Source organism: Alnus glutinosa, chromosome 8 (assembly GCF_958979055.1).
Source record: "Alnus glutinosa chromosome 8, dhAlnGlut1.1, whole genome shotgun sequence".
Classification (NCBI taxonomy): domain Eukaryota; kingdom Viridiplantae; phylum Streptophyta; class Magnoliopsida; order Fagales; family Betulaceae; genus Alnus; species Alnus glutinosa.
Window position 1 is genome coordinate 18,423,361 of NC_084893.1, and position 72,089 is coordinate 18,495,449.

The 72,089-nt window shown below is 38.8% G+C and overlaps 2 protein-coding genes across 2 annotated transcripts in view; both read right to left on the bottom strand.

Annotated features, from left to right (window-relative positions):
* The window catches only part of LOC133875389 (leucine-rich repeat receptor-like serine/threonine/tyrosine-protein kinase SOBIR1), a 10,289-nt gene extending 1,289 nt beyond the window's left edge, over positions 1-9,000 (bottom strand). The window contains exon 1 of the mRNA XM_062313510.1: positions 7,775-9,000. Coding sequence (XP_062169494.1) covers positions 7,775-8,918 — 1,144 coding nt within the window. The 5' untranslated portion in view covers positions 8,919-9,000. The remainder of the gene's footprint in view (positions 1-7,774) is intronic.
* A 23,320-nt stretch (positions 9,001-32,320) lies between these two features.
* On the bottom strand, positions 32,321-32,960 carry LOC133876179 (mitogen-activated protein kinase 19-like). The gene is made up of 2 exons (XM_062314463.1): positions 32,957-32,960; positions 32,321-32,842 (listed from the first exon to the last, which is right to left on the bottom strand). The coding sequence occupies exons 1-2, from the start codon at positions 32,958-32,960 to the stop codon at positions 32,418-32,420; spliced, it is 429 nt and encodes a 142-aa protein (XP_062170447.1). The 3' UTR covers positions 32,321-32,417.
* Between the last annotated feature and the right edge of the window lie 39,129 nt (positions 32,961-72,089).

Sequence of the window (72,089 nt, forward strand, 5' to 3'; positions counted from 1 at the left end):
TTGTGTGCATTTTAAGGATATTATGATGTGTTTAATGTTCCTTGTGCTATGTTGTTTATGTGGCATTTCATTGTGCAGACAAGAATATGCCGCCTAGGCAACGTAGGCCCCCGCGTCGCTATAGAGATGAAGGATCGGTACATGGAAGTGGCGGTGAAGCACCCCCACCTCCCCCTCCGCCTCCTCCCCTCCAGATGCCTAACTTTGGACTATTTTGGGAAGCTCTTATGGCTGCTGCACCTAGAGCAGCTGAGCGAGCTCCAGTTGAGGGTTGTACACCAGCCGACTTTCTCAAACTTCGTCCTCCTGAGTTTCAGGGAAATGAGGGAGCCATTGCTGCGGATGATTGGCTTACCTCTTATGAGGGATTAGCCGAAACGGCTAAGTGTACCAATGAGCAGAAAGTTGAGTATGTTGGTCTTGTATTCCGTGGTGAAGCACAACAGTGGTGGAAATCTAAGAGATTGCACCTTGTGACAGAATTTGGACAGGGAGTTCCCATTCCATGGGGGCGTTTCAAGCAAGAGTTTAATGATCGTTTCTTCCCACTTGCTCAAAAGCAACAGTGTGCAAGAGACTTCTTAGAGCTCAAACAGGGATCCATGTCTGTGGAGCAATACTCGGCAGAATTTCTGAGGCTATCAAGGTATGCTCCATATCTCATTCCTGATGAAGAGACCAAGGTGGAGAAGTTCCGAGGTGGCTTAGTGCCACGACTCCTTGAGCGAATCATCTTTGTAAAGGTGGCTGATTATTCAGAGATGGTGCATGTCGCCACCATGGCAGAAAAGGGGATCAAGACGGCGGCGGCAGAATACTTTAGCCGGAAGCGGTCGATGTCTACTGGGACTTCCTCTGCACCACCGATCAAGAAGCAAGCTACGAGCAGTAGTTCTGGATCACAAGGAAGGAATACCACCTATGTTAGTCAGGGTAGTGGCAATCTTCAGAAATGCAAAAGGTGTGGGAAGCCACATTTGGGGGAGTGCAGATTTGGGACTGGTACATGTTACAAGTGTGGCAAGCCTGGCCACTTTGCTAAAGAATGTACCCAGGTGAGTGGGAACAGAGGACAAGGGTCTCAGGCTAGTGTCAATCAGCCTAGGCCTGCAGCTCCAGCTCGGGTGTATGCTATCACCCTGGAGAATGTCCTAGCAGAGGACAATGCCACTGATGTAGTCACAGGTACGATTCCTTTGTTTGGTAGAGTTGCTTGTGCGTTGTTTGACCCGGGTGCTTCGCACTCGTTTATTTCTTTATCATATGTGAAGTTATGTAGAGTGAGCATTGAACCGTTAGAGCAGAATATATGCGTTGCCACCCTTGTCGGCGACGTTGTCACTTGTAAGAAGTATGTAAGCAATTGTCCCATTGCTATCAAAGGGAGAGTCTTACCGGCAAAATTAGCGGTGTTTGGCATGATGGGCTTCGATGTCATTCTGGGAATGGACTGGCTATCGAAATATAATGCCAACATGGACTGCCGTAGGAAGGAGATCACTTTCCGACCCCATGGCATGGAAGAGTTCACTTATTGTGGATCTAAAGTGCGGCCTACTCCGTCACTCCTCTCTGCCGTTCAATTAATCAAGAACATTAGAGATGGAGCACAGGCTTACTTGGCGTATATACAAGCTAAGCCAGAGACTAAGGGAAGTTTGGAAGAGATTCCAGTAGTATGTCACTATTAAGATGTTTTTTCTGAAATTACGGGTTTGCCTCCAGACCGTGAAGTGGAGTTGTCTATTGACTTAGTGCCGGGAACGCAGCCTATTCACAAGGCACCTTACCGTATGGCACCGACAGAGTTAAGGGAGTTGAAAGAGCAGCTTCAAGAGTTGCTTGATCGGGGCTTCATCCGCCCAAGTGTATCACCCTGGGGAGCTCCAGTGTTATTCGTGAAAAAAAAGGATGGATCCATGCGGATGTGTATAGACTACCGGGAGTTGAATAGGGTTACTATAAAAAATAAGTACCCCTTGCCAAGGATTGATGACTTATTTGATCAACTCAAGGGAGCCTCAATCTTCTCAAAGATAGATCTTCTTTCGGGATATCACCAGTTAAAGGTAAGAGAAGAAGACATTCCTAAGACAGCAATTCGAACGAGGTATGGCCATTTTGAATTCTTGGTAATGCCTTTCGGATTGACTAATGCTCCTTCAGTGTTCATGGATTTGATGAATCGGGTATTCCACGAATACTTAGATTCTTTTGTAGTGGTATTCATTGATGACATATTGATTTATTCGGCCAATCGTGCGGAGCATGAGGAACACTTGAGGATTGTGTTGGAGAAGCTGCGTGAAAAGAAACTATTTGCCAAATTCAAGAAGTGTGAATTTTGGCTTGAAGAAGTAGCATTTTTGGGCCATGTCGTAAGCAAGGATGGCCTAGCAGTTGATCCGGCCAAAGTACAAGCAGTTGTGGAATGGGAAAGGCCAACTAGTGTACGGGAAATCCGTAGTTTCTTGGGCTTAGCAGGGTATTACAGGAGGTTTATTGAGGGATTTTCTTCATTGTCAGGGCCACTCACTGCTCTTACAAGGAAGAATGTCCCATTTGTATGGAGTGATAAATGTGAAGCCAGTTTTCAGGAATTGAAGCGCAGATTGGTTACCGCACCAGTGTTGACATTGCCTATGGAGTCAGTTGCGTATGTGGTTTATACGGATGCATCAAAGAAAGGCTTGGGATGTGTTCTTATGCAGCAAGGTCGGGTTGTGGCCTATGCTTCAAGACAGCTGAAAGAGCATGAAAAGAATTACCCTACTCATGACTTAGAATTGGCAGCAGTGGTCTACGCATTAAAGATATGGAGACATTATCTTTATGGAGAGAAGTGCGAAATTCACACCGATCACCAGAGTCTCAAATACTTTTTTACGCAGAGGGACTTAAATATGAGGCAAAGGAGATGGCTCGAGGTCTTAAAGGACTATGATAGCAAGATGTTTTACCACCCAGCTAAAGCCAATGTTGTAGCTGATGCATTGAGTAGAAAGTATCAAGAAGAAGAGACTGATCCGGAAGAAATTATGGGAGAGCTATCCCAGCAGTTCACCCTTGTGCAGATTGATGAAGTTATGACAGGTAGATCTCCTATTATGGCAGCACTTGTGATAGAGCCTATGAGTATTGAAAGAATCAAAATGGCACAAGAAAGCGACCCTGAGTTGCAAGATCTCAAGGTTAAGGCCAGGCAAGGAGAGGCAAATGGGTTCTATCTCACTGAAAACGGGACTTTGAAGACAAACAGTGGGAAAACAGTCATCCCTGGTGATACTGAGTTGAGGAGAGATATCCTTGATGAAGCGCACCAAACACGCTACACCATCCACCCAGGCAATAACAAAATGTATCAGGACTTAAAGAAGAGATTTTGGTGGCGTGGCATGAAGAAGGATATTGCAGAGTATGTTGCCCAGTGTCATTCTTGCCAGCTTGTTACAGCTGAACATCAAAGGCCAGCAGGACTACTTAAACCACTTGAGGTGCCTATGTGGAAGTGGGATCAGATCTCTATGGACTTTGTAGTGGGCCTTCCAAGGACACCAAGCGGACAAGATGCTATATGGGTTATTGTTGACAGGTTGACAAAGAGTGCACATTTTCTTCCCATCAAGATCACATATTCGATGGAAAAGCTAGCAGATTTGTATGTACGGGAGATTGTGAGACTACATGGAGTGCCTGTCTCCATTGTGTCGGACCGTGATCCACGGTTTACTTCGAGGTTTTGGGAGAAGCTACAGAGTGCTATGGGTACAAAGCTGAACTTTAGCACCACCTACCATCCGCAAACCGACGGCCAATCCGAGAGAACCATTCAAACTCTCGAGGATATGCTTAGGTTGTGCGTGTTGGATTTCAAGGAGAGCTGGATGCGCCATTTGCCTTTAGTAGAATTTGCCTATAATAATAGTTTTCAGGCAACTATTGGCATGGCACCCTATGAGGCGTTGTATGGGCGCAAATGTCGATCGCCTCTGTATTGGGATGATGTAGGTGAGAGACAGTTATTGGGGCCAGAATTAGTGCAAATGATGAAAGAAAAGATAGCACTGATCCGGAAGCGCATGCTTACTGCACAAAGTCGACAGAAAAGCTATGCGGATAAGCGACGTCGTGAGTTAAAATTTGTTGTGGGGGACCTTGTGTATCTAAAGGTGTCACCAATGCGGAATGTATTCCGTTTTGGCAACAAGGGCAAGCTCAGCCCAAGGTATGTTGGACCATTCAAGGTGTTGAAGCAGGTAAGTTCTGTGGCATACAAGATCGAAATGCCTCCTAATCTGGTGGGCATTCACGATGTTTTTCACGTTTCTCAGCTGCGGAAGTGTATATACGATCCATCACAGGTGATTAATCACGAGCCTCTAGATATTCAGCCTAACTTGACATATGAGGAATTGCCCGTACAAATTTTAGATCACAAGGAACGACAATTGAGAACCAAGACAATCCCGCTGGTGAAAGTTTTATGGCGGAATCACGGAGTTGAGGAAGCTTCGTGGGAACTTGAACAGCAGATGCGGGATAAATATCCCCACTTGTTTGAGTGAACCCAGGTATGATTTTTCGATTCATAACGATTGAGCGTTAGATTCTCTAGAAGTTCATGTTTGCATGATCGTATAGCGGTCTAATATCCAAATTTCGAGGACGAAATTTTTATTAGGAGGGAATGATGTAACGCCTTAGAAATATTTAATGGGTTTATTAGGATGAAAAATAAAAATAAGTCTACCTCGTGTGGTAAAATAAAACAAAATTCATTTTTATCTCATAGACTTGTAAATTGTGACTATGAAAATAAAATGTAAGAGAATATTATTAAGTTTAAAAGAATTAGGAATTTGCAAATTGAATAAATAAATAAATGTATAAATAAAATAATAAATAAATATTTTATATATATATATATATATATATATATATATATATATATACAGCAGGGCCGCACGGCCTTTCAGTTGAAAGGCCGTACGGCCACAGTGGTCACGGAACTAGGGCTTGGCCCTTCGGTTCCCAAAAAAAAAAAAAAATAATAATATAAAAAAAAAAAAGAAAAAAAAAAACAGGACAACGTGAGGCGCATGTGCGCCTCACTTAAAGAAAAGAAAGAAACAGAAGGAGAGGCAGTGCCTCATTCCCTCTGTGGCCGGAAGAACAGAAAGGAGAAAGGGAGGGAGAGTTTTAAGTTTTTTCTAACGAAAATTGCGATCTACGAAGATCCAACGGTCGGATCTTCAATTCGTTTTCGACAACGTAATCCTTACACTCGGATCTACGTTCGTACCGATTGTTTTAAGGTAAAACACTGAACTCATAATTTCGTAATTTTTAGGTAAAATCCTAAATATAAGTTTAATCCTTTATTTCTTTTAGGTGTTTGAGCTTATTGGAGCTTATTTGAGGCTAGCCAAACTTTGGGTGGGAGTTTGGTGAATTTGGGTAAGTTTTTCCTTAAGCCTTAATTTTTGGGTATTTGATATTTATGGGATTTTAAGAGATTAACTTTTAGTAAATGTGATTGTGTTTAAAATATTGTTATTGGGGTTAAGTTTGGAAAAGCCCTAAGTTGATGGACTAGATTAACTTGAAGCTTTTAATTATTTAAAATAAGATTGTTAATTTGTGGGTAAATTATGGGAGATAGTGATGATTAATCTCACATTAACCATGGGTTTGGTAAGAATAAATATTTATAAGGTTAGGTTTTAATGTAGTAACTTGTATAAAAATCGGGGTTATGTTTATAAGCCTAGGAATATGGTTAAGTATGAGTTTAGGCAACTGTCGAGTAAAATAATCCTTAAACGATTCATGAGGTAGTGTAATTATTGGATGGAAACTAAATGGATGCAATATGTTGTATTCAGCGGCACTTTGGGGAGTGAGCCTAGGACTTGTTAGTGTTGGTGTGCAAGCAATCAAGGTGAGTATTCTACTCACTGAGAAAAGATATTTTTATGTATTTTATAGAAATGCAAATGATATGTGATTTTGTTACTGAACCAACGATATGTTAACATGTATGTTTTGGATGTTTTAAATAGTTTCAATTATGTTGAAATATCAATGATGTTATGAAATGATGCATGAATGAAAGGTTTTGAATTGATTGAAGTATTTGAAAGTGTGTTGTAGTTGGGATTTAATTATGCAAAGAAGAATGATGAAATTTCATGTTGATTGGTTCATGGTATTTGAAGAAAGCATGATTTGCAAAGAATAGGAGTATAGAGTTTGAATTGTAAAGCATGAAGCATGAAGCATGAACACATAATAATGGAAGAGAGCGTAAGGCTCATAATAACGAAGAGAGCGTAAGGCTCATAATAATGAAGAGAGCGTAAGGCTCATAATAACGAAGAGAGCGTAAGGCTCATAATAATCGAAGAGAGCGTAAGGCTCATAATAACGAAGAGAGCGTAAGGCTCATAATAACGAAGAGAGCGTAAGGCTCACAATGAATAAGAAGACTATCATGAGCATGCATAGCATTGTTTAAATTGTGTGATGTTTTCATGATAAGTATATTGTAGTTTTGCTAGACGTGTTAGTATGCATAAGAGTCTTGATAGAAAAAGAACTTATGTATATTGGTATCGGATGGTTGCATGATTTAAATGCCCTTGTTTTCTATAATGAATCTCCTCCGAATAATATTAGCTGCCTAGTATGTTAAAATGTTTTCTATTTGTCAATGTATGCTATATCAGCTATGGGGATTTTCAAAACAGAAGTTTATAAAATTGGTAGCTGTTATAGTGTACGCATGACTAAAAAAAGGAAAAGTTGGTTCTTTGTGAAAATTCAGTGAATGGTATACCTCTGAGGTCTTAGTATATTTATTTATGCTAAGATTGTGGGCTCATAATTCCACTTATACGGATGTGGCAAACCTCCACAACCGTATAGATGTAGTTCCTGTGACTGCAGGTACACCTGACTTTGAGGAAGACCATGTAGCTGCGTATTTGGGGTACTACGATTGAAGCACTCCGCGACAGTCGTACTGAGTTGGACTATGGAGTTCACTCTTTTGGGGTATTTTGTATATGGCTAGTGACGTAGGTGTCACATATTCTTTTGTGTAGCCATTCTTTTGTATCAATGGGTAAATGTAAACTTTAAACTGTTAGACAGATATAGCCCTTTTTGTATGGACCACTAGTTAATTTTAGATGTGCTTTCCGTTATGGTTGTTGTGTTACAATTATTCCGCTTCTAGATAATACTCTGAATATCAAGTACACGGTATGGAGCGTGTACGTATGTTGGCTGAGCGACATGTAGTCGTGTCACTGTGATGACTCGTTAATGTTTTATAAATCTTTTGTACAAATAAAAAAAAAAAAAAAAAAAAAAAAAAAAAAAAAAACGACCAAATGGTATCAGAGCCATTGCCCAGCCTGAGATGGTGGGAGCGTGCACAAGCCCAAGAGGGTTGCCAGCGGGCACTCGCTGGGATGCCAAGAATGGGGTGATCCCATGAGGGTCGCCAACGAGGACGCTGGGTCCCAAGGGGGGGTGATTGTGATGTCCCACATCGCCTGGGAATGAGGATGTGCTTATATGTATAAATGCACCCTATATGACACAACGCGTTTTAAAGCCGTGATGACAATGAACCTATCAGAACTCCGCAGTTAAGCGAGCCGCTGCGAGAGCAATCCTAGGATGGGTGACCTCCTGGGAAGTCTGGTATGGGGAGCTAAAAGCGGACAGTATTGTGTCATTGGGAGTGGGTCGTTACACATTTTACTGTTTAGAAGCCTAGTGTCTTCGTCAGTCAATTCTGCCGCATCCATTGGAGGTTGAGTTATCTTCTTTATGGCAATCATTTTGCCATTGCTTCCAGGCAATTCAGCCTTGTAAACCACGCCACACCCACCTCTTCCTACGATTTGAAACGAAGCCAGTCCATCCTCTTTCTCCAAGAAAGCCAAGTCCTCTGCTTTTTTTATCAAAGGACTAAAGATTGAAGGGCCCGGTTCCTTCCCTCCACCTTTTACAACAGCCCAGGTCAGTTTATACAGCAAGCAAAAGATGAGCACAGATATGCCAGCCAGGAATCCGAGAATCCACCCAGCTAGCTTCCCCTTGCTATTTTTATGTTTGTGAGGTTGTTGCCCTGGAAAAGGAGCTGGAGCAGTAGAAATAGCAGTTCTATTTGCAGCTGGTGCTGTAGTGTTGCTTCTTCCAGTTCCAGTTGAATTCTCAGCTAAAATGTAACGTTTTGGGACATCGGATGCTGAGTTTGCCAGCCTGTCCATCAATGGGGCTGAACCTTCAAGAAATTGATTTCCAGAGAAGTTGAAGAGTCTGAGATTACGGAAAGAACGAATGGATGGCGGAATTTTCCCAGTGAAGAGATTGTCTGCAAGAGAGAGATTTTCCAAGTTGGGAAAATACTTCAAGAAACCCAAGTCCCCGGAAAATCTATTGGAAGCAAGATCAAGGACTCGAAGGCGTATAAGTGAGGATAACTCGCTTGGGATTTCCCCTGAAAACTGGTTGCTTTGGAGGTTGAGAATTTCCAGTTTCCGGCAGTCAACGATTTGGGATGGTACTTGGTCAACGAGTTGGTTGTTAGGAACAGAGAGCTCTTTGAGCTCAGAGAGCCGTCCGATCGCCGGTGATAGGAACCCAGTGAGCCTTTGGGATTTAAAGACGAGCCTAGTTACTCTGAGCTCATAGGTGTGGTTGTTTGAGAGTCTCCTCTCACAGAATACGCCGGGGGTGATGTAAGGTTTGGTAGAGAGGTAAGGTTGGTGACCGTTGAGGCCCAAGTGTTTTTGGATGATGGAGAGGGCTTTGAGATCAGAAGGGTTGAGAATTAATCTCGCCTGAGTGAGTAGGAAGAGGGAGAAGAAAGTGAGGAGGGAGAGGTGAGGAGAGGTCTCCATTTCCGTCAAAAGTGTCTTGAGGAGTTCAATGGCTCGGTTGGGCGGTGGTTTTGGTTACTTCAGAGCAAAGAGTTTCGGCCTTCTATGCCAAAATTTTGAAAAGAGTTTTTTGGGTTTTGACTTTGCAAAAGGTTTTGAAAAAGGTAAAAGTTAAAAGAATTAATTCGGTAAGTTTTTGAAAGACTTTTGTAGAGATTAAAAAATTAAAAATATTTTTATGAAATAAAATAAAAATACAAACAAACAAATAAAATAATTTAAAATGGAGTAATGTTTCTTACACAATTTTTGTACAACTTTTACACAACTCTAACAACTTTCTTTTAAAATCAGCCATTGAATATTTAGGACCCATATGTTGAAAAACAAATCCAATGGTTGATCATAACAAAAAGTAGTTAGAGTTGTGCAAAAGTTGTGTGAGAGTTGTGTAAGAAATATTACTCTTTAAAATGTTATCTACTGCCCGGCCTTCGGAACTGACTAGCGGCCACCACGGTGTGGCCACCACACAACAATCGAAGAGGTTTATTTTTTAACTTTTAGAAAGTTTTGTATTTTTTTATTTTTAAAAAGTATTGTTTTTAATAATATAAATAAATTAAAAACACGAATAGTCAAATCCGTAAAGAGGATACAATTGTCCGTCGCTTGGACGCGCGCCATTAATGCATATTGAACCTTCTGAACAACACCCGAGTCAAGTCTACAAAAACTATACAAGTCTTTGAGCCATTTTGGGCCGTTGGATCATATAATTCATAGAGACATGTTATTTCTACGCTCTTTACACTCACTCTACATCCAAGCCTACATGGCACTATTATTTTTTATTATATACATATATAACTTTTTTTTTTCTTTCTACTGAAACTGAAAACGCGCTTTGGGGGGGGGGGGGATCAAATTGAGATATATTTTCTAAAAAATAAATAAATAAATAAATAAAAATTGGGATATGTTATTTTTACACTCACTATATACTCACCCTACACCCAAGCCTACGTGGGTTTATTATTTTATATTTTATATATTTTGTTTTTCTTTCTATTGAACTTAAAAATGGGTTGGGAAAAATGAGAGACTGTTTGGGTTTGCAATTTTAAAAAGTACAATTTAAAAATAACAATTTAAAAAAGTAATTTTTAAAAACACAGTTAAGCATTTAGTAAAATTCCAGTTAGACCTATAAAATTTCAAGTTAGCCTTTAAAATTCAGTGTTTTCAAAAAAGCATCCCCTTGGCGCAATTTGAAAAGACAGTTTTCTGTATTTTCAAATCACAATTTTTTATAAACGCAATTTTTAAACGATTTATTTTTTTCAATTTTATTTAAACTCACACTTTTTGTCTACAAAATCGCAATTCTAAACGTATCCAAAATTTCATTTTTCCTCCGACGCATTTCTCTCTCTCTCCTACTTTCACCCAAATCTAACTGTAGCCGTTCTTCCCAGCGTCCTTTTGAGCAGATTATTTCATCATCCAGAATTGTTTTTCTGAATTTTTTTTTTCCTTTTTTTTTTTTTCATGTAAGGCTCGATTTTTTTCTTTACTGTAATGGGTTCTTCTTAATGGAGATTAAATCAAGTATATTATAACCAAACAAGGTAGAATCGGTGAAGATTCAAGGAAGAAATATGAAGATTATAGATGAATAATTCACTAAGGATAACTACGGGCACTTAGAGAGATCCAATCTCTCCCAGACACTCAGAGAGGCCTAGACTCTCTCAGGCACTTGGAGAGACCTTATCTCTTCAAGAATTAACCAACTACAATATTCTTCTTCTTTCTTCTTCTCTACCTTCTACCCGTTGCCTCCCCCTTAAATAACTTATTCTGTTAGAAAATATGCTAACAAAATTGTACACTTCACTTGATACCTTCTAGAATACCCCATTCTTTAGTATGGGCCAGAAGCCCATTAAAGGCCCTATCCCTTACATTATATCCCTTACATTTACATTTTCGTTGTTCTAGGTTGGATTTGTTTTTTTACACACAATGATCTGTTTTTTTTTTTTTCTTTTTCTTTCCTGTTGTTTTACCCGAAACTTTGAATCTCAAACTGTAACCATTCTACTGAGATTGAACATTTTGTTTCTTCTTTTAACACTACATGGTTTCAGACATTCAACTTTTGCAGATAGTCCTCTTTGAGGTTTAAAACACCAACAATAGGTTTTTCTTGCACACCTTTATTAATTGAAATCAAGATCAAACAAAAAGCACAAGGCCTTTGCATCATTAATCACAACAAACTGGATTTTTATAGAAGGATTCATGTATTCTTGTTGTACCTTTTAAAGTATGGGTCTGTAGGAAAAGTGAGTGTCTATGGAAGAAAGGAAATCAGTTTCTTCCATCTTGTAATTTTCCTTATTTTCATCTTTAGTGAAAAGATAAATACTGCAAAAAGTAGAATTCTTCACAAGATTATGATCTAACTAGTTTCTAATATTAAATTTAAGTTTTCTCTTGTGTATTATATTAGACCAAAATTGCGTCTGTCTTATATCATGTGATAGTTGTTGGTACAGTTTCTAGTTTGGTGATGTGTCGTCTATTTATTGACCTTCTCGAAGTCTGCAAAATAATAAACAACTTATCAGGGGATGGCGACTAGATCCCATTCTGATGCCTAAGTTTGATTCTTGTAGACAATTTTAGAAAGTATCAAGAGCAGAGTAAAGTCAGAGAGATCAGAGTAATTTTGTACTTGGGGTACCAACCTATTTATAGGCACACAGTTCTAAAATAATTGGAGTGCTCTAATACAATTCTATTAGGAGTCTGATCCCTAGATTGCATGAGATCAGACTTATCTTCCAAGGAGTCCCATTCGGGTAGGATACTGCCTGTCAGCTGATTTCATATAGGTATTAGGTGTCTTATCCCACATTTTGTTGGACAAGGACCTATCCCGAAAAACTTGGGATAGAGTCCTTATGCGGCTTGCTAGGGATTTATGAGTGTTGTGAGTTTAAAAGAGTACTTACAAGCGTACGAATCGTTTGCAATATAGTGTGTGCAAGTGCGAAGTCGAATCCAAAAGGAAATGGTCAAAAATCAGTTTCTTGTTTATCTAATCTCATTTTAACCTAGTTACAAATATTGGGGTTTAAACATGCAAAATAACAAGCTAGAGTTAAAGATAATGAAGAACAAAATATAAAAGAAACTAAGGCTTAAGAATCCACCAAATCAAATCCAATGTGGGTTTTTAAATAACATTTAAGCTTTGCTTGTCATTCAAGTCCTTAACCACATATGTTAGAACTATTTAATGAATCCAACTCAAAGATAAATCACAAAGAGTACCCATTTGAAATCAAATCATCCATTGTATCTATTTAAAGAACAAATCATAATGGATATTTCAAACCGATAAATCGATGTATCCATCAGTTGAAACACATTAAATGCCCTACTACTTCAATAAATGCACATTCAATCTAAGGCATAAGCAATAAAGAGAATGTAATTTGAATAACATATCAACAAACATTGGAATGCACAAATAACATAACAAGAGTGTGGGTGTTATCAATTGTGAGGTTTCGGTTTTAGCCTACCATGACTAAAATTAAAGGAAACTTAAAAGAAAAGAGTTATAACATGAAAAAAGTTTCTGAAACTAAGCTACAAAGAAAGAGAAAAACGGCCTAGCTACTGCCCTAATTCGTGCTCCAACAAGGAGGCATAGCTATGGCTTTATAGAGGGACATTAGGGTTAAAGGGTCATGTAAAATGACACCTCTATCCCTCTCTAGGGTTTCCTCTCTTGCAAAAGACAAACTAGAGCACAAATGCTGTGCAACCTGCTGCAAAAAGCAGAGAAAAGACGTATTTCTTGCATGGGAAAACCTTCGATTGGCGTTCTAAGTACGACTCTATCTCTGGCAGTTCTGCAATGTGCGTTCAAGCTCAGTAGGGCTACGCTCGAGCTCACTCGGGCTTGAATGACCCCTCTGTGGCATGTCGTAGCAGGCTGAAGGGTGTTGTGGGTGCGTGCGCTCGATCTCAACAGGGATGAACTCAAGCCCATTGCCAGAAAATCTGAATTTTCAGCCTTTTATGCCTTTTTACCTCACAACCTCAATTTTTCACTTAATGATCTGCAAAATGCTAAAACACCAAAACTAGCAAAATACATCAGAAAATAACAAAGCTAAAGGTTTAATAAATACAAATTAAGAGGTACAAATATACAATATTTGACACTCATCAATGAGATCAAACCTTATCCCATAAATCCCGGTTGTGGTGATCCCCAGGAATGTCGTTCCCAGGATCAACTGGATATGGGCCTTCAGTGTATTCTTCTAACATTCCCGAGAAGATGATGTTCCTAGAAGATTCAACCATAAGGTCCTTCAATGGATATCCAAGATCTTGATGACCGAACGGGTCTTGCCAAGTTGGTCGAACCGACTAGGCCCCTGGTTCGGCCATGGGCCCACTTGGCTTTGGGAATGATAATTTCCCAAACAATTACCTCCTCAATTCTCTTATTTGAATTTTGAATGTAAAAGAATTAATTACCAGAATCTTTTTGAATTTTGAATTCTCAAAACTTGTGTGTCTACCACGCTTTTCAAAGGCAATCATGATGAGTGGCGCCTCAAATTTCGGGTTTCAGAACTCGAGACCCCTCTTTGATGATGAATCTCGAGTTTCGAGGTAGCGGCTGACTTGATAGACGTCGATTCCATTCTCGAGCACACATGCTGACAGCTGATCGACTTGATGGCTATCACTTCAATTCTCTGGTAGACATGACCGGCTGGCACATTAGTTACGCCTCCCCTATATATATCTTCATCTTCACTTCTTCACTTTTACGCTTTCATTTTTATTCTCAAGAAATTCTCTCAAGTGCTCTCGCTCTCAAGCCTTCTTATCTTCAAACCCTTTTTTCTCAAGTTTTCACACCCGAGCTTTGAGAATATCTTCTGATAACGATTTTGGCCATCTCTCCAAGCATGATCATTCTGAGCTCCACAAGGAGCAGATTCCGACCAAGGAAGTTCAGGCCGAGGGAGGTCCAGCACTGGTGCCTCTCGAAAATCACCGGCCGACGATTTTATCTACGAAGAACGAGCGTGTTTTTTGCCACAACTATGAGATTGGCCTGTCTGTCTGGCTCCACTTTCAAGATCCGGCTACCCGGACAATCAACGGCAAGGACATCAATCTCTTCGAGATAATTTTCATGGCCGGACTCAGGCTTCTGTTCCCGAAGATTGCTCGGGAGCTTTTACTGATCCTAATGATCGCCCCTAGCCAGCTTGTCTTAAATGCTTGGAAGTATCTCTTTGCCTCCTACATTGTGGAAGACGATGCTTGAAACCCGGATGAGCATCGCTCAATTTTTCAACATGTACCGGCCAAAGATGAAGCATGATGGGGTGGTAGAGCTTTAGGTTCATCAAAACCCCTGTTCATATGGTTGAAGAATGGTTACTCCAACAATAAGATCTGGGAGCAACAGGTTTTCCGAGTCTCCGAAGAGTGGGAGTGCTCCAGTTCTGAGGTGCTTCCTAAGGGCCAGAGGATTCCTCAGGAATGGAGGCCCCTTGCTGACAATTTGCGGGAGCCCCCGCACTTGAACCATGCCGATCGGGCCAACGTTGTGAAGATGTTTTCCTTCTCCCAACAGCGAATGAACCGAACAGACGGTATCGAATTCGACAAGATCGTCATAAATGCCGCTTTGAGGGAGCATTTCGAATACAACATTCCTGAGAATAAGGCCTTGCTTGACAAAAATGGCAGACCAATGAAGAAGAGGGTTGACATACCCAAAGCTTCTGCATCGGGAGGTGCTCCAAAGAAGGCCACGAAGAAGAAGACTCTCAGACAACCTTTGGCTGCTTCTGGCTCGAGGCGTGTACCTCCGATAAGGGAAACAAAGCAACCGATTAATGACATTGCTCGGGAAGCTGTGCCTGAAGTTCACATCGCGGCTTCTCCCGGGATTCCACAAGATTTAAACCCAATAGCTTCGGTGGATCGGGAGGCTACCCGAACTAAGAGGGTGCCTACTCCGAAGTTTTCGTTTGGTGGAAGAAACTACGGAGGGACTTGTATCTGAGGAGGAAATAGTTCTAACCTATCCTCGAGAGGTTGTAGAAGATGCTGTTAGGGCTAGTCCACAAGGAACTCCTCCTCGTCGGGTGAAGACTTTTGTGAGGAAGCGTAAAGGAGCTGGTGAAAAGGAGATCGACATGACTGGAGAGGTCCCAAAAAGGTCCTGGATCGAGACTATAAACAAGCATATACACAGTTGGATTGGCCAAGTGAAGAGCTTATTTGGCCATCCGGAGTACGAAGTCTCGGAAGAGGCTTTATCTACTTGGGATGCCCCTAAAGTCGAACACATCCTGGTGGAAAGCGAGGTAGAAGAGATGAATGACAGCCCTCGGACCCCCAGTTTGTATTGTGCTACTACTCCTCCACCTCCCGTATAGTTGAGCCTGAGTCTGATTGGGTTGACGATCCTTAGGGTTATGTGCCGGTCCACCCTAAGGTGAACATTCAAACCGGGGATAGACAACCATATCGGGCCAAAGAGGAGGAAGCGACTCTGAATGAAGAAGACCAACCGGTCCAGACCAAAGAGTAACGGCCGGTTCAGATCGATCCTAGCTATTCTACCCCGGCCGCAGGCAGGGCAAGTACTTCCCGAAGAAGGCCTCCGATAGAGTCTCTTGTGGAAGGTCTATGGGGATACCCACTGGAGGCTATCACCTAGGTCCTTTCGGAAGACTTCCTAGGCAATACTTGGATGACCCACCCCGAGAGGTTAGCTAGGGTATTGGTGCATTCCCATTTCAAGGTAAGATTTTCTCTTTTGGGACTAAGATTCTTTTCCATACTTAGTCATTTTTTTTTTTACTAACCTGTTTCTCTCTCAATTTTTTAGTTTATAATCAAGGTGGCTGGATTGTGGTGCAATTTTCAGAGCTACATGAGTGCCAATCCTTTGCCGGAAGAGGCGGAGATGCAGGCCTAGGTCGCAAGCCTCAAGAATGAGGTTAAGGCCTAGAATCAAGAGATCGAGGCTCAGGATCGTGGAGATCCAAAAGTAGTGTGATGCATTTGAGGCTTGGGCACGCAAATCTAAGGCAACATTAGATCGGGTTTTGAATGATCTAACCGAGGCTAATGGATCTAAAGACCATCTGGCCGCCGAGCTGAGAGGGTGACCATTGCTGCTGATCTGAACACTACTCGAGCGGAAAAGGAGCGAGCTTGAGCAGAGAAGGATCAAGTTGTGGTTGAGAAGAAGGCTGTAATTGAGCAGCAAAAGAATTCCGAGAGCCGGTACAAAAAGCTTCACAAGAAGTACCATCATTAGAAGGCAAAGGCAAAAATGCTGCTTAAGCAACTCTCCTTCATGCCGTGGATCTAGGACTTAGGTTGGGCTTTAGGTTTTGATTGGGGATTTGAGAACTTCAGAACTTTAGTTCTCAATCCCAATCGTTTCAATATTCAGCCCGATACCGTAACTTCAACATTCTTAATGTCCCGAATCGAGGACTTTTGGAGCTCGAAGGGTTGGGAGTGCAATTTTTTCTTGATGTCCCAAACTAGGGTGATAATGCTTCGAACCCTCAAGGTGGCCATCATCATCTTCCAGACACCGAGTCCGAGCACACCACCGAGGTTGGAACCGAGGGTGAAGATGGAATCGAAGATGGAGAAGATGAAGGCTTGTAAATTTTTTTGTTTTTTTGTTTTTTTTTTTTTTTGAACCTTTTGTAATTTTGAATTTTCTATAATGAAAATTTCTCTTACTTCAATCAATGAAAAATATTTTCAATGAAATCTTCATGATCTTGTGGTTCGATGTTTTTCTGTCAGTTATGATGGTTACTAAGCTACCCCCCAATAAGTTAGACAACTGATAATTCGTCTATATTATTTTTTAGAGAGCATTTTAACCGTGTAGAACATAACTTAGCAACTCATACCGGGCTACCCCTTAAATAACTGAGACAAATATTCAGGTTTGTCTGAGTTATTTTTTAGGGAAGTAACTTCTCATTTTTTCGAGCTACCCCCTTATAACTTAGGCAAACAATCAAGTTTGTCTAAGTTATGACCTAGGAAGGAAGCGTTTCAATTTTCTAAGCTACCCTCTATAACTTGAACAAACAATCGTGTTTGTGTAAGTTATGACCAACGAATAAAGTTTTTTCGGTTTTCTGAACTACCCTCCTATAACTTGGACAAACAATCATGTTTGTGTAAGTTGTGACCGAGGAAGGAAGCTGGTCATTTTTTAAGAGCTACCCCTCAATAACTTGGACAAACAATCATGTTTATGTAAGTTATGACCGAGGAAGGAAGCTTTTCAGTTTTCCGAGCTATCCTCCTATAACTTGGACAAACAATTATGTTTGTGTAAGTTACGACCGAGGAAGGAAGCTAGTCAATTTTTTGGAGCAACACCGTATAACTTGGACAAACAATCATGTTTGTGTAAGTTATGATCGAGGAAGGAAGCTTTTCAGTTTTCCGAGCTACCCCCCTATAACTTGGACAAGCAATCATGTTTGTGTAAGTTATGACCGAGGAAGGTATTCTGCCAATTTTTCAGAGCTACCCCCTATAACTTGGACAAACAATCGAGTTTGTGTAAGTTATGACCGAAGAAGGTATCCTGCCAATTTTTCAGAGCTACCCCCTATAGCTTGGACAAACAATATAATCAGATTTGTGTAAGTTATGACTAAGGAAGGTAACCTACCAATTTTTCAGAGCTACCCCCCCTATAACTTGGACCAAAAATCGAGTTTGTGTAAGTTATGACCAAGGAAGGTATCCTACCAATTATTCAGAGCTACCCCCGTATAACTTGGACAAACAATCGGATTTGTGTAAGTTATGACCGAGGAACGTAACCTGCCATTTTTCTGAGCTACCCCCCTATAACTTAGACAAATATTCGAATTTGTCTAAGTTATGGCCGAGGGAGGTAACGAGTCCGTTTTCTTGAAGCCACAATCACATTCCAGGCTATCACCTTGTTTTGAGGGGATGTGAGACATAACAATCAATTGAAGAAAAGATGCTTTTATTTATCATAATCAAAGAAATTCAGAGTACATATGAATCACATGTAATATTTCTTCAGATGCTTGGCATTCCATGCTCTTGGTAGTGGCTTACCATTGACTGAGATCAGATGATAAGCTCATTTCTCATGACATTTGACCACCCGATAAGGACCTTACCATTTGGGAGCGAGTTTCCCTTCTGTGTACGTTATGTTGGACAATGTAATTCGAGTTTCAAATTCTAATCAATTCTAATCAAAGTATTCCTTCCAACTTTTCGCAAATGGTTTTGTAGTAGATTTCTATAAGTGGAAAAATAGAATCAATTCTAATCAAAAGATAATATTTTAATGAAAGAACAAAAAAAATAAAATTAAGCTAGAGGGCCTTCGTTATACATTTTTTTATTGGGAGAACTTCCCTTTAGGGTATTGAAGTATCGAATTATCATCCTTTTTTGACTTAAAGTACTTGAATTTCAAAACGTTTCAAACTAGGGTATCCATTTTTCAAAACGTCTCAATAACAGGTCATCCGTTAGGATTTGCTGTTAAATCGTGCCAAAATTCTCAAAATGTAGTTATGCCACTGCGATGACTCGTTTTATGTTTTATAACTATTTTGTACAAAAAAAGGGGGGGGGGGGGGGTGGGGTCTTCACAGCAGCCTTACTCTCTCACTGCCGGGATATTGAAAGCCAAATATTACCCTCATTCCCCTTTCATGAGGGCTTTTTTTTGGGAGTAAACCATCCTTTGCTTGGAGGAGTACTCTCTCAGCTAGGCATGTATACGAGCCGAGCTCGGGCGAGTAGTGGTTGTCCAAGCTCGGCTCGTTGAGAAAATTTATGAGCTCGAGCTCGGCTCGAGCTCGTGACGGGTATTAGATATGGAGCTTGGCTCGACTCGTCAAGAGTAAAATCATGTCCAAGCTCGAGCTCGAGCTTGGTTTTTTGACGAGCCGAGTGTCTTATCAGGCACTCGGCTCGCCCGGCTCGCGAGTAAAACGGCCTCTCAACCTCTTCTCCTTATTTCACCATCTTCTTCTTATTTTCTTCTTCTCTGCAACACGGCCTCTTAGCCTCGATCTGCATTTTCCGTTCGGTAGCTCCCTCTTGATTCTTCACTCTCGAGTGCCTGTGAGACGAAGAGAGAAAGAAAAGGGAAAGTTGGGCATATGAGAGACAGAGAGGAGAGGAGATCGAGGGAGACAACTTAGAAAAAAGAAGAGTGTAAGGAGGAAGAAAGAAAGAACAGAAGGAAGCTGCTAGACAGGTGAAGACGTGAAGTGTTCAACCCTTGGACAGTGTGTTCAATCCTTGGACAGTGTGTGCAACGTGCGTGAGAAGACTAGTGTGGAGAGTAGAAGCTGGACACCTGGCATGGATAAAGCAGCTGAATGTGATGGTCCATATGGAGAACAGCTAAGCTAACTCACTGTTTTAGTATTAAAGCAAGCCTTCATTTCGTATGACAGTATAAGTGTATTAGTGGTTGTTGACTTGTTATAAACTTGTAAACAATTTTTTTTTTCTCCTAAACACAACATGTAGCGTCAGAAGTTTGTTGAAAAGTCAAGAGTCATCATACCACTCTACAAACTTAGACAACTAGTGTATATTGTGTCTTGCTTTTTCAGACTTCAAAGGGGTAAAAAATTTCAAAAACAAAAAAATAAAATAAAATAAAAAAATAATAGAGGAAAGGGTCAAAAAAAAAAAAAAAGAAAAAAAAAAGAAAGGCTCAAAGCAATGTTGTGCACTGTGCACGTACAAGGACACAGTGCGCAGAGGAGGGAAAAATGGGGGGGGGGGATTTGGGGGATTTTCAAATAGCTTTGTCAGAAAGTTTCAGACAAATTGGTTTGGAAAAACTTAATTTTTTTTAAAAAAATAAATTAAATAACGAAAAAAGTTAAAACAACAAAAAATAACGATTTTTTTTAAATAAAAAAATAACTGAAAATTATAAAAGCATGTTTTTGAAAGAAATAAAAAAAAACAAAATAAAATAAAAACCAGTTTTTTATTAAATTAAAAAAAAATGAAAAAGAACAATTTTTTTTTTTTTAAAAAAAAAAAAACCAAAAAAAAAAAACTGAAAAATTATTTTAAAAATAAATAAACTAACAAAAATTATTTTTTAAGGGAATATTGACATTTTTTTGTAGTTTAATGGGGACATTAACATAATTGGTAGTTTGGGAAGTACATTGACAATGATGTGATAGTTTAAGGAGGTTATGTATACTTTTCCGTTAAAAATTTAAAAAATTATTATTTATACTTAAAAATAATTAATTCTAACTTATAAGTTACATATTGATATAATTATACATTTATACTTAATTAGATAATCTGTTAAATGTTAATCATAAATCCATAATTGATATTTACACAAATTACATTTAATCATTATTCATTAATTCATAGGCTCAAGAGTAAAAGTTTACAAATGATTTATTATATTTAAACTATAATAATAATAATAATAATAATAATAATTTAATCATACTTAATTATTATTTTATACTTAAGTTAGAAGTATCAAGTATATATCAAAATTATCTAAGTAACAAGATACTTAATCATTATAATTTATATTAGTTACTTGGTGTGAATTGTATACTTATGAGTCATGACTTAAGTAGTTATATGACTATGTCATTATGTGGTTATAATAATTTATTGTTATATCTTAATTTTTAATTATATATAGTTATGAATTATGATTCATATCATATAATATGAGATTATTTATGATATGATATGAAAATTATGAATCATACTTAATTACTTATCCTAACTTTATTAGTAGCTAGTAATAACATTTATATGACATGATACAACTAAAATTGATAGAACTTAGATAACACTTAATTATAAAATGATACAAAATAAGTATTTTTTTATATGATTATTACATAATACATTGTGCCATAAGAGATGAGATTTAATATCATATAAATGGTCAAATCATGCTTAAATTGAATCAAATGAATTGTTTGATCACATCATTTATTGTTGTTAAATCATAGTAAACTGTTATAACTTATATCACACTTAATCATATAATAATACAAAATAAGTATTGTTTATATGATTGCTATATTATATAATAAAGATATAATGTGCTATATCACTAAAAATTTAATATCATATAAATGTTAGATCATATGTATTTCATATAAATTCTAGTGATAATACATATGATCATATAATCTAATGATATGAATTTTAATAATTATACTTAATTTGTGATTATAAGAAACACATTGTTGATTTTAATGCTAATCGATCAATTGATATGGGATTATACCAATTACATTGTCATTGTATAAGATATGATTATTTGAATAATAGATTAAGTATCAAGATTTTCATTAAATTATATGATTAACAATTTATTGTTAATTCAAAAATCATTAGATATTTAATTATTAGACTTAGAGTCTTAGTCTCTTAGATCATATAAGATATAATCAATTTAATTATTTTTTATAATTAAATTATATATTATATAGATACTTATAAATATAACTAATAATTATATATTATATAACAATAATTAATTATTGTTAATTAATAAGTGATATATATTTATTAATAAATATGTATATTAATAAATATATACGAGTCGAGCTAATAAGCGAGCCGAGCCTTTTTACGAGTATGTTCGCGAACTTTAAACAAGCGAGCCGGGTTTTATACGGGTATGTATCGTTTAGTAATCGAGTATATTTTCATATCCACGAGTAGCTCATTTAATAACTGAGTCGCGCACGAGCCGAGCCCGAGCGAGCTCACGGGTAGCTTTGCTTCGTTTACATACCTACTCTCAGCTAAAGAACTTCTGCAACAAGGGGTGGTTTGGAGGGTTGGTGACGGTCAGAGTATTAAAGTGTGGGGAGATAGGGGGTTCCTAAGGCTACTTCTTTCTCTAGACAAACTCCACCACGGGTGCTTCCTGAAAGTTCTACAGTGGCAGCCTTCATAGACCAAGACACAAGGGGCTGGAATATTAATCAGCTTAAAGAGGTTTTTTTTCTGAGGAAGATGCGGGGGTTATTTCCAACATTCCCCTATGCCCTTCTCTCCCTCCTGATAGGCTGATTTGGCAGGGTACAAAGAATTGGATGTTCTTGGTTCGCAATGCTTATCACTTGGGGAAAGAATTGCAACAATGTTGTTTAGGGGGGGTGTTCTTCTACCATGGTGCACGAAGGGGTTTGGCAATCTATTTGGTCCCTTAATGTTCCAAATACTGTCAAATTCTTTGGGTGGAGAGCATGCAAAAACATTCTCCTTACTAAGATTAACCTGTTTAATAGAAGAGTGGAGGAGGACAACCAGTGCCCTTGTTGTGGACAGAAGGAAGAAGACGAGTTGCACGCTATTTGGAGCTGTCCTGCGACTAAGGATGTTTGGGGTAGTGGATCCAGAATTTCCAAAAAAGTAGCTTCCTGGCTTCAATTTTCTTGCATCTCTTTCAACAAGCTTGCTATCGGTACAGGAAGAAAGATTTGAATATGATGGCAGTGCTAGCAAGAGGCATATGGCTTAGGAGGAATAAATGGGTCTTTGAAGGTAAGTTTATTTCCCCAGGTGATGTGGCTCAAGAGGCAAGAGAGGGCTTGGAGATTTTTTATCGACGCAACATGAAGCCAGAGGTCCATGAGGAAGAACCAACCATTGCTACTGGTGGACGTTGGCAGCAGCCAACACCCCCCCCCCCCCCCCGATTTCGTCAAAATCAATTGGGATGCATGGATCAACAAGCAATCAGGATGTTATGGAATGGGTATCATTGCCCGTGATAGTACAGGTGCTTTCTTGGGAGCAAAATGCTTACATTTGCAGGGATTAGTTGAGCCTCATGTGGCAGAGATAAGGGCAGCTCTTGAGGCTGTCATTTTTCGCAAAGAAATAGGTTTTTTTTATTCCATCTTTGAGGGGGATGCACTGAAAGTCATTCAAGAGATAAACTCAGCCCCACCATTCCACGGGTCACTTTGTTGAAATTATAAAAAATGAGACGAATTAACTAAGATCAGCACGTTTTCTCCACGTCTATAGGAATTTCAACTCAGTTGCACATGAGCTTGCCAAGGAGGCTTCCTCTCAGTGCATAGACAAAGTGTGGCTGGAGACTATGCCTAGCAGCATACATGGTTTTTGTACTTAGGGACTTAGTTGGTTCCTAGATCCTTTTTCGATCATTTGTCAACTCCTGAATTATTAATGAAGAATGCCTCTTCGGTTTCAAAAAAAAAAAAAAAGTAAAAACGGTGGGTTCCACATAGTAAAAATAACAAAAATGTAGTATGTAGGCTTAAGTTAGCGTGCGTATGGTATAAAAAAGTTAAACAATAAAACTTGATTAAATGTTGCGTTTAACAAAGGATATTATGTGTTAATTTTCATCGACTTCTCCCTTTTCCTCTAAACTAAACCTAAGAGCTAAAAGATTTAAACTACGGCAGAATTTTTTTTAAGAGTTTGAGGGAGGCATTTGCCCCCTCTCAACCCCCTCTTCCCTCCGCCCCTTTGTACTACTCTCCCGGCAACGCCGTACACCTTGAGGAGCCCTCAAGAGATTCTGCAAATTTTGCCACACCCGGCTTGGGATTAAAAAAATTGATAAGGCCTTTATTGGGTTTGGCTAAAACTTTTCATGTCAATTCAGTGCAACCCGACCTAATTTTCTTTTCGAAAATAAGAAAAAAGAAAAGAGCCCAAGGTGATGGAAAATTTCGTTAGATCCATACAACTAATTGTAACGTAATTAATTATTAATCACAAGGTAAACAAGGATGAAAAGTATTTTATTCAAAAATCAAAACAGAACCACACACGAAATTTAGTGATGAGTTCCACAAGCGATAGATAGACAAAGATGAATTCAAAAAAAAAAAAAAAAAAAAAAGAGGTCTGATTAAGCTCCTCAACCACCACCACAACCGCCGCCGCAGCCTGCCCCTGCAAAGACGACAACCATGCCAGCATCTTTGGTTCTCTTGGTCTTGGTCTTGGTCTTGGTCTTGGTCTTGGCACTTGGACCCTTTTCCTTTTTCTTTTTCTCTCGTTGAACTGACCAGCAAGTGGTTGCACTTGGCTTGGCGTTGGGCTCTGAAGCATGTTTCTTTTTCCAGAGACAACCTAGGAGCGCTTTCATCTTCTTCTCCAAAGACTCACAAACGTACGTAGAAGCAGAGAGGAGAAGGAATTCGAAATTAGAAGATAAACCAAAAGAAATCTTTGTTTCTTCTTTTCACTCTGCTGGCCGGTGTGGTGCCTTTTTTATACACGATGAATGTCGGTGGAAGCCATACTACTACTACTACTACTACTACTACTACTACAAGGAGAAGTAAATTGTTAATGAAGTTTTCTTGTTTCCTGGAGAAAAATACTAATCCATCCGGGCAGAGCTTTTCTTGTTTCCTCGAAACTTCATAATTAGTAACCGACAATGGACGCCACAACTAGTACTTTATGTCTGACGTGTTAAGAAATACCTTTTCTTTTCTTTTCTTTTCTTTTTTTTTTTTTTTTTTTTTTTTTTTTTTTTTTTTTTAATTGAGGGATGATATGTATAACTCTAAGAATTTTTTTTAAAATTAACCATTGGATGGATACGTAGGACCCACATGTAAAAAAATTAACCATTGGATGAATATGTAGGACCCACATGTAAAAAAACAGATACGAGTAATTCTAGAAGTTTTTTAGATGTTATTTTTGTGTTCCTCAAAAAATGAGATGGCTTTTGAAATCACCGTTTAATTAAGATTCAATAGTGATCAATCACAAGCCCAATAGTGATTTTGAAAGCCTTTTCATTTTTTTAGGAATACAAGAGAGACTTCTAGCATTATTCAACATAATACTATTTTATTAGAAGAAATAAATGAGATGTGTTTGATGTTATTTTCTTACATCTTCAGTAAACTAGTCAAATCCTTTATAATAATTAAATTCAACTATTATTAACATTTTTACCACTACAGCAAAATAGGCAAAGTATAATATTTTCTTCTACTACGAATAATGAATTGGTTATTCATTCCTCTTCTTTCTTTCTTTTTTCTTTTTTTTTTTGAGATATTCTTGTTTACGATCATAAAATGCTTTATGTAACTTGCAAACATAACTAGGCCGCGAGGGATCTTCATACCCAACCAGTGAGGAATCTTAAGGGGAGGGGTTGGTAGTGAAGGGAAGTTCAAGGGCGGGCAGGGTTTCACGACAAGTGGGCATGAATTGTAACCAAACAAACAAAAGTAAGCCAACCACGAACTCCTGAACCATCGCAGAACAAAATGGGATACGATGAGATAGAATGCAATAGAAACAAAAACAAAAGGAATGGGTTACCTACTCTTAACGGTCAAAGCGAACCCTTTCATTTCGAATTCTTTGGTCCAATATTTGTGATCGAGCACCAGTAATTTCGTATTCGCTCCAGTAACCCACTGATTGAAACGATTTTATTATTCATTTCAAATTAGATGTTTGAAAGATGACAACAATTGAATGCCAATCCTCAGGCTTTATTTGTAAAGTCTCTATTACTTGATAATCGAATTCCAAAGAGCTATGAGCTAGTCCATGTTTGACGAGCCAAGCAAACAAACGACCCTGCATCTTTTTTATTTCTCCTACATTTTTATTTGTATAAAATATTTATTTTTCTATTTTAGTATTTCACATTTACGATAAAATTTATGAAAATTATTGACCGGTTGTTTTTTTTTTTTTTTTTTTTTTTTTTTTTTTTTTTTTTTTCCATTTTTTGTTGCTTTTGCGCTTGAATTGCATTATTGTATGTTGAATTTTTTTTTATTTTTTTATTTTTTTATTTTTTTTATTTTTTTTAATGATACTTCATTAATCACATTCACACGTTTGACTTTGTATGTGTTTGTTGGTTTAATGAGAGATTGTTTGTTCGCATGATCCTTCATTGATTACACGTATGCTTAATGATAGATGAGAATAATTGAATGATTTCAATGTCAAGTGAATAATTTCAATGAATTTCCAACTGGTGCAGCACTGTATGGTGCAACAAAAAGAATGCGAATTCCACTAGGTTCAGTGTAGAACTCCAATATTTTTTCTTTGATGGTGTGTCGGTAAGAATATAATAAAAAAAAAATGAGAAATAATATTTAAAATAAGTAAATTGAAGAGAATAGATAATTTGTGGGAAATAGTATGAAAAGAACCTTAGTTAAAGTAGATAATTGTACGTACTTTTCCGGTAAGCTATTTTGGCTATTACCGTTGAAGATGCTCTTATATACTAATAATTCTAGACGTCATACTCATATCCTTTTAATAATTATGTAGATTTTAAAATCACAATTTGATCGAACATTAATAATTAATGATCAATCATAAGTCTAATGGTAATTTTAAAAGCCGAGTAATGCTAAAAGTCATTCTTTATTCATTTTATATCCCTCCAAAAATTATGTGGCTTTTAAAATCACCATTGAACTTGTGATTGATCACTATTGATTTTTTTATCAAGTTTGATTTTAAAAGTCAAATCATCTTTGGAGGGATACAACAATGACACAAGAGTGACTTTTAAAATTATTCTAAAAGCCACATCATTATTAGAGGGGTACAAAAAGGACACGAGTATGGCGTCTAGAATTATTCCTTATATACCTCTTTTGCAAATCTACCAATGAGTCTATGAAACCCACATATTCAATTGTGGATTTGCACATCTTTTGTACAGAGATGAACAAGAGATATGCAAGAGAATGAAGCTGAACACTTCTCAAAATGAGTAGCTTTTAGAGTACATTTGGAATAATCATTATCATTGGCCTTTAGATTTGAATTTTGATTCCACGTATAATAATTTTAAAAGCTAGATTAATTTTAATAAATCATGAAAAAAAAAAAATAACTTACTATGTTGACATGACAGCATGTCCAAAACCCTCCCGAACGGGACGTGCATCATCGAGCGGACACAGCCAACTTGTACCGCTCTCCCAGCAACGCCGTACACCTTGAGGAGCCCTCAAGGGATTCTGCAAATTTTGCCACAGGGCACAGGCTGAACATTTACTCATAAATCATGTAATTATGGTAATTTTCATCCTTCTTCTTCTTTCTTTTTTATTTTTTTATTTTATTTTTTTTCTACTTTTCATTTTTCTCGTAACCAAGAAATCATAGTCACTTGATTTTTGTTTTTTTTATTTTTTTTCTCTGGACAAAATCTTTTTAGTAATTTTCTTTAACTCATTACCTTCTTCAATTAAGTTTCTTCTTTAAGGTTTGACATATATATTTTATAATCTTTTTTTTCATTAAAACTAACTTTATGGATGCAACCTATTTCTTAACCTAGATACTACTAAGTTTTTTAAGAACTTTTTAGACAATTATACATTTCCGAAGTTGTAAACGTCCTATTATCTCATATGCACTACATAAAAACAAAATTGTACCAATTAAACATAATAATTTTTAACAATCTATCTCTTCAGTTATCTAATATACTAAATACATTTTTTTAATTTATATAAAGCATGTTTTTGTCCAAGTATAAACATTTAGGCATAAATAAATTATCTGAAAATATTATTTGTATTTTATTTTAGAATTGTATCTAATCCCCTAGATAAACATCTTGATTCATTTCCAGACAAAGAATATTTCCTAAATAAACAAGATAGGACTAGGATTAAAAAAATTGAGAAGGGTCTTTATTGGGTTTGGCTAAAAGTTCTTCTTCTTATTCTCAGGGTTCTTGGGAACCGAGACTTGAGCCTTTTGGGAGCCCATCATGGCTCGGAGTGTTTCTTCCTGGTTTATGTATTCTTCCACTTTATCCATAAACTCTAGGAAGTTCTCGGGTTCTCGGCGAGCAAGGTTGGCCATCAAGGGCCCCTTTGGTCGTAACCCCTAATACAGATAAGCGTATACCATTTCGTCCATAGGACTCTCTACAGACAATTTGGCTTGGTTGAATCTCATGATGTAGTCTCTTAAGGATTGATCATCTCTTGGCGCATCGACATTACATGACCCGAAGGCTTCTTTCATTCGCGTCCGACCAAAAATTGGATCAGGAACTTTCTTCCCAAGTCATCAAAACTAACGATGGACTTCGGAGGGAGTTTTTTGAACCAATCTCGGGACTCCTGGACAAAGTGAGTGGGAAGGCTCGGCAGGCTACCTCTGATGGAGTTTCGTGAAGGTCCATATGAGCCTAGTAATTATCCAAGTGTTCGATTGGATCTTTGATCCCGGTGAAGGTTGCGATGCTTGGGATCTTGAACTTTTCAGGCAAGAGAACAACATATATCAGATCAGTGAACAACGAGACCGTCCCGTGCAACAGGTTGTCTACCAAAGAAGTTTTGCCTTTCTCCATTTGGTGGATTTCTTGCTAAAGGCAGTTGTACTTCTCGTCAAGGGAGGCAACCACCTCACTTAACCTCTTCTTCTTATTCGAGTGAAGAGTCCTTTCACCTCCATCGTTCCGAAAGTGATCCCCGAGTTGGTTGTCCCAAGGACCCCCTTGGCTCCCTAGATTTACATCTCCATCAACATGCCCATCGCTCTCGTCTCCTTCATTCTCGTCCGATTCTTACGAGATTTGTCCCCCCGGGAATTGCCCCAATAGTCGCAAGTTTTGCTCGGTGAGAGCTTCCATATCCTTGGACATTTGAGCAATCTGGGCTTCTACGGCAACGAAGTGTTCGTTATTCGATAGTCCCCCCATCTCGGGTGGAGGGTTGTTCCTTCCAAGATCTGTGAATCTTGTGCACACCATCACAAATTAATTTTTTTTTTTTTTTTTTTTTTTTTTGTGAGAAACGATTGAAAGTCATTCCCACAGACGGCTCCAAACTGTTAAAACAGTTTCCGGTTGGCAACACAAGCTTCTAGAAAGTTCTTTGTAAATTTCCTACAAAATAGTGAAGGTCGGTAAGAGTGCTTGCCGAGGGTGCCAGCTGGTCCCACTCCGATGCTTAAGTCAATTTTCAAGAAGAGAGTGTGTCAATGCCTTAATCAGAATAATTTCAACTAGAGTATACATGAATGTCTATAGGTATTTATAGTAAGGATGATGATCGGTTTCTCCAGGAAATGGAGAAAGCTGATCCTCTAAACTTGGGTCTTCCATTACCCGGATCAGGGACCTTCGCACGTCAGAATCATGGGCACTTTCTGCATCTAAGACGTGGGCTTCCGATTGTCCAGATTGCATGTCTTCACGCATCATGTGATTGCAATGTATCTGGAACATGGGCCTCAAGGTTCCTAAGACATGCTCCGGGTATCTCGGGATTTCAATCTCTTTATGTGCTCTTTGCGGGTTACTTTCGAGTGGGCTTGGCTCTACCATGCAATGGATCATGTGGCCCGACCGTTTCGGTGAGTCAATGGACCCGGTTGATTGACTGTGTAGTTGTCCTTCTTTGGGATGGTAAATAGTAACTGGTCCGACTTCGATTGTCGGACCCATTTACTAACTATTAGAAATATTTCCCAATACTATTAAATTTTTTAAGAACTTTTTAGATAGTTATACATTTCTGAAGTCGTAATCGTCTTATTATCTCATATGACTACATAAAATCAAAATTGTACCAAACATAATAATCATTAATAATCTATCCCTTGAATTATCTCATCTCATATGCTAAATACATTTTATAATTTATATAAAGCATGTTTTTGTTCAAGTATATAAACATTTAGCCAAAAATAAATTATTAGAAAATATTTTTTGTATTTTATTTTAGAATTGTATCGAATCCCCTATATAAACATCTTGATTCATTCCTAGACAAAGAATATTTCCTAAATAAACAAGATAGGACTAGGTTTAAAAAAAAAATGACAAGGGTCTTTATTGGGTTTGGCTAAAAGTTTTCATGTCAATTCAATGCAACTAGACCTGTTCTTCTTTTTTTTTTTTGTTAGATCCGGTGCATAATTATGTGCATTTGAGATTATGATTTTGTAAACAAAACTTGTGATTTTAAACTAAATTACAAAAACTGAATCGTTTGAAAATTGCATTTTTTAAAAATTGTAATTTGAAAAAGCAAAAATCTTCTTTTTGAAATCGCAGGCAATGTGATTTTTTTTGAAAACGCATAATTTTAAAGGCTAATCTGCGGTTTTAAAGGTTAAACTGCGATTTTACCAAATTCTTAACGGGAATTTTGTCAAACTCTTAACTACGTTTTTATAAATCACATTTTAAAATCGCACTTTTTTAAATTACAAACTTAAATAGACCCTTAGAATAAAGCTTTTATTTATTTATTTATTTTTGGAAATAGGGAAAAAGAAAAGAAAAGAAGAAAAAGAGCCCAAGGGGATGGAAAATTTCGTTCGGATCCATACAACTAATTGTAACGTAATTATTAAGCCCAAGGTAAACAAGGATGAAAAGTATTTTATTCAAAAATCAAAACAGAACCACACATGAAATTTAGTGATGAGTTCCACAAGCGATACATAGACAAAGATGAATTCAAAAAAAAAAAAAAAAAAAGTTCTGATTAAGCTCCACAACCACCGCCGCAGCCTGCCCCTACAAAGACGACAACCGTGCCAGCATCTTTGATTCTCTTGGTCTTGGTCTTGGTCTTGGTATTGGTCTTGGAACTTGAACCCTTTTCCTTTTTCTTTTTCTCTCGTTGAACTGACCAACAAGTGGTTGCACTTGGCATGGCGTTGGGCTCTGGAGTATGTTCCTTTTTCCAGAGACAGCCTAGGAGCGCTTTCATCTTCTTCTCCGAAGACTCGGACAAACAGGCCGGGAACACAACGTAGAAGCAGAGGGTAGAAGGAATTCGAAACAAAAGAAATCTCTCTTTCTCCTTTTCACTCTACTGGGTCTGGGTGTGGAGCCTTTTTATACAAGTCGAATGTCATATAAGCGAAAGTCGGTGTAAGCAATACGTACAACTACTACTACAAGAAGGAGAAGTAATGACGTTGCCGAATGAACGCAATTGGCGGTTTACGAGTTCAACTTCACATTAATTAATTAATGTTATATATAGTTCTGTAAATAAAAGCAATCCCAGAGAGAAAATAATGATCCATCCAGCCAGAGCTTTTCTCGTTTCCTGGAAATTTCATAAAATTAGTAACCAACAACGGACACTACTAGGGTTGACAATTTTCGACACAACCCGAGAACCCGACACGAACACAACACGAAAAATTCGGGTTTGAGTTTAGTATTATCGGATTCAGGTCATAATTGAGTCAACCTGATTATAATCATGTTTCGCGGGTCAACCCGCGGGTTGACCCGCGAACACGATTGTGACCCGTCTACTTAAAAAAAAAACAAAAAAACGTGAAAATGAAATCGTGATTCCGTGAAGAATCATTGAATCTGAATCAGAAATTAGTGAGACATTAGACTAGAGAACAAAACCCTAGCCGCAGCAGACTGCAGACCCGCATGGATGCACTTAAGTACCACTGCTACCGCACCACGGCCGCACCGCTGTACCGCATCACGGCCGCACCGCTGCTACCGCATCACCGCCGCACCGCTGTACCGCGTCACCGCCGCACTACAGTACTGCCGCACGCCCTTCAGGCTTCATCACTTTTCAACTCTTCAGTGCCCGAATCAGTGGAAATTGGAATCACCACTTGACGGTCTTCACCGAATCACCATCACCATTCACCCAGCTCGGAAAGAAGTAATACTCACTGGCCACTTCGATCTCGTCTCTTTACCCTCTGCTTCTCCTCTCCGGCTCTCCCCCTGGTATACCTTGATGCTCACTCAAACAAAAACATGTATATACATATGGGTTTTGATTGATTTTCTGAATTATTTGATATGGGCCATGGATCATTGATCAGCCTGTAATTGCGAACGTCCTCTAAGTTTGTTTGAATATATAGCTAGAAGCTAAGGATTATCAGCAATGTCCATTTGGATATGTGTATACGAGTCGTGTCGGGTTAACGGGTTACTTGATTACTAATCGTGTTTCTCGGGTCGTGCTCGGGTTACCCAATTATTAATCGGGTCGTGTTCGGGTCACTGGTTCCAACCCGATTAATAATCTGGTCGTGTTCGTGTTGAACCCGTTTATACAATCGGGTCGGCCGGGTTGACACGAACCCGACTCGTGAACCCGAATTGCCAAGCCTAGTCACCACAAGTACTTGATCCCTGACGTGTTAAGAAATACCTTTTTTTTTTTTTTTTTTTTTATTACCAACTTCAAGAATGAGAAATATGTATAATGACATTTACATGATCAAAAACAAGTAAAAAGTGGATAAAACCTAGAAAAAACCCTCTTTCCGGGAAGAGATCCTAACTATCCCCACCTTCCATCTCCAAATCCCAGGATGGATTTGTTGCCCACCCATACTCCAGGAGGATTCCCAAGACCCCACTTAAGATAGTCCATACTTAACCGCTCCTGCATTCCTGTGAGCAGCTACAGCTACGGCTGCAGCACCAGCTGCACCAAATTGTGACTGTGCATGCAGCAGTTTTGCATCGATGGTAATTCGTTCGTTCAACTGGTCTCCCTTGGCTTGCGATTGGATATATGGATTAGCTTTGGCATCCATTGCCATGCCCGAGGCCGGTTTGGTTGTAGTGTTGCATTGTTGGGGTTTGGCCTGTGACAAATCCCTCTCTTCCTCTAACCCAGATTTCTCTCGATTCACCGTGTGAGTCTTGAGAAACCACTGTGCAGTTACTGCCTGAGGAGTAGGAACTGCATTTCTATCATACATCCTTGAACCATATTCAGCTTTTATACTTCTCAAATCCTCATAAGGTAGTACTGGTCCCACAACTTTACCAGGTTTTGCTGTGCAGAGAAAAAAAAAACATCACAATCACAGTATAAAAAAACATCGCAAATCTTCTAAAGATAAAAGTATTTATAGAACCAAATGGTTAAAGTTAATAAAACATAAGAAACGCATCCTTACTTTTGCTGTAAAGTTTTCATCTAACATAACACTGCTTGAGGTAATAGAGACATGATACAACGGGAGGTCATTGAAGAGAAGCAAATATTGTTATTTTCACTCTTAATTCAAGAATGTATTCAAGCTTGCAATATATATGTTACTTGTTACAAATAAATAATTACCACTCAACAATACAAAAAAGGAAAAAAATTAGACAATTTGTAGAACACATTAAGTCCACTATTAGAAAATAATAATAATAATAATAATAATAAATAAATTTGAGAAAAAAGAAAAAGAAAAGGCCCCTCCCCTGTTTAGAACAACTCTTCCATGCACTGAAATGACCATTCAAAACTTTCGGATACTTTCAGATATAAACATGCAAGAAAGAATCACAAGGCATGAATGAATTTCAAAGGCAACAGTGGTTGGCAGAGTTGCAACTTAAAATTAGCAAAACTAGAGTCTTGAATTGTCCAAACTGAACTTCTTTGAGCGGCTCTGTTTTGACCCCAACACCTCTTCACCTCAAGCTGCCTTTGGTGTTTCTACTAATAATCATGAAAACTAAGTTAAATTTGGCTAACATATTATCCTGAAATCACAAAGATTATAAACAATTTAAAGTTGCAGAAGGAGCTTTTGCACCGGGAGGTACTCCAAAGAAGGCCACGAAGAAGAAGACTCTCAGACAACCTTGGGCTGCTTCTGGCTCAAAGCGTGTACCTCCAATGAGGGCAACAAAGCAACTGATTAATGCCATAGCTCGGGAAGCCGTGCCTGAAGTTCACATCGAGGCTTCTCTCAGGATTCCACTAGATTTAAGCTCAACAGCTTCGGTGGATCGGGAGTCTACCCAAACTGAGAGGGTGCCTACTCCGGAGTTCTGTTTGGTGGAAGAAACTACAGAGGGACCTGTATCCGAGGAGGAAATAGTTCCGACCCATCCTCGAGAGGTTGTTGAAGGTGCTGTTGGGGATAGTCCACAAGGAACTCCTTGTCAGGTGAAGACTTTCATGAGGAAGTGTAAAAGATCTGCTGAAAAGGAGACCGACATGGCTGAAGAGGTCACAAAGAGGTCCCAGATCAAGACTAGAAACGAGCATATACACAGTTGGATTGGCCAAGTGAAGAGCTTATTTGGCCATCAAGAGTACGAACTCCCGGAGGAGCCTATATCTGCTTGGGATGCCCCTAGAGTCGAACGCATCCAGGAGGAAGGCGAGGTGGAAGAGATGAATAACAGCCCTCAGACCCTCAGTTTGGAATTTGCTACTACTCCTCCACCTCCCGTAGCTGAGCTTGAGTCTGATTGGGTTGACGATCTTTTCGGGTTCTGTGCCGATCCACCCCGAGGTGAACATTCAAACCGGGGATAGACAACCAGATTGGGCCGAAGAGGAGGAAGCGACTCGGAATGAAGAAGAGCAACCGGTCCAAATTGAAGAGTAACGGTCGGTTCAGACCGATCCTAGCTGTTCTACCCCGACCGCTGGCAGGGCAAGTACTTCCAGAAGAAGGCCTCCAATAGAGTCTCTGAGGGAAGGTCTGTGGGGATGCCCATTGGAGGCTGTCACCTAGGTCCTTCCGGAAGACTTCCTGGGCAATACTTGGATGTCGCACCGTTGTCTGTCCGGACGGCTCAGGTTCACCGTCCTGACGGCGTCCGTACATATTACAGCAGTCGCCCATTCTACACCTCAGCCAATAAATAGAGGACCCTGGGCATTGAGAACTGTAAGAATTCGGTATTGAATTCCACAAGTGCTCAGAGAAGTTATTTTGAAGATTGTTGAGCTGATTTAGTTTCCTCTGAAGCCATTGCAAGTGTACTGTTGTTGCGCTACAACTGAAGTCTATCTTAGGGGTTGGCCCTAAGATAAAGGATTTCATTGAAGACCCCTTCATGTAGGAGACCTGGTTGGGAAGCATTCGTGTTAGGTTACACGTTAAAGAGCAAGGTACGACTACTGCATCGGGTATATGTGAGTATTACTATCTTGTATATAGCTTTGCCTTCTGAATAGTGGATATCCTGGGTTTGGCTGCCCCGTAGTGGTTTTTCTCTAATTGAGTTTCCACTTCGTTAATTTATTTTCCGCATAGTTATTTTTATTGACACTTTGTGCACGCACTTTCTATTTATTTTAGAAGTCAAATTTCATTTTTCACTTAATGTCCCAAATCAAGGACTTTTGGAGCTTGAACGGTTAGAGGTGCAATTTTTTCTTGATTTCCCGGACTAGGGTGATAATGCTTCGAACGCACATGGTGGCCATCATCTTCTTCCAGACACCGAGTCAAAGCACACCTCCGTGGTTGCAACCAAGGGTGAAGATGGAATCGAAGATGTAGGCTTGTAAATATTTTTGTTTTTTCTTTTTTGAACTTTTTGTAATTTTAAATTTTCTGTAGTGAAAATTTCTCTTACTTCAATTAATGAAAAATATTTTCAATGAAATCTTCATGATCTTGTGGTTCGATGTTTTTCTGTCAGTTATGATGGTTACCGAGCTACCCCCCAATAAGTCAGACAAATAATAATTCTTCTATGTTATTTTTGAGAGAGCATTTTAACCGTATAGATCATAACTTAGCAACTCATACTGGGCTACCCCCCAAATAATTGAGACAAATATTCAGGTTTGTCTGAGTTATTTTCGAGGGATGTAACTTCTCATTTTTCCGAGCTACCCCCTTATAACTTAGGCAAACAATCAGGTTTGTCTAAGTTAATACCAAGGAAGGAAGAGTTTCAGTTTTCTGAGCTACCCCCTATAACTTGGACAAATAATCGTGTTTGTGTAAGTTATGACTGAGGAATGAAGTTTTTCATTTTTCGGAGCTACCCCCCTATAACTTGGACAAACAATCGTGTTTGTGTAAGTTATGACCGAGGAAGGAAGCTAGTCATTTTTTTAAAGCTACCCCTCTATAACTTGGACAAACAATCATGTTTGTGTAAGTTATGACCGAGGAATGAAGCTTTTCAGTTTTCTTAGCTATCCTCCTACAACTTGGACAAACAATCGTGTTTGTGTAAGTTACGACCGAGGAAGGAAGCTGGTCAATTTTTTAGAGCAACACCCTATAGCTTGGACAAACAATCATGTTTGTGTAAGTTATGACCGAGGAAGGTATCCTGCCAATTTTTCAGAGCTACCCCCTATAACTTGGACAAACAATCGGGTTTTTGTAAGTTATGATCGAGGAAGGTATCCTGCCAATTTTTCAGAGCTACCCCCCTATAGCTTGGACAAACAATCGGGTTTGTGTAAGTTATGACCGAGGAAGGTAACCTGCCAATTTTTCAGAGCTACCCCTTATAACTTGGACAAACAATCGAGTTTGTTTAAGTTATGACCAAGAAAGGTATCCTGCCAATTATTCAAAGCTACCCCCGTATAACTTGGACAAACAATCGGGTTTGTGTAAGTTATGACTGAGGAAGGTAACCTGCCATTTTTCTGAGCTACCCCCCTATAAGTTAGACAAATATTCGGATTTGTCTAAGTTATGACCAAGGGAGGTAACCAGTCCGTTTTTCTTGAAGCCACAATCACATTCCGAACTATCACCTTGTTTCAAGGGGATGTGAGCCATAACAATCAATTAAAGAAAATATGCTTTTATTTATCATAATCAGAGAAATTCGGAGTACATATGAATCACATGTAGTATTTCTTCAGATGCTCGGCATTGCATGATCTCGGTAGTGGCTTACCATTGACTGAGATCAGATGATAAGCTCATTTCTAGTGACATTTGACCACCTGGTAAGGACCTTACCATTTGGGAGTGAGTTTCCCTTCTGCCAGGTCTTTGGTCATCAGACTAACTTTCCAAGAACCCAATCTCCGATTTGGAATTTTTTGGGGTTCACTTTTTTATTGAAGTAGTGAGCTTTTCAGTTTTAATAGGTAGTTCATGTGATCTGTGCTTCGTCTCTTCTTTTCTGCAATAGGTCTAGATGCAAGCTTATTCCTTCATCATTGAGTTTCGGATTGTAATGGGATACTCCAACGGTCGGAGAGCGTGTATGTTATGTTGGACATTGTAATTTGAGTTTCGGATTCTAATCAATTCTAATCAAAGTATTCCTTCCAACTTTTCGCAAATGGTTTTGTAGTAGATTTCTATAAGTGGAAAAATAGAATCAATTCTAATCAAAAGAGAATATTTTAATGAAAGAACAACAAAAAATCAAATTAAACTAGAGGGCCTTCGTTATACATTTTTTTATTGGGAGAACTTTCCTTCAAGGTATCGAAGTATTGAATTATTGTCCTTTTTTGACTTAATGTACTTGAATTTCAAAACGTTTCAAACCAAGGTATCTATGTTTCAAAATGTCTCAATAACAGGTCCTCCGTTAGAATTTACTGTTAAATCGGGCCAAAATTCTCAAAATGTAGTCGTGCCACTGTGATAACTCGTTTTATGTTTTATAAATGTTTTGTACAAAAGAAAAGAAAAAAAAAAAAAAAAAAATTGTCGTCACAGCACCTTACTCTCTCATTGCCGGGATATTGAAAGCCAAATACTACCCTCATTCCCCTTTCATGGAGGCTTCTCTTGAGAGTAAACCCTCCTTTGCTTGAAAGAGTACTCTCTCAGCTAAAGAACTTCTGCAACAAAGGGTGGTTTGGAGGGTTGGTGATGGTTAGAGTATTAAAGTGTGGGGAGATAGGTGGGTTCCTAAGGCTACTTCTTTCTCTGTACAAACTCCACCACGGGTGCTTCCTGAAAGTTCTACAGTGGCAGCCCTCATAGACCGAGACACAAGGGGCTAGAACATTAATCTGCTTAAAGAGGTTTTTTCTGAGGAAGATGCGGGGGTTATTTCCAACATTCCCCTATGCCCTTCTCTCCCCCCTGATAGGCTGATTTGGCAGGGTACAAAGAATTAGATGTTCTCGGTTCGCAATGCTTATCACTTGGGGTAAGAATTACAACAGCTTTGTATAGGGGAGTGTTCTTCTACCATGGTGCACGAAGGGGTTTGGCAATCTATTTGGTCCCTTAATGTTCCAAATACTGTCAAATTCTTTGAGTGGAGAGCAAGCAAAAACATTCTCCCTACTAAGATTAACCTGTTTAATAGGATCATGCAGAAATCACCAAGCATCAAGTAACGGCTAGTAGCCGTTACCTACCCTTTGGTCAATTCCTTCAGAAATAGATAGACCAGCTCGTGATACACCATTTCTGTTCTCTCTTATATGCTTCAGCACATGGTCCAGCATCCAACATCCTCAACCTTCCATAAACAGGAATCATCAAATCCCACAGTCTGCACATGATCCAGCCGCACATCTACAGCTGACCCTAGAAGACTCTGCAGCCGCCTGTCTTCATGGTTTCAAGTCTTCCCTGTTTCCTGCTCAAACAAATGTAATCAGCATAGAAGTTAGTTGTACATTAGTTTATTCATTGCACATAATTTTAGGTGCTTTTGTTTGTATCCAGCTCAATGAGCTCATTGTATGTAATCCCTTACATTATAAATAAGATTAAATCCTCTGCCTTGAAGATTATCAAGCAGAGAACTTCTCAAAATTTACAGAGTGGTGGAGGACAACCAGTGCCCTTGTTGTGGACAGGAGGAAGAAGACGAGCTGCATGCTATTTGGAGTTGTCTTGCGGCTAAGGACGTTTGGGCTAGTGGATCCAGAATTTTCCAAAAGAGCAGCTTCCTGGCTTCAAGTTTCTTGCATCTCTTTCAACAAGCTTGCTACCGGTACAGTAAGAAAGATTTGAATATGATGGCAGTGTTGGCAAGAGGCATCTGGCTTAGGAGGAATAAATGGGTCTTTGAAGGTAAGTTTATTTCCCCAGGTGATGTGGCCCTAGAGGCAAGAGAGGGTTTGGAGATTTTTCGTCTATGCAACTTGAAGCTGGAGGTCCATGAGGAAGAACCAAACATTGCTACTGGTGGACGTTGGGACCCCCCCACGGATTCGTCAAAATCAATCGGGATGCATCGATCAACAAGCAATCGGAATGTTATGGAATGGGTATCATAACAACGCCGTACACCGTACACCTTGAGGAGCCCTCAAGAGATTCTGCAAATTTTGCCACACCCGGCTTGGGATTAAAAAAATTGATAAGGCCTTTATTGGGTTTGGCTAAAACTTTTCATGTCAATTCAGTGCAACCCGACCTAATTTTCTTTTCGAAAATAAGAAAAAAGAAAAGAGCCCAAGGTGATGGAAAATTTCGTTAGATCCATACAACTAATTGTAACGTAATTAATTATTAAGCACAAGGTAAACAAGGATGAAAAGTATTTTATTCAAAAATCAAAACAGAACCACACACGAAATTTAGTGATGAGTTCCACAAGCGATAGATAGACAAAGATGAATTCAAAAAAAAAAAAAAAAAAGGTCTGATTAAGCTCCTCAACCACCACCACAACCGCCGCCGCAGCCTGCCCCTGCAAAGACGACAACCATGCCAGCATCTTTGGTTCTCTTGGTCTTGGTCTTGGTCTTGGTCTTGGTCTTGGCACTTGGACCCTTTTCCTTTTTCTTTTTCTCTCGTTGAACTGACCAGCAAGTGGTTGCACTTGGCTTGGCGTTGGGCTCTGAAGCATGTTTCTTTTTCCAGAGACAACCTAGGAGCGCTTTCATCTTCTTCTCCAAAGACTCACAAACGTACGTAGAAGCAGAGAGGAGAAGGAATTCGAAATTAGAAGACAAACCAAAAGAAATCTTTGTTTCTTCTTTTCACTCTACTGGCCGGTGTGGTGCCTTTTTTATACACGATGAATGTCGGTGGAAGCCATACTACTACTACTACTACTACTACTACTACTACAAGGAGAAGTAAATTGTTAATGAAGTTTTCTTGTTTCCTGGAGAAAAATACTAATCCATCCGGGCAGAGCTTTTCTTGTTTCCTGGAAACTTCATAATTAGTAACCGACAATGGACGCCACAACTACTTTATGTCTGACGTGTTAAGAAATACCTTTTCTTTTCTTTTCTTTTCTTTTTCTTTTTTTTTTAATTGAGGGATGATATGTCTATAACTCTTGTATAACTCTAAGAATTTTTTTAAAAATTAACCATTTGATGGATACGTAGGACCCACATGTAAAAAAATTAACCATTGGATGGATATGTAGGACCCACATGTAAAAAAGCAGATACGAGTAATTCTAGAAGTTTTTTAGATGTTATTTTTGTGTTCCTAAAAAAATGAGATGGCTTTTAAAATTACCGTTTAATTAAGATTCAATAGTGATCAATCACAAGCCCAATAGTGATTTTGAAAGCCATCTCATTTTTTTAGGAACACAAAAGAGACTTCTAGCATTACTCGATCAGCATAATACTATTTGACTAGAAGAAATAAATGAGACGTGTTTGATGTTATTTTCTTCAATCTTCAGTAAAGTAGTCAAATCCTTTATAATAATTAAATTCAACTATTATTAACATTTTTACCTCCACAGCAAAATAGGCAAATTATAATATTTTCTTCTACTATGAATAATGTTATTCATTCTTGTTCTTTTTTTACTTTCCTTTTTTTTTTCTTTTTTTTTTTTTGAGATATTCCTGTTTTCGATCTTACAGTGCTTTCTGCAACTTGCAAACATATATAACCAAGCCATGAGGAATCTTAAGGGGAGGGTTGGTAGTGAAGGGAAGTTCAGGGGCGGGCCGGGGTTCATGACAAGTGGGCATGAACTGTAACCAAACAAACAAAAGTATGTTCTGCGATGAGATAGAATGCAATAGAAATAAAGACAGAGAGAGTGGGTTACCTACTGATCTTAACGGTCAAAGCAAACCCTTTCATTCCGAATTCTTTGGGCCAATGTTTGTGATCGAGCACTAGTAATTTCGTATTCGCTCCAGTAACCCACTTATTGAAAGGATTTTATTATTCATTTCAAATCAGATGTTTGAAAGATGCAAGCAATTGAATGCCAATCCTCGGGCTTTATTTGTAAAGTTTCTATTACTTGATAATCAAATCCTGAAGAGCTATGAACTAGTCCAGGTTTGACGAGCCAAGCAAACAAACAACCCTGCATCTTTTTTATTTCTCCCGCATTTTTATTTGTATAAAATTTTTATTTTTCTATTTAAGTATTTCACATTTACGATAAAATTTATGAAAATTATTGACCGGCTGTTTTTTTTTTTCCATTTTTTGTCGCTTTCACGCGTGAATTGCATTATTGTATGTTGAATTTTTTTTTTTTTTTTAATGATACTTCATTAATCACATTCACACGTATGACTTTGTATGTGTTTGTTGGTTTAATGAGAGATTGTTTGTTCGCTAAAATGATCCTTCATTGATTACATGTATGCTTAATGATATATGAGAATAATTGAATGATTCAATATCAGGTGAATAATTTCAATGAATTTCCAACTGGTGCAGCACTGTATGGTGCAACAAAATGAATGCGAATTCCACTAGATTCAGTGTAGAACTCCAATATTTTTTCTTTGATGGAGTGTCGATAAGAATATAATAAAAAAAAAATGAGAAATAGTATTTAAAATAAGTAAATTGAAGATAATTGATAATTTGTGGGAAATAGCATTAAAAAAACATTAGCTAAAGTAGATAATTGTACGTACTTTTCCGGTAAGCTATTTTGGCTATTACTGTTGAAGATGCTCTTATATACTAATAATTCTAGACGTCATACTCATATTCCTCTAATAATTATGTAGCTTTTAAAATCACAATTTGATCAAACATTAATAATTAATGATCAATCACAGATTCACAAGTCCAATGGTGATTTTAAAAGCAGAGTAATGCTAAAAGTCATTATTTTGTCATTTTGTATCCCTCCAAAAATAATGTGGCTTTTAAAATCACCATTGAGCTTGTGATTTATCACTATTGATTTTTTATCAAGTTGTGATTTTAAAAGCCAAATCATTCTTGGAGGGACATAAGAAAGACACAAGAGTGACTTTTAGAATTACTCTAAAAGCCACATCTTCTAAAAGCCACATCATTATTAGATGGGCACAAAAGGGACATGGATATGGCGTCTAGAATTACTCTTTATATACCTCTTTAGCAAATCTTCCAATAAATCTGGAAAACCCACATATTCAATTATGAATTTGCACATCTCTTGTACGGAAATGGACAAGAAATGTGAAAGAGAATGAAGCCGAACACTTCTCAACATGAGTAGCTTTTAGAGTATATGATAGGAATAATCATATACTCTAACATTTGGAATAATCATCATCATGGCCCTTTAGATTTGAATTTTGATTCCACGTATAATAATTTTAAAAGCTAAATTAAATTTAATAAAACATGAAAAAAAAAAAAAAGAAAACATACAAATAACCTACTATGTTGACATGACAGCATGTCCAAAACCCAACCGAACGGGACGGGCATCATCGAGCGGACACAACCAACTTGTACTGCTCTCCCCGCAACGCCGTACACCTTGAGGAGCCCTCAAGAGATTCTGCAAATTTTGCCATAGGGCAGAGGCTGAACATTTACTCATAAATCATGTAATTATGGTAATTTTCATCCTCCTTCTTTATTTTTTTATTTTTTTTATTTTTTTTTTACTTTTTTTCTACTTTTCATTTTTCTCGTAAACCAGGAAATCATAGTCACTTGATTTTAATTTTTTTTTATTTTTTTTCTCTGGACAAAATCGTTTTAGTAATTTTCTTTAACTCATTACCTTCTTCAATTAAGTTTCTTCTTTAAGGTTTGACATATACATTTTATAATCTTTTTTTTCATTAAAACTAACTTTATGGATGCAACCTATTTCTTAACCTAGATACTACTAAGTTTTTAAGAACTTTTTAGACAGTTATACATTTCTGAAGTTGTAAACGTCCTATTATCTCATATGAGCCCGATAATTATCCAAGTGTTCGATTGGATCTTTGATCCCAGAGAAGGTTGCGATGCTTGGGATCTTGAACTTTTCAAGCAGGAGAACAACATATATCAGATCGGTGAACAACGAGGCCGTCCCGAGCAGTAGGTTGTCTACCAAAGAAGTTTTGCCTTTCTCCATTTGGTGGATTTCTTGCTGAAGGCGGTTGTACTTCTCGTCAAGGGAGGCAACCACCTCACTTAACCTCTTCTTCTTATTCTGGTGAAGAGTCCTTTCACCTCCATCGTTCCGAGAGTGATCCCCGAGTTGGTTGTCCCAAGGACCCCCTCAGCTCCCTAGATTTACAACTCCATCAACATGCGCATCGCTCTCGTCTCCTTCATTCTCGTTCGATTCTTCCGAGATTAGTCCCCCCGGGAATCGTCCCAATAGTCGCAAGTTTTGCTCGGTGAGAGCTTCCATATCCTTGGACATTTGAGCAATCCGGGCTTCTACGGCAACGAAGTGTTCGTTATTCGATAGTCCCCCCATCTCGAGTGGAGGGTTGTTCCTTCCAGGATCTGTGAATCTTGTGCACACCATTACAAATTAAATTTTTTTTTTTTTGTGAGAAACGATTGAAAGTCGTTCCCACAGACGGCTCCAAACTTTTAAAACAGTTTCCGGTTGGCAGCACAAGCTTCTAGAAAGTTCTTTGTGAATCTCCTACAAAATAGTGAAGGTCGGTAAGAGTTCTTGCCGCCAGCTGGTCCCACTCCGATGCTTAAGTCAATTTTCAAGAAGAGAATGTGTCAATGCCTTAATCAGAATAATTTCAACTAGAGTATACATGAATGTCTGTAGGTATTTATAGTAAGGATGATGATCGGTTTCTCCCAGAAATGGAGAAAGCTGATCCTCTAAGGGTCTTCCATTACCCGGATCAAGGACCTCCGCATGTCAGAATCATGGGCACTTTCTGCATCTAAGACATGGGCTTCCACATGTCCAGATTGCATGTCTTCACGCATCCGGATCGTGTGGACCCACGTTCGGGAACATGGGATTGCAATGTATCCGGAACGTGGGCCTCAAGGTTCCTGAGACATGCTCCGGGTATCTCGGGATTTCAATAACTTTATGTGCTCTTTGCGGGTTACTTCCTGGTGGGCTTGGCTCTACCATGCGATGGATCATGCGGCCCGACACTTTCAGTGAGTCAATGGACCCAGTTGATGGAAATATTTCCCAGTACTATTAAATTTTTTAAGAACTTTTTAGATAGTTATACATTTCTGAAGTCGTAATCATCCTATTATCTCATATGACTGCATAAAATCAAAATTGTACCAAACATAATAATCATTAATAATCTATCCCTTGAATTATCTCATATTATAAATACATTTTATAATTTATATAAAGCATGTTTTTGTTCAAGTATATAAACATTTAGTCAAAAATAAATTATTAGAAAATATTTTTTGTATTTTATGTTAGAATTGTATCGAATCCCCCGTATAAACATCTTGATTCATTCCTAGACAAAGAATATTTCCTAAATAAACAAGATAGGACTAGGTTTAAAAAAAAATGACAAGGGTCTTTTGGGTTTGGCTAAAAGTTTTCATGTCAATTCAATGCAACTAGACCTGTTCTTTTTTTTCTTTTTCTTTTTTGTTAGATCCGGTGCATAATTACGTGCATTTGAGATTATGATTTTGTAAACAAAACGTGTGATTTTAAATTAAATTACAAAAACTGAATCGTTTGAGAATTGCATTTTTTAAAAATTGTAATTTGAAAAGGCAGAAATCTTCTTTTTGAAATCGCAAGCAATGTGAATTTTTTTTGAAAACGCATAATTTTAAAGGCTAATCTATAATTTTAAAGGTTAAACTACGATTTTACCAAATTCTTAACGGGAATTTTGTCAAACTCTTAACTACGATTTTATAAATCACATTTTAAAATCGCGCTTTTTGAAATTGCAAACTTAAATAGACCCTTAGAATAAAGCTTTTATTTATTTATTTATTTCTGAAAATAGGGAAAAAGAAAAGAAAAGAAAAAAAAGAGCCCAAGGGGATGGAAAATTTCGTTCGGATCCATACAACTAATTGTAATGTAATTATTAAGCCCAAGGTAAACAAGGATGAAAAGTATTTTATTCAAAAATCAAAACAGAACCACACACGAAATTTAGTGATGAGTTCCACAAGCGATACATAGACAAAGATGAATTCAAAAAAAAATAAAAACAAAAGTTCTGATTAATCTCCACAACCACCGCCGCAGCCTGCCCCTGCAAAGACGACAACCGTGCCAGCATCTTTGGTTCTCTTGGTCTTGGTCTTGGTCTTGGAACTTGCACCCTTTTCCTTTTTCTTTTTCTCTCGTTGAACTGACCAACAAGTGGTTGCACTTGGCATGGCGTTGGGCTCTGGAGTATGTTCCTTTTTCCAGAGACAGCCTAGGAGCGCTTTCATCTTCTTCTTCGAAGACTCGGACAAACAGGCCGGGAACACAACGTAGAAGCAGAGGGTAGAAGGAATTCGAAACAAAAGAAATCTCTCTTTCTCCTTTTCACTCTACTGGGTCTGGGTGTGGAGCCTTTTTATACAAGTCGAATGTCATATAAGCGAAAGTCGGTGTAAGCAATACGTACTACTACTACTACTAGAAGGAGAAGTAATGACGTTGCCGAATGAACGCAATTGGCGGTTTACGAGTTCAACTTCACATTAATTAATTAATGTTATATATAGTTCTGTAAATAAAAGCAATCCCAGAGAGAAAATAATGATCCATCCAGCCAGAGCTTTTCTCGTTTCCTGGAAATTTCATAAAATTAGTAACCAACAACGGACACCACTAGGGTTGACAATTTTCGACACAACCCGAGAACCCGACACGAACACAACACGAAAAATTCGGGTTTGAGTTTAGTATTATCGGATTCAGGTCATAATTGAGTCAACCTGATTATAATCATGTTTCGGGTTGACCCGCGAACACGATTGTGACCCGGCTACTTCAAAAAAAACAAAAAAACGTGAAAATGAAATAGTGATTCCGTGAAGAATCATTGAATCTGAATCAGAAATTAGTGAGACATTAGACTAGAGAACAAAACCCTAGCCGCAGCAGACTGCAGAACCGCACGGCAGCACTTAAGTACCACTGCTACCGCACCACGGCCGCACCGCTGTACCGCATCACGGCCGCACCGCTGCTACCGCATCTGTAGCGCCCCAGATTTTTAGATATAAATTATATTGGTTTAAATTAATTTTAAAACATTTTTAATAAGGAAAAAAAATAAATGTGTATTTTTGTTTGTAGAAACGTTTATAGTTGCAATTTGATAAAAACTCAAAACAGACCTTAAACTTTGGAATAACGGAAACAGGGTCAAACGAACTCCGTTTTGGTCGATTCAAAAACTGAGACGCTCATCTTGAAGTCCTCTAGCTACCCTCCAAATTTCATAATTTTTGGACTCCATTTGATACCCGAAAACACCCGTGAAAAATATAACCTCTGATCTGGACGGAAATTCACATTATTCTTTAATGGGCTATCTTTGGACTTAACCCAACCCATTCCAATTGCTATCTACAAACCCAACCCACATTTCACATGTTAAATTCACATTATTCATTATTGGGCCATCTTTGAACTTAACCCAACCCATTCCAATTGCTATCTACAAACCCAACCCACCTTTGAGAAAATAGTAATTTCCTTGAGTGAGAAACTAGGCATAGTAAATTGGTCTAGCAATGAGAATGGTTAAATAATAATAATAATAATAATGTTAAAATAATATATTAAGGTTTGAGTGCATTGTGATAGGTAAATTTGAGTGCATTGTGATAGGTAAGGTTGAGTGCATTATGGTAGGTAAGTTTGAGTGCATTTTTGAGTGCATTGTGGTAGGTAAGTTTGAGTGCATTTTTGAGTGCATTGTGGTAGGTAAGTTTGAGTGCATTTTGAGTGCATTTTTGAGTGCATTGTGGTAGGTAAGTTTGAGTGCATTTTTGAGTGCATTGTGGTAGGTAAGGTTAATTCCCATCCATTGGATCAAAATGTGTCTACTTGATCCTAACCATTCATTCTCTTATAAATAGAACCCAAAATGGAACACAATACCCATCAAGCTTCACTCACACACATACCTAAAGCCAAGAGAGAAAATTGTGGGATTTGTGTAGTTTTGTGTGGTTTAAGGCTTGAAGTGTGAGCTAGGAAGTATTTTGGTAAAAACTCGATTTCCGAAGCTAATGGAAAGTCCAAGTAAGGGAACCCTTTACCCCTTCTCAAATTATTATATTATTTTAATTATTCCTTTATTTGCAAAATTTCGATTAACTATTTTGATTCGGTATTTCAAATTATTTTATTTATATAAAGGATTTGTTGGTTTTGATATGAAAGTTTTGAGTATAAAAATGATATTCTTGAAATCGTGATTTTGAGTAAAAAACCCTTCAACACGTTGCCCTATATATACTAGTAAAGAATGAGAAAGTTTTGTGAGAAGTTATACAAGAAAAGAATGAGAAAGTTTTGGGAGAAAACTCTTTGAGTTATATATAAAGGAGAAATATTTTTGAAAAGGGCACGTGTGTGGAGGAGACTATTATTTGGGCCCTAGACCCGCAGAGATTCGAGACCCTTCAAGATTTAGCTCGGTACCGTAGCTCGAGATGGAAGCGCACCCGCTGGTTCGCTTAGTGACAGCGGTATCTGTCTCTATGTCAGTCTAAGTGCACTTCAATTAATTAGCTGACGGGGGTGGGGCCTGTGGCCACAGGTAAACCGCGTTACTCACCCAAGGTCACAGCAACGACCGCGCAACCCTACGTACACAGGGCGTAATAGTGTATTGGGCATACTATGAGTAATGATTATTTCAAATATATATATATATATATATATATATATATATATATATATATTATCTTGTGTATAAAAATGGAGTTTTTGACAAATGTTTTGGAGATTTATAAAAGGGAGTTTTTGACAAATGTCTTGGAGATTTTTAAAAAGGAGTTTTTTTGACAATTGTTTGAAGGTTTTCAAAAGAATTTAACTCAACTGTTTTATGGTTGAGGATTCCTTACTGAGCATGTTTTTTGTGCTCACCCCTTATTTTGTTTTTGTTTTCAGGTTATGAACAGAGAGACGTAGGTGGCCGGGATGGGATCTAGGAATGCATTAGGACATTTCATTTGTATTACCCCATAATTTTCAGTTATTGTATTTTTACAATTAAATGACCGTTTCCGCATTTATTAAAAACTCTGAGATTTTGAAACCATTATTATTTTTATTCATTTAAATCAGCATACTAGTTAAGATATTTGGCAGACCTTACGAATCTTTGCAGTTTAAAGAGAAAAGTGACGAACCTAACCCTTTGTGGTTTGGGGGCGTTACAGCATCACCGCCGCACCGCTGTACTGCGTCACCGCCGCACTACAGTACTGCCGCACGCCCTTCAGGCTTCATCACTTTTCAACTCTTCAGTGCCCGAATCAGTGGAAATTGGAATCACCCCTTGACGGTCTTCACCGAATCACCATCACCATTCACCAAGCTCGGAAAGAAGTAATACTCACTGGCCACTTCGATCTCGTCTCTCTACCCTCTGCTTCTCCTCTCCGGCTCTCCCCCTGGTATACCTTGTTGCTCACTCAAACAAAAACATGTATATACATATGGGTTTTGATTGATTTTCTGAATTATTTGATATGGGCCATGGATCATTGATCAGCCTGTAATTGCGAACATCCTCTAAGTTTGTTTGAATGTATAGCTAGAAGCTAAGGATTATCAGCAATGTCCATTTGGATATGTGTATACGAGTCGTGTCGGGTTAACGGGTTACTTGATTACTAATCGTGTTTCTCGGGTCGTGCTCGGGTTACCCAATTATTAATCGGGTCGTGTTCGGGTCACTGGTTCCAACCCGATTAATAATCGGGTCGTGCTCGTGTTGAACCCGTTTATACAATCGGGTCGGCCGGGTTGACACGAACCCGACTCGTGAACCCGAATTGCCAAGCCTAGACACCACAAGTACTTGATCCCTGACGTGTTAAGAAATACCTTTTTTTTCTTTTTATTACCAACTTCAAGAATGAGAGATATGTATAATGACATTTACATGATCAAAAACAAGTAAAAAGTGGATAAAACCTAGAAAAACCCTCTTTCCAGGATGAGATCCTAACTATCCCCACCTTCCATCTCCAAATCCCAGGATGGATTTGTTGCCCACCCACACTCCAGGAGGATTCCCAAGACCCCATTTAAGATAGTCCATACTTAACCGCTCCTGCATTCCTGTGAGCAGCTACAGCTACGGCTATAGCACCAGCTGCACCAAATTGTGACTGTGCATGCAGCAGTTTTGCATCGATGGTAATTCGTTCGTTCAACTGGTCTCCCTTGGCTTGCGATTGGATATATGGATTAGCTTTGGCATCCATTGCCATGCCCGAGGCCGGTTTGGTTGTAGTGTTGCATTGTTGGGGTTTGGCCTGTGACAAATCCCTCTCTTCCTCTAACCCAGATTTCTCTTGATTCACCGTCTGAGTCTTGAGAAACCACTGTGCAGTTACTGCCTGAGGAGTAGGAACTGCATTTCTATCATACATCCTTGAACCATATTCATCTTTTATACTTCTCAAATCCTCATAAGGTAGTACTGGTCCCACAACTAGGGGTGGGCAGAATTTATCCGAACCCGTGAAACCGAACCGACCCGCACGATCCGACCCGTCAAAGGACGGATATAAGGCAAAGATTTGAAAACACGGATTCATAAATTGATGATCCGTGTGATTTGGGGTGGGCTGCGGTATTCTTTTTTTCCTCATCCGCAGACCCGCCCCGCCCCGCGTGCTATCTATACATGGTATGAAATTTCAGATTTCCCCCTTGATTCAGTGATTCTCGTGAAACAAATTTTCCCTCAAACCAGAGTCGGCGACTCAGCGCCTCCCCAGTCCCCATCCGGCCATCCATCCTCTGATCTTCAAACTAGATTTTGCCCCAAAAAAACCCTAAGATTCACTGATTCTTTCCAATTCTAGCCAATTTTGATTTCTTTACGGTTTAGGGTTTGCAATCTAATGGGTGCTTCACTATTTAAAGCTTTAACCGTCGGCCATTGCTCATCTTCCACACAATTGTGCCCCGACGCCTCTGTGCTGAAGAATTCTTCACTCTTCAACTTCCACCGCCGGCCGTTGGTTTAGGTAGTTCAATCTCTCTCTCTCTCTCTCTCTCTCTCTCTCTCTCTCTCTCTCTCTCTCTCTCTCTCCCTAAAAAACGGCTCCTTTTCAAACTATATTATGATTATGCTTTGCTGTATTATGTGTTCTGTTTCTGCAGAACTTGATGTGTTTAGTCGGTGTCTCTCTCCCTAAAAAACGGCTCCTTTTCAAACTATATTATGATTATGCTTTGCTGTATTATGTGTTCTGTTTCTGCAGAACTTGATGTGTTTAGTCGGTGTTTTTAGGGTTGTATGGCTCTGTTTCGGTGATGTAGTTGGTTGTTGGCTGCTGTTTTGGCCTTTGGTGTGAATGGCCTGTGTTGAGTCTGTTGACAGTGTTGTTGGGTCACCCAACTTGGGTGAAATCCTTGTTGGCCTTTGGTGTGAAACCGTGTGATAAGTGATAACATATTCTCTCTAAATTATTCAAATCTAATCCTAATGATAAGTGATAACAGAGCATGTTTAATGTTTGATCCAAAAAAAAAAAAAATAACAGAGCATGTTTGATCTTTGTATTTGATATTCTTCAAAAAAAAAAAAAAAAAACAGAACATGTTTGAATCAGTTTGATGTTTGATGTTTCAGATCATTCTGCCATTCACTAGGTCTATTGTGTAGTCACTGTAGTGTGTGAATAACTGAATATGTACATCTTCCCAGCTGCTTTTGTATATTTTCCTCTCTTAAAAAATTTGATTTTGTTATAATAATATTATACCAGAGCATGTTTGATTTTTCTGACAATAATTCTTTTATATATTTTAGTTGATCTCGCCCCAATTCAACTTCAGTCTTTCATTCTTAGAGTATCAACGGGTAACAAAATCTGATCTCATCTTGATGTTTTTTTTATTTTAATCCGTGTATATTTTGTTATAATATCCTTATTTACATATGTTCTTGAGGGCTTTTGGAAATATCATGTATGCTATGTTTAGAGAATCTTTAACATGTTAAATCTTTGTGAATTATGCAAATCCTAAATTTAATTGTATATGTAATCTGTTGGTTGCGTAACTTGGATTATATGCGAATTATCTGAATTGTATATGTATTTGTTATGAATCTTTTTTATTTTTTTTCATTTTATTATATATATAAAGTTCAATATTTTATAAATTGTTCATGATTTTTTTTTTTTTTTAAAAAAAAAAACCAATTGTAGATTCATGGCTGGTAATGCGAATAATGGTGCTAAGACTATTGGTTCTAGTGCTGGTGCTTCGGCTTCACCTATTCCTACTCCTAGTCTTTTAGATAGCACTATGTCTCCCGTTAATACTGAAAATGTTGAATGCGTTGGTAATGTTGGTACTCAGAATCCTAATTCAGTTGAAGCTCTCCCACCAAAATCTAAATCAAATGTGCAAAAATCAATTGTATGGGAACATTTTACCAAGGTAGAGGGGGGTGATCCCAAAGATCCTAAATCAAAATGCAACTATTGTAGCAAATTGTTTAGTTGTCACCCCAGAAGGCTGGGTACTTCATCCATGTTATCACATATCAGAAATAGTTGCAAGAAATATCCTGGTAGGTTTGGCAAATTAGATAAGTCACAGTCAACGTTGAGTTTTGATGCTAAGAATGAAGGACAAATGGGAGAAGGATCTGTTGGCAATCTTGTCATTGCAAAATATAATGTTCAAAAAATAAGGGAGGCATTGGCTAAGATGGTAATTGTGGATGAGTTGCCCTTTAAGTTTGTGGAGGGTGAAGGGTTTTGTTGGGGATAAATCCCACTCAACCCGATCCAAAGAGAAGATTCAAAAGTCAAATAGGTCCAAACAGATAAGAATAATGATCATATCAGAAGTCTAAGAAGATGTCAGATCAGAAGTCTAAGAAGATATCCAATTAGAAGTCTAGTAAAGGATTGAAGTCCAATTAGAACTCGGACAGCAGTTCTAGATCAACAAAGAGCAGGAGTCCTAATCCAGGTTTGACTCCACCTCTATGCCTATAAATAGGCCCATACCCCAGGTATAAAGAAAAGGTCTCAATTTTTATGCGTAAAGCATTATTTCTCTCACAAAAGCTAACTTAGGCATCGGAGCGGGACCCCCGGAAGGGTCCCTAGGTTTTGTTGTTTTGCAGAGTTATTAAGAAGCGTGAAGAACATCAAAGGAACGTGCAGATTCATACCATACCGGAAACTGTACCAACAGTTTGGCGCCGTCTGTGGGAAACGATTATTCGTTCCTCATAAAAGAAAAAGAAGATCCAGCATGGTGATGAACACACGTTCCGGAAGCCAGACCAACCGACAGCCCGTGGCCCCACAGGAACCGGCTATTCAGAATAATTTGCAGCCTCCACCGAACCCTCCCCCGGGGGGTGGAGATCAAGATCGCATAGCAGTGTTGGAAGCCCAGATTGAAGACTTAAATGCAGAATTGTTACGCATGAGGACGAGACAGCCCAATCCCGAGATGAACAGGGATGAGCGTGAGGAAGAAGATCACAATAGCAACATTAATCCTCGGAGGGAGGATGACCGTCAAGGAGATCTGAGCAGAATTATTGCCGAGCTGGAGAGAAGGTGCACGGACATGGAGATGGAAAGAAAGGACAAAGGCAGATCCGTAATGGTGGACAAGCTCCTAATGGGTACAAACTCACCCTTCACCAGACGGGTGGCAGACTATCAGCTTCCCGATAAGTTTAAGGTACCCCAAATTCTAAGTTATGCAGGAGACAGAGATCCCTTGGATCACCTAGAGAATTTCAAAGCTCATCTAGACCTTCACGGGACACCCGATGAAGTAGCATGTCGGGCCTTCCCTCTTACTCTTTCGGGGAATGCCCGAGACTGGTTCAGGAAGCTGCCCCCGAATTCCGTTGATCAGTTCAAGGAATTGTCCAAGATATTCCTAACGGAGTTCTTGGCTTTCCGGACAAGGAAGAAGCCTTCGGGATATTTGCTATCATTGCACCAGCAGGGCAATGAGAGTCTTAAGGAGTTTATGGCTCGGTTCAATCGAGAGAAGGCTACGGTCGAAGATCCGACCGAGGATATGATCTTTGCTGCCATTTATCAGGGAATTTCACCCGAGGAGCCTTTGATGAAGAAGTTGATCCGGAAGCAACCGAGTACCTTGCAGGGCCTCATGGATAAGGTAGAAGAATTCATCAATCAGGAAGAGACGCTGAAGTCTATGGCCAGTTCTAGACTACCCCGAGAGACAGCCCCAGAAAAGAAAAGGAAAGAACTCAAGAAAGCTGATTGGGAAGAGCAGAGGCAGGTAAAGAAGTTCAAAGATTACAACTTTACACCTCTCAATGCCGAGATATCAGAAGTCCTCATGGAGATCAAGAGAGATCCGGCGTTTCGGGAACCACAAAAGATACCAGGTGATCCTCCTTATAAGAATGCAGGGAAGTATTGTGATTTCCATAAACAAGCAGGTCATTACACCGAGGGGTGCGTAACCCTAAGGTTGTTAATAGAAGAATTCATAAAGAATGGCAAGCTAGTTCGGTTCTTGGGAGAGCGACGGAACCATCCAGGAAATAACAGGCCTCGAAATCATCAGGACTATCAGCCCCGAGATCAACAGCCACGGGATTATTATCCCCGAGACCGTCCTCAGCTAGACGAAAGGCATCAAGAGAATGCTCCCCGAGATGACATAGAAAGAAGAGAGGACCGAAGAAGCAGAAGCCCACAGCATAGAGAGCCGAGGCAACAGCAGTATCTGCCCGTGATCCCATAAAAAGGACTCTCAGGAATTTCAGGCTTGCTTTTATTTTTTAGCATTTATATTTGCAAAGAACTAGACTTTTATTTTTAATTCAGACTAGACAGAAAATTCCCCAGATTTTGGGAATAAGTATTTTCAGAATAAATGAATAAAGCTGACTTAAGCATCGGAGTGTTCCCGGTCTAGGGACCAGGAACCCGTTGATGTTGTTTCTTTTGCAGGCAAAAACTCTCGGATCAGTCCTAGCCGAGAGTCTCGGATCAGTCCTAGCCGAGATCAAGAAGAAAGGGGGGTCGTCTCGGATCAGTCCTAGCTGAGACCAAAACTTCTCGGATCAGTCCTAGCCGAGAAGGAGTCTCTCGGATCAGTCCTAGCCGAGAGCAAGAACAACTTCTCGGATCAGTCCTAGCCGAGAAGGAGCCTCTCGGATCAGTCCTAGCCGAGAGCAAGAAAAACTTCTCGGATCAGTCCTTGCCGAGAAGGAGCCTCTCGGATCAGTCCTAGCCGAGAGCAAGAACAACTTCTCGGATCAGTCCTTGCCGAGAAGGAGCCTCTCGGATCAGTCCTAGCCGAGAGCAAGAAAAACTTCTCGGATCAGTCCTTGCCGAGAAGGAGCCTCTCGGATCAGTCCTAGCCGAGAGCAAGAACAACTTCTCGGATCAGTCCTTGCCGAGAAGGAGCCTCTCGGATCAGTCCTAGCCGAGAGCAAGAACAACTTCTCGGATCAGTCCTTGCCGAGAAGGAGCCTCTCGGATCAGTCCTAGCCGAGAGCAAGAACAACTTCTCGGATCAGTCCTTGCCGAGAAGGAGCCTCTCGGATCAGTCCTAGCCGAGAGCAAGAACAACTTCTCGGATCAGTCCTTGCCGAGAAGGAGCCTCTCGGATCAATCCTAGCCGAGAGCAAGAAGAAACTTCTCGGGGGGTCGGATTTAACCCTCGGGTTTTGCAGGTTTTTCAAGATACAGGGAGAAAACCCTAAGGAAAAACAAGAAGGTAATTGGGGGGTAAGATTTAACCCTCGGGTTTTGCAGGTTAGCAGGTTTTCAGAAGGAGACAAAGATCGGGTTTCCTTAGACATGGAATTCCCATTATTCAAGTAAGCTTCGGATAAGGGAATTGGGGGGTAACTGTTGGGGATAAATCCCACTCAACCCGATCCAAAGAGAAGATTCAAAAGTCAAATAGGTCCAAACAGATAAGAATAATGATCATATCAGAAGTCTAAGAAGATGTCAGATCAGAAGTCTAAGAAGATATCCAATTAGAAGTCTAGTAAAGGATTGAAGTCCAATTAGAACTCGGACAGCAGTTCTAGATCAACAAGGAGCAGGAGTCCTAATCCAGGTTTGACTCCACCTCTATGCCTATAAATAGGCCCATACCCCAGGTATAAAGAAAAGGTCTCAATTTTTATGCGTAGAGCATTATTTCTCTCACAAAAGCTAACTTAGGCATCGGAGCGGGACCCCCGGAAGGGTCCCTAGGTTTTGTTGTTTTGCAGAGTTATTAAGAAGCGTGAAGAACATCAAAGGAACGTGCAGATTCATACCATACCGGAAACTGTACCAACAGGTTTCACGATTTTATGAAAACGATTGAGTCTAGGTTTAAAATTCCTTCCCGTTATACTGTAATGAAGGATTGTATGAAGATTTTTATATCTGAGAAGGAAAAGCTTAGGGCAATGTTCTTGACAACTGGTGCTCGGGTTTGTCTCACCACTGATACGTGGACTTCAATTCAAAACCTTAATTATATGTGTGTCACTTGTCATTTTATTGATAGTGATTGGAATTTACATAAAAGAATTATAAATTTCTCTTTAATTCCTAATCACAAAGGAGAGACTATTGGGAAAAAGATAGAGTCTTGTATGCTTGAGTGGGGTATCAGTAGCATTTTTACTATCACGGTTGACAATGCTAGTGCCAATGATACTGCTATTGAGTACTTGAAGAGAAAAAATAGAGATAAGGTGGGCGCCATATTGGATAATGAGTTTATGCATATGAGGTGTTGTGCACACATATTAAATCTTATTGTGACTGATGGTTTAAAAGAGGTTAGTGACTCTATTGTGAAGGTTCGAAATGCAGTGAAATATGTGAAGTCTTCACCTTCAAGATTTGAGAAATTTAAGGCTTGTATGGGGAAAGAAAAAATTCAGTTTAAGGGTTTGTTGTGTCTTGATGTTCCAACTAGATGGAACTCCACATATAAGATGTTAGAAGCTGCTGAAAAATGTCAAAATGCCTTACATCTAATGGAGGAAGAAGATGGATACTTTGTTTCTACGTTGTTTGAGGGAGGGCAAGGGAGAAGGGGTTTGGGACCTCCCACTTTTGAGGATTGGGTAAATGTTAGGGTTTTTCTCAAGTTTTTAAAACTTTTTTATGATGTGACCATGCAACTTTCTGGTTCTTTGTATGTGACATCAAATATGTACTTCCAAGAGATTTGTGGCATCCAAGCACATTTACAAGCTTTTAGTGAGAGTGGAGATTATGTATTAAGTGCCATGGCGGAGAAAATGAAGATGAAGTACAACAAGTATTGGGGAGATCTTGATAGGGTTAACTTGATGTTGTTTGTTGCAGTTGTTCTTGATCCACGCACCAAATTGGATTCATTAGATTATTGGTTCAAAGAAGTTCTCAGTGTTGAGCAAGCAACTCGAATGATTACAAAATTGAGGCACCACTTGGATAAATTATATGACCACTATGACAACAATGGTGGGAGTTCCTCTCGGGTTCATAATGGTAGTGATTCGTCAACCACAATAGATGAAAGTGAGAGTAGTGACAATTCATTTCACTTCATGAATAAGTTCCAAAAGTACCGGGCTTCTAAAAGTAATGTAGAAAGCAAATCGGAACTAGATCGGTATTTGATGGAGGATGTAGAGAAAATGAATGTTAATTTTGATATTTTGAATTGGTGGAAGGTGAATTCAACTAAATTCCCAATACTTGCCCAAATTGCACGAGATGTTTTAGCAATTCCTATTACAACGGTTGCTTCAGAGTCGGCTTTTAGTACTGGAGGGCGTGTTTTGGACCCTTTTCGGAGTTCGTTGGCTCCAACAACAGTTGAAGCCTTGTTATGTTCACAGAACTGGTTAAGGTCAAAACCCATAAGCGGTGGCAATGATTATGATTCAGAGATAATTGATGATGCTGAAAGTTATAGGCTCGAATCAGGTAAGCTTTATATTATTTAAATATTCACTTACTCTATTTATCAAATTTGAATTATGATTGTAAATCATTTTTTGTTCATTCTCCTTTGTAGAAATAACTTTGAAGAACGTCAGCATTTTGTTTGAAGATGATTAGTTGAAGATGCTGCCATGCAGGGTTTCTTGATTTTTGTTGCTGGTTTAGAGCATTCAGTTGTTGATGGGACTACTAAATTACTTATTCTGTTCTTTTATTGGCACTTTTAATTTTTGTTAGACCAAGTTTTTGTTTTTTTTTTTTTGTTGGGACTTTAAATTTGTTGGACTAAGTTTCTGTTCTTTTTTGTTGGAACTTTAAATTTGTTGGACTAAGTTTTGTTATTTTTTGTTGGAACTTTAAATTTATTGGACTTAGTTTCTAATTTTTTTTATTGGAACTTTTTATTTTAAATTTGTTGGACTAAGTCCAAATACTACTGTCTACATTTACAATATATGAATATGTATTACTTTTTAACTTACTTTGATTGCTAAATGCTAAGGAGCCTGCAGATTCAGTGCTTCACCGCCTCATTTATGGACTAATGGATCACATTTAGGCCTCTAAGGTGATAACTGGCAGAAAATAAAAATTGATTTTAATTCAGTAATTTAGTAAGTTTTTTTGGGCCTAGAAAGTTTTTTTTTTTTAAAAAAATACCCGAACCCGCAAAACCCGCCCCCAATCCGTGCTACCCGTAGCCCATCGGATTGACCATTAACTACATGGGTTGCGGATCCCAATTTTTAAACCCGTTCATTGCGGGGCGGATTATAGAAAATGTGTAAATCCGCCCCAATCCGGCCCGCGCCCACCCCTACCCACAACTTTACCAGGTTTTGCTGTGCAGAGAAAAAAAAAACATCACAATCACAGTATAAAAAAACATCGCAAATCTTTTTTTTTGTTTGAACCATCCTTCAAAACATATCTACATGACGCAAATCTTCTAAAGATAAAATTATTTATAGAACCAAATGGTTAAAGTTAATAAAACATAAGAAACGCATCCTTACTTTTGCTGTAAAGTTTTCATCTAACATAACACTGCTTGAGGTAATGGAGACATGATACAACGGGAGGTCACTGAAGAGAACCAAATATTGTTATTTTCACTCTTAATTCAAGAATGTATTCAAGCTTGCAATATATATGTTACTTGTTACAAATAAATAATTACCCCTCAACAATACAAAAAAGGAAAAAAAATAGACAATTTGTAGAACACATTAAGTCCACTATTAGAAAATAATAATAATAATAATAATAATAATAAATAAATAAATTTGAGAAAAAAGAAAAAGAAAAGGCCCCTCCCCTGTTTAGAACAACTCTTCCATGCATTGAAATGATCATTCAAAACTTTCGGATACTTTCAGATATATACATGCAAGAAAGAATCACAAGGCATGAATGAATTTCAAAGGCAACAGTGGTTGGCAGAGTTGCAACTTAAAATTAGCAAAACTAGAGTCTTGAATTGTCCAAACTGAACTTCTTTGAGCGGCTCTGTTTTGACCCCAACACCTCTTCACCTCAAGCTGCCTTTGGTGTTTCTACTAATAATCATGAAAACTAAGTTAAATTTGGCTAACATATTATCCTAAAATCACAAAGATTATAAACAATTTAAAGTTGCAAAAGGAGCTTTTGCACCGGGAGGTGCTCCAAAGAAGGCCACGAAGAAGAAGACTCTCAGACAACCTTGGGCTGCTTCTGGCTCAAAGCGTGTACCTCCAATGAGGGCAACAAAGCAACTAATTAATGCCATAGCTCGGGAAGCCGTGCCTGAAGTTCACATCGAGGCTTCTCTCAGGATTCCACTAGATTTAAGCCCAACAGCTTCGGTGGATCGGGAGTCTACCCAAACTGAGAGGGTGCCTACTCCGGAGTTCTGTTTGGTGGAAGAAACTACAGAGGGACCTGTATCCGAGGAGGAAATAGTTCCGACCCATCCTCGAGAGGTTGTTGAAGGTGCTGTTGGGGATAGTCCACAAGGAACTCCTTGTCAGGTGAAGACTTTCGTGAGGAAGTGTAAAAGAGCTGCTGAAAAGGAGACCGACATGGCTGAAGAGGTCACAAAGAGGTCCCAGATCGAGACTAGAAACGAGCATATACACAGTTGGATTGGCCAAGTGAAGAGCTTATTTGGCCATCAAGAGTACGAACTCCCGGAGGAGCCTATATCTGCTTGGGATGCCCCTAGAGTCGAACGCATCCTGGAATTTGCTACTACTCCTCAGACCCTCAGTTTGGAATTTGCTACTACTCCTCCACCTCCCGTAGCTGAGCCTGAGTCTGATTGGGTTGACGATCTTTCGGGTTCTGTGCCGATCCACCCCGAGGAGAACATTCAAACCGGGGATAGACAACCAGATTGGGCCGAAGAGGAGGAAGCGACTCGGAATGAAGAAGAGCAACCGGTCCAAATTGAAGAGTAACGGTCGGTTCAGACCGATCCTAGCTGTTCTACCCCGACCGCTGGCAGGGCAAGTACTTCCAGAAGAAGGCCTCCAATAGAGTCTCTGAGGGAAGGTCTGTGGGGATGCCCACTGGAGGCTGTCACCTAGGTCCTTCCGGAAGACTTCCTGGGCAATACTTGGATGTCGCACCGTTGTCTGTCCGGACGGCTCAGGTTCACCGTCCTGACGGCGTCCGTACATATTACAACAGTCGCCCATTCTACACCTCAGCCAATAAATAGAGGACCTTGGGCATTGAGAACTGTAAGAATTCGGTATTGAATTCCACAAGTGCTCAGAGAAGTTATTTTGAAGATTGTTGAGCTGATTTAGTTTCCTCTGAAGCCATTGCAAGTGTACTGTTGTTGCGCTACAACTGAAGTCTATCTTAGGGGTTGGCCCTAAGATAAAGGATTTCATTGAAGACCCCTTCATGTAGGAGACCTGGTTAGGAAGCATTCGTGTTAGGTTACACGTTAGAGAGCAAGGTACGACTACTGCATCGGGTATATGTGAGTATTACTATCTTGTATATAGCTTTGTCTTCTGAATAGTGGATATCCTGGGTTTGGCTACCCCGTAGTGGTTTTTCTCTTAATTGAGTTTCCACTTCGTTAATTTATTTTCCGCATAGTTATTTTTGTTGACACTTTGTGCACGCACTTTCTATTTATTTTAGAAGTCAAATCTCATTTTTCACTTAATGTCCCAAATCAAGGACTTTTGGAGCTTGAACGGTTAGAGGTGCAATTTTTTCTTGATTTCCCGGACTAGGGTGATAATGCTTCGAACGCACATGGTGGCCATCATCTTCTTCCAGACACCGAGTCAGAGCACACCTCCGTGGTTGCAACCAAGGGTGAAGATGGAATCGAAGATGTAGACTTGTAAATATTTTTGTTTTTTCTTTTTTCAACTTTTTGTAATTTTGAATTTTCTGTAATGAAAATTTCTCTTACTTCAATTAATGAAAAATATTTTCAATGAAATCTTCATGATCTTGTGGTTCGATGTTTTTCTGTCAGTTATGATGGTTACCGAGCTACCCCCCAATAAGTCAGACAAATAATAATTCTTCTATGTTATTTTTGAGAGAGCATTTTAACCGTATAGATCATAACTTAGCAACTCATACTGGGCTACCCCCCAAATAATTGAGACAAATATTCAGGTTTGTCTGAGTTATTTTAGAGGGATGTAACTTCTCATTTTTCCGAGCTACCCCCTTATAACTTAGGCAAACAATCAGGTTTGTCTAAGTTATGACCAAGGAAGGAAGAGTTTCAGTTTTCTGAGCTACCCCTTATAACTTGGACAAATAATCGTGTTTGTGTAAGTTATGACTGAGGAATGAAGTTTTTCATTTTTCGGAGCTACCCCCCTATAACTTGGACAAACAATCGTGTTTGTGTAAGTTATGACCGAGGAAGGAAGCTGGTCATTTTTTTAAAGCTACCCCTCTATAACTTGGACAAACAATCATGTTTGTGTAAGTTATGACCGAGGAATGAAGCTTTTCAGTTTTCCTAGCTATCCCCCTATAACTTGGACAAACAATCGTGTTTGTGTAAGTTACGACCGAGGAAGGAAGCTGGTCAATTTTTCAGAGCAACACCCTATAGCTTGGACAAACAATCATGTTTGTGTAAGTTATGACCGAGGAAGGTATCCTGCCAATTTTTCAGAGCTACCCCTTATAACTTGGACAAACAATCGGGTTTTTGTAAGTTATGATCGAGGAAGGTATCCTGCCAATTTTTCAGAGCTACCCCCCTATAGCTTGGACAAACAATCGGGTTTGTGTAAGTTATGACCGAGGAAGGTAACCTGCCAATTTTTCAGAGCTACCCCTTATAACTTGGACAAACAATCGAGTTTGTTTAAGTTATGACCAAAAAAGGTATCCTGCCAATTATTCAAAGCTACCCCCGTATAACTTGGACAAACAATCGGGTTTGTGTAAGTTATGACTGAGGAAGGTAACCTGCCATTTTTCTGAGCTACCCCCCTATAAGTTAGACAAATATTCGGATTTGTCTAAGTTATGACCGAGGGAGGTAACCAGTCCGTTTTTCTTGAAGCCATAATCACATTCCGAGCTATCACCTTGTTTCAAGGGGATGTGAGCCATAACAATCAATTAAAGAAAATATGCTTTTATTTATCATAATCAGAGAAATTCAGAGTACATATGAATCACATGTAATATTTCTTCAGATGCTCGGCATTGCATGATCTCGGTAGTGGCTTACCATTGACTGAGATCAGATGATAAGCTCATTTCTAGTGACATTTGACCACCCGGTAAGGACCTTACCATTTGGGAGTGAGTTTCCCTTCTGCCAGGTCTTTGGTCATCAGACTAACTTTCCAAGAACCCAATCTCCGATTTGGAATTTTTTGGGGTTCACTTTTTTATTGAAGTAGTGAGCTTTTCAGTTTTGATAGGTAGTCCATGTGATCTGTGCTTCGTCTCTTCTTTTCTGCAATAGGTCTAGATGCAAGCTTATTCCTTCATCATTGAGTTTCGGATTGTAATGGGATACTCCGACAGTCGGAGAGCGTGTAAGTTATGTTGGACATTGTAATTCGAGTTTTGGATTCTAATCAATTCTAATCAAAGTATTCCTTCCAACTTTTCGCAAATGGTTTTGTAGTAGATTTCTGTAAGTGGAAAAATAGAATCAATTCTAATCAAAAGAGAATATTTTGATGAAAGAACAACAAAAAATCAAATTAAACTAGAGGGCCTTCGTTATACATTTTTTTATTGGGAGAACTTTCCTTCAAGGTATCGAAGTATTGAATTATTGTCCTTTTTTGACTTAATGTACTTGAATTTCAAAACGTTTCAAACTAGGGTATCTATGTTTCAAAATGTCTCAATAACAGGTCCTCCGTTAGAATTTACTGTTAAATCGAGCCAAAATTCTCAAAATGTAGTCGTGCCACTGTGATAACTCGTTTTATGTTTTATAAATGTTTTGTACAAAAGAAAAGAAAAAAAAAAAAAAAAAATTGTCGTCACAGCGCCTTACTCTCTCATTGCCGGGATATTGAAAGCCAAATACTACCCTCATTCCCCTTTCATGGAGGCTTCTCTTGAGAGTAAACCCTCCTTTGCTTGAAAGAGTACTCTCTCAGCTAAAGAACTTCTGCAACAAAGGGTGGTTTGGAGGGTTGGTGATGGTTAGAGTATTAAAGTGTGGGGAGATAGGTGGGTTCCTAAGGCTACTTCTTTCTCTGTACAAACTCCACCACGGGTGCTTCCTGAAAGTTCTACAGTGGCAGCCCTCATAGACCGAGACACAAGGGGCTAGAATATTAATCTGCTTAAAGAGGTTTTTTCTGAGGAAGATGCGGGGGTTATTTCCAACATTCCCCTATGCCCTTCTCTCCCTCCTGATAGGCTGATTTGGCAGGGTACAAAGAATTAGATGTTCTCGGTTCGCAATGCTTATCACTTGGGGTAAGAATTACAACAGCTTTGTATAGGGGAGTGTTCTTCTACCATGGTGCACGAAGGGGTTTGGCAATCTATTTGGTCCCTTAATGTTCCAAATACTGTCAAATTCTTTGAGTGGAGAGCAAGCAAAAACATTCTCCCTACTAAGATTAACCTGTTTAATAGGATCATGCAGAAATCACCAAGCATCAAGTAACGGCTAGTAGCCGTTACCTACCCTTTGGTCAATTCCTTCAGAAATAGATAGACCAGCTCGTGATACACCATTTCTGTTCTCTCTTATATGCTTCAGCACATGGTCCAGCATCCAACATCCTCAACCTTCCATAAACAGGAATCATCAAATCCCACAGTCTGCACATGATCCAGCCGCACATCTACAGCTGACCCTAGAAGACTCTGCAGCCGCCTGTCTTCATGGTTTCAAGTCTTCCCTGTTTCCTGCTCAAACAAATGTAATCAGCCTAGAAGTTAGTTGTACATTAGTTTATTCATTGCACATAATTTTAGGTGCTTTTGTTTGTATCCAGCTCAATGAGCTCATTGTATGTAATCCCTTACATTATAAATAAGATTAAATCCTCTGCCTTGAAGATTATCAAGCAGAGAACTTCTCAAAATTTACAGAGTGGTGGAGGACAACCAGTGCCCTTGTTGTGGACAGGAGGAAGAAGACGAGCTGCATGCTATTTGGAGTTGTCTTGCGGCTAAGGACGTTTGGGCTAGTGGATCCAGAATTTTCCAAAAGAGCAGCTTCCTGGCTTCAAGTTTCTTGCATCTCTTTCAACAAGCTTGCTACCGGTACAGTAAGAAAGATTTGAATATGATGGCAGTGTTGGCAAGAGGCATCTGGCTTAGGAGGAATAAATGGGTCTTTGAAGGTAAGTTTATTTCCCCAGGTGATGTGGCTCTAGAGGCAAGAGAGGGTTTGGAGATTTTTCGTCTATGCAACTTGAAGCTGGAGGTCCATGAGGAAGAACCAAACATTGCTACTGGTGGACGTTGGGACCCCCCCACGGATTCGTCAAAATCAATCGGGATGCATCGATCAACAAGCAATCGGAATGTTATGGAATGGGTATCATAACAACGCCGTACACCGTACACCTTGAGGAGCCCTCAAGAGATTCTGCAAATTTTGCCACACCCGGCTTGGGATTAAAAAAATTGATAAGGCCTTTATTGGGTTTGGCTAAAACTTTTCATGTCAATTCAGTGCAACCCGACCTAATTTTCTTTTCGAAAATAAGAAAAAAGAAAAGAGCCCAAGGGGATGGAAAATTTCGTTAGATCCATACAACTAATTGTAACGTAATTAATTATTAAGCACAAGGTAAACAAGGATGAAAAGTATTTTATTCAAAAATCAAAACAGAACCACACATGAAATTTAGTGATGAGTTCCACAAGCGATAGATAGACAAAGATGAATTCAAAAAAAAAAAAAAAAAAAAGGTCTGATTAAGCTCCTCAACCACCACCACAACCGCCGCCGCAGCCTGCCCCTGCAAAGACGACAACCATGCCAGCATCTTTGGTTCTCTTGGTCTTGGTCTTGGTCTTGGTCTTGGCGCTTGGACCCTTTTCCTTTTTCTTTTTCTCTCGTTGAACTGACCAGCAAGTGGTTGCACTTGGCTTGGCGTTGGGCTCTGAAGCATGTTTCTTTTTCCAGAGACAACCTAGGAGCGCTTTCATCTTCTTCTCCAAAGACTCACAAACGTACGTAGAAGCAGAGAGGAGAAGGAATTCGAAATTAGAAGACAAACCAAAAGAAATCTTTGTTTCTTCTTTTCACTCTACTGGCCGGTGTGGTGCCTTTTTTATACACGATGAATGTCGGTGGAAGCCATACTACTACTACTACTACTACTACTACTACTACAAGGAGAAGTAAATTGTTAATGAAGTTTTCTTGTTTCCTGGAGAAAAATACTAATCCATCCGGGCAGAGCTTTTCTTGTTTCCTGGAAACTTCATAATTAGTGACCGACAATGGACGCCACAACTACTTTATGTCTGACGTGTTAAGAAATACCTTTTCTTTTCTTTTCTTTTCTTTTTTTTTTTTTTTAATTGAGGGATGATATGTCTATAACTCTTGTATAACTCTAAGAATTTTTTTTAAAATTAACCATTGGATGGATACGTAGGACCCACATGTAAAAAAATTAACCATTGGATGGATATGTAGGACCCACATGTAAAAAAACAGATACGAGTAATTCTAAAAGTTTTTTAGATGTTATTTTTGTGTTCCTCAAAAAATGAGATGACTTTTAAAATTGCCGTTTAATTAAGATTCAATAGTGATCAATCACAAGCCCAATAGTGATTTTGAAAACCATCTTATTTTTTTAGGAACACAAAAGAAACTTCTAGCATTACTCGATCAGCATAATACTATTTGATTAGAAGAAATAAATGAGACGTGTTTGATGTTATTTTCTTCAATCTTCAGTAAAGTAGTCAAATCCTTTATAATAATTAAATTCAACTATTATTAACATTTTTACCTCTACAGCAAAATAGGCAAATTATAATATTTTCTTCTACTACGAATAATGTTATTCATTCTTGTTCTTCTTTTACTTTCCTTTCTTTCTTTCTTTCTTTCTATCTTCTTTTTTTTTTTTTTTTTTTTTTGAGATATTCCTATTTTCGATCATACAGTGCTTTCTGCAACTTGGAAACATAACCAGGCCATGAGGAATCTTAAGGGGAGGGTTGGTAGTGAAGGGAAGTTCAGGGGCGGGCGGGGGTTCATGACAAGTGGGCATGAACTGTAACCAAACAAACAAAAGTAAGCCAACCACGAACTCCTGAACCATCGCAGAACAAAATGTGATACGATGAGATAGAATGCAATAGAAATAAAGACAGAGAGAGTGGGTTACCTACTGATCTTAACGGTCAAAGCAAACCCTTTCATTCCGAATTCTTTGGGCCAATGTTTGTGATCGAGCACTAGTAATTTCGTATTCGCTCCTGTAACCCACTCATTGAAAGGATTTTATTATTCATTTCAAATCAGATGTTTGAAAGATGCAAGCAATTGAATGCCAATCCTCGGGCTTTATTTGTAAAGTTTCTATTACTTGATAATCAAATCCTGAAGAGCTATGAACTAGTCCAGGTTTGACGAGCCAAGCAAACAAACAACCCTGCATCTTTTTTATTTCTCCCGCATTTTTATTTGTATAAAATTTTTATTTTTCTATTTAAGTATTTCACATTTACGATAAAATTTATGAAAATTATTGACCGGCTGTTTTTTTTTTCCATTTTTGGTCGCTTTCATGCGTGAATTGCATTATTGTATGTTGAATTTTTTTTTTTTTTTTAATGATACTTCATTAATCACATTCACACCGTCACACGTATGACTTTGTATGTGTTTGTTGGTTTAATGAGAGATTGTTTGTTCGCTAAAATGATCCTTCATTGATTACATGTATGCTTAATGATATATGAGAATAATTGAATGATTCAATATCAGGTGAATAATTTCAATGAATTTCCAACTGGTGCAGCACTGTATGGTGCAACAAAATGAATGCGAATTCCACTAGATTCAGTGTAGAACTCCAATATTTTTTCTTTGATGGAGTGTCGATAAGAATATAATAAAAAAAAATGAGAAATAGTATTTAAAATAAGTAAATTGAAGATAATAGATAATTTGTGGGAAATAGCATTAAAAAAAAATTAGCTAAAGTAGATAATTGTACGTACTTTTCCGGTAAGCTATTTTGGCTATTACTGTTGAAGATGCTCTTATGTACTAATAATTCTAGACGTCATACTCATATTCCTCTAATAATTATGTAGCTTTTAAAATCACAATTTGATCAAACATTAATAATTAATGATCAATCACAGATTCACAAGTCCAATGGTGATTTTAAAAGCAGAGTAATGCTAAAAGTCATTCTTTTGTCATTTTGTATCCCTCCAAAAATTATGTGGCTTTTAAAATCACCATTGAGCTTGTGATTTATCACTATTGATTTTTTATCAAGTTGTGATTTTAAAAGCCAAATCATTCTTGGAGGGACATAAGAAAGACACAAGAGTAACTTTTAGAATTACTCTAAAAGCCACATCATTATTAGATGGGCACAAAAGGGACATGGATATGGCGTCTAGAATTACTCTTTATATACCTCTTTAGCAAATCTTCCAATAAATCTGGGAAACCCACATATTCAATTATGAATTTGCACATCTCTTGTACGGAAATGGACAAGAAATGTGAAAGAGAATGAAGCCGAACACTTCTCAACATGAGTAGCTTTTAGAGTATATGATAGGAATAATCATATACTCTAACATTTGGAATAATCATCATCATGGCCCTTTAGATTTGAATTTTGATTCCACGTATAATAATTTTAAAAGCTAAATTAAATTTAATAAAACATGAAAAAAAAAAAAAAAAAAACATACAAATAACCTACTATGTTGACATGACAGCATGTCCAAAACCCAACCGAACGGGACGGGCATCATCGAGCGGACACAGCCAACTTGTACTGCTCTCCCCGCAACGCCGTACACCTTGAGGAGCCCTCAAGAGATTCTGCAAATTTTGCCATAGGGCAAAGGCTGAACATTTACTCATAAATCATGTAATTATGGTAATTTTCATCCTCCTTCTTTAATTTTTTATTCATTTTATTTTTTTTTTACTTTTTTTCTACTTTTCATTTTTCTCGTAAACCAGGAAATCATAGTCACTTGATTTTAATTTTTTTTATTTTTTTTCTCTGGACAAAATCGTTTTAGTAATTTTCTTTAACTCATTACCTTCTTCAATTAAGTTTCTTCTTTAAGGTTTGACATATACATTTTATAATCTTTTTTTTCATTAAAACTACCTTTATGGATGCAACCTATTTCTTAACCTAGATACTACTAAGTTTTTAAGAACTTTTTAGACAGTTATACATTTCTGAAGTTGTAAACGTCCTATTATCTCATATGAGCCCGATAATTATCCAAGTGTTCGATTGGATCTTTGATCCCAGTGAAGGTTGCGATGCTTGGGATCTTGAACTTTTCAAGCAGGAGAACAACATATATCAGATCGGTGAACAACGAGGCCGTCCCGAGCAGTAGGTTGTCTACCAAAGAAGTTTTGCCTTTCTCCATTTGGTGGATTTCTTGCTGAAGGCGGTTGTACTTCTTGTCAAGGGAGGCAACCACCTCACTTAACCTCTTCTTCTTATTCTGGTGAAGAATCCTTTCACCTCCATCGTTCCGAGAGTGATCCCCGAGTTGGTTGTCCCAAGGACCCCCTTAGCTCCCTAGATTTACAACACCATCAACATGCGCATCGCTCTCGTCTCCTTCATTCTCGTTCGATTCTTCCGAGATTAGTCCCCCCGGGAATCGTCCCAATAGTCGCAAGTTTTGCACTGTGAGAGCTTCCATATCCTTGGACAATTGAGCAATCCGGGCTTCTATGGCAACGAAGTGTTCGTTATTCGATAGTCCCCCCATCTCGAGTGGAGGGTTGTTCCTTCCAGGATCTGTGAATCTTGTGCACACCATTACAAATTTTTTTTTTTTTTTTTTGTGAGAAACGATTGAAAATCGTTCCCACAGACGGCTCCAACCTATTAAAACAGTTTCCGGTTGGCAGCACAAGCTTCTAGAAAGTTCTTTGTGAATTTCCTACAAAATAGTGAAGGTCGGTAAGAGTTCTTGCCGCTAGCTGGTCCCACTCCGATGCTTAAGTCAATTTTGAAGAAGAGAATGTGTCAATGCCTTAATCAGAATAATTTCAACTAGAGTATACATGAATGTCTGTAGGTATTTATAGTAAGGATGATGATCGGTTTCTCCCAGAAATGGAGAAAGCTGATCCTCTAAGGGTCTTCCATTACCCGGATCAAGGACCTCCGCACGTCAGAATCATGGGCACTTTCTGCATCTAAGACATGGGCTTCCACATGTCCAGATTGCATGTCTTCACGCATCCGGATCGTGTGGACCCATGTTCCAGAACATGGGATTGCAATGTATCCGGAACGTGGGCCTCAAGGTTCCTGAGACATGCTCTGGGTATCTCGGGATTTCAATATCTTTATGTGCTCTTTGCGGGTTACTTCTTGGTGAGCTTGGCTCTACTATGCGATGGATCATGCAGCCCGACCCTTTCAGTGAGTCAATAGACCCAGTTGATGGACCGTGTAGTTGGCATTCTTTGGGACCGTAAATAGTAACTGGTCCGACTTGGATTGTCGGACCCGTTTACTAACTATTGGAAATATTTCCCAGTACTATTAAATTTTTTAAGAACTTTTTAGATAGTTATACATTTCTGAAGTCGTAATCATCCTATTATCTCATATGACTGCATAAAATCAAAATTGTACCAAACATAATAATCATTAATAATCTATCCCTTGAATTATCTCATATACTAAATACATTTTATAATTTATATAAAGCATGTTTTTGTTCAAGTATATAAACATTTAGTCAAAAATAAATTATTAGAAAATATTTTTTGTATTTTATGTTAGAATTGTATCGAATCCCCCGTATAAACATCTTGATTCATTCCTAGACAAAGAATATTTCCTAAATAAACAAGATAGGACTAGGTTTAAAAAAAAATGACAAGGGTCTTTTGGGTTTGGCTAAAAGTTTTCATGTCAATTCAATGCAACTAGACCTGTTCTTTTTTTTCTTTTTCTTTTTTGTTAGATCCGGTGCATAATTACGTGCATTTGAGATTATGATTTTGTAAACAAAACGTGTGACTTTAAATTAAATTACAAATACTGAATCGTTTGAGAATTGCATTTTTTAAAAATTGTAATTTGAAAAGGCAGAAATCTTCTTTTTGAAATCGCAAGCAATGTGAATTTTTTTTGAAAACGCATAATTTTAAAGCCTAATCTATAATTTTAAAGGTTAAACTACGATTTTACCAAATTCTTAACGGGAATTTTGTCAAACTCTTAACTACGATTTTATAAATCACATTTTAAAATCGCGCTTTTTGAAATTGCAAACTTAAATAGACCCTTAGAATAAAGCTTTTATTTATTTATTTATTTCTGAAAATAGGGAAAAACAAAAGAAAAGAAAAAAAAGAGCCCAAGGGGATGGAAAATTTCGTTCGGATCCATACAACTAATTGTAACGTAATTATTAAGCCCAAGGTAAACAAGGATGAAAAGTATTTTATTCAAAAATCAAAACAGAACCACACACGAAATTTAGTGATGAGTTCCACAAGCGATACATAGACAAAGATGAATTCAAAAAAAAAAAAAAAAAAGTTCTGATTAAGCTCCACAACCACCGCTGCAGCCTGCCCCTGCAAAGACGACAACCGTGCCAGCATCTTTGGTTCTCTTGGTCTTGGTCTTGGTCTTGGAACTTGCACCCTTTTCCCTTTTCTTTTTCTCTCGTTGAACTGACCAACAAGTGGTTGCACTTGGCATGGCGTTGGGCTCTGGAGTATGTTCCTTTTTCCAGAGACAGCCTAGGAGCGCTTTCATCTTCTTCTCCGAAGACTCGGACAAACAGGCCGGGAACACAACGTAGAAGCAGAGGGTAGAAGGAATTCGAAACAAAAGAAATCTCTCTTTCTCCTTTTCACTCTACTGGGTCAGGGTGTGGAGCCTTTTTATACAAGTCGAATGTCATATAAGCGAAAGTCGGTGTAAGCAATAGGTACTACTACTACTACAAGAAGGAGAAGTAATGACGTTGCTGAATGAACGCAATTGGCGGTTTACGAGTTCAACTTCACATTAATTAATTAATGTTATATATAGACGCCGGTCAACCCGCTGGTTGACCCGCGAACACGATTGTGACCCGGCTACTCAAAAAAAAACAAAAAAAACGTGAAAATGAAATCGTGATTCCGTGAAGAATCATTGAATCTGAATCAGAAATTAGTGAGACATTAGACTAGAGAACAAAACCCTAGCCGCAGCAGACTGCAGACCCGCACGGCCGCACTTAAGTACCACTGCTACCGCACCATGGCCGCACCGCTGTACCGCATCACGGCCGCACCGCTGCTACCGCATCACCGCCGCACCGCTGTACCGCGTCACCGCCGCACTACAGTACTGCCGCACGCCCTTCAGGCTTCATCACTTTTCAACTCTTCAGTGCCCGAATCAGTGGAAATTGGAATCACCACTTGACGGTCTTCACCGAATCACCATCACCATTCACCCAGCTCGGAAAGAAGTAATACTCACTGGCCACTTCGATCTCGTCTCTCTACCCTCTGCTTCTCCTCTCCGGCTCTCCCCCTGGTATACCTTGATGCTCACTCAAACAAAAACATGTATATACATATGGGTTTTGATTGATTTTCTGAATTATTTGATATGGGCCATGGATCATTGATCAGCCTGTAATTGCGAACGTCCTTTAAGTTTGTTTGAATGTATAGCTAGAAGCTAAGGATTATCAGCAATGTCCATTTGGATATGTGTATACGAGTCGTGTCGGGTTAACGGGTTACTTGATTACTAATCGTGTTTCTCGGGTCGTGCTCGGGTTACCCAATTATTAATCGGGTCGTGTTCGGGTCACTGGTTCCAACCCGATTAATAATCTGGTCGTGCTCGTGTTGAACCCGTTTATACAATCGGGTCGGCCGAGTTGACACGAACCCGACTCGTGAACCCGAATTGCCAAGCCTAGACACCACAAGTACTTGATCCCTGACGTGTTAAGAAATACCTTTTTTTTTTTTTTTTTTTATTACCAACTTCAAGAATGAGAGATATGTATAATGACATTTACATGATCAAAAACAAGTAAAAAGTGGATAAAACCTAGAAAAAACCCTCTTTCCGGGAAGAGATCCTAACTATCCCCACCTTCCATCTCCAATTGCCAGGATGGATTTGATGCCCACCCACACTCCAGGAGGATTCCCAAGACCCCACTTAAGATAGTCCATACTTAACCGCTCCTGCATTCCTGTGAGCAGCTACAGCTACGGCTGCAGCACCAGCTGCACCAAATTGTGACTGTGCATGCAGCAGTTTTGCATCGATGGTAATTCGTTCGTTCAACTGGTCTCCCTTGGCTTGCGATTGGATATATGGATTAGCTTTGGCATCCATTGCCATGCCCGAGGCCGGTTTGGTTGTAGTG